General features: G+C 44.5%; 4 protein-coding genes across 4 annotated transcripts; 1 reads left to right on the forward strand and 3 right to left on the reverse strand.

Annotated features, from left to right (window-relative positions):
• The first annotated feature begins 46,847 nt into the window (after positions 1-46,847).
• On the forward strand, positions 46,848-47,763 carry LOC125508777 (zinc finger protein AEBP2-like). The gene is made up of 3 exons (XM_048673573.1): positions 46,848-47,051; positions 47,311-47,381; positions 47,500-47,763. The coding sequence occupies exons 1-3, from the start codon at positions 46,929-46,931 to the stop codon at positions 47,756-47,758; spliced, it is 453 nt and encodes a 150-aa protein (XP_048529530.1). The 5' UTR covers positions 46,848-46,928; the 3' UTR covers positions 47,759-47,763.
• Positions 47,764-50,330: 2,567 nt separating this feature from the next.
• LOC125508776 (60S ribosomal protein L15-2) lies at positions 50,331-52,290 on the reverse strand. The gene is made up of 4 exons (XM_048673572.1): positions 52,156-52,290; positions 51,886-52,052; positions 50,915-51,112; positions 50,331-50,813 (listed from the first exon to the last, which is right to left on the reverse strand). The coding sequence occupies exons 1-4, from the start codon at positions 52,157-52,159 to the stop codon at positions 50,568-50,570; spliced, it is 615 nt and encodes a 204-aa protein (XP_048529529.1). The 5' UTR covers positions 52,160-52,290; the 3' UTR covers positions 50,331-50,567.
• Positions 52,291-54,803: 2,513 nt separating this feature from the next.
• Positions 54,804-58,776, reverse strand: LOC125508780 (carbamoyl-phosphate synthase small chain, chloroplastic-like). The gene is made up of 9 exons (XM_048673575.1): positions 58,336-58,776; positions 57,936-58,024; positions 57,792-57,852; positions 57,635-57,702; positions 57,427-57,555; positions 56,863-56,969; positions 56,436-56,783; positions 55,180-55,345; positions 54,804-55,056 (listed from the first exon to the last, which is right to left on the reverse strand). Exons 1-9 carry the CDS (start codon positions 58,647-58,649, stop codon positions 55,013-55,015), a joined length of 1,326 nt encoding a protein of 441 aa, XP_048529532.1. The 5' UTR covers positions 58,650-58,776; the 3' UTR covers positions 54,804-55,012.
• A 4,496-nt stretch (positions 58,777-63,272) lies between these two features.
• On the reverse strand, positions 63,273-66,462 carry LOC125508781. The gene is made up of 7 exons (XM_048673576.1): positions 65,777-66,462; positions 65,134-65,252; positions 64,509-64,594; positions 64,296-64,405; positions 64,176-64,205; positions 63,854-63,976; positions 63,273-63,693 (listed from the first exon to the last, which is right to left on the reverse strand). The coding sequence occupies exons 1-6, from the start codon at positions 66,398-66,400 to the stop codon at positions 63,920-63,922; spliced, it is 1,026 nt and encodes a 341-aa protein (XP_048529533.1). The 5' UTR covers positions 66,401-66,462; the 3' UTR covers positions 63,273-63,693; positions 63,854-63,919.
• Between the last annotated feature and the right edge of the window lie 4,942 nt (positions 66,463-71,404).

Consider the following 71,404-nt stretch of genomic DNA (forward strand, 5'->3'; position numbering starts at 1 on the left):
CCCTTTTTGCTACCATATTATAAGCTTTCCCAGCTCCACATACATCTACGCCTTGCGTTTGATTTTCCCTAGTAATCGCTCTATCCAAGCTTTGAGAGTTTTGACTACGACGGGTGCCGATCACCGCCTGATGCTGGGTAAGTGCTACCTCTTGAGCACTTGCGTTGGTTTTCCCTTGAAGAGGAAAGGGTGGTGCAGCAAAGTAGCGTAAGTATTTCCCTCAGTTTTTGAGAACCAAGGTATCAGTCCAGTAGGAGGCCACGCACGAGTCCCTCGCACCTACACAAACAAATAAATCCTCACAACCAACGCGATAAGGGGTTATCAATCCCTACACGATCACTTACGAGAGTGAGATCTGATAGATATGATAAGATAATATTTTTGGTATTTTTATGATAAAGATGCAAAGTAAAATAAAAGGCAATAAAAATAACAAAGTATTGGAAGATTAATACGATGGAAGATAGACCCGGGGGTCATAGGTTTCACTAGTGGCTTCTCTTGAGAGCATAAGTATTCACGGTGGGTAAACAAATTACTGTTGAGCAATTGACAGAATTGAGCATAGTTATGAGAATATCTAGGTATGATCATGTATATAGGCATCATGTCCAAGGCAAGTAGACCGACTCCTACCTGCATCTACTACTATTACTCCACACATTGACCGCTATCCAGCATGCATCTAGAGTATTAAGTTCAAGAGAACAGAGTAACGCTTTAAGAAAGATGACATGATGTAGAGGGATAAACTCATGCAATATGATATAAACCCCATCTTGTTATCCTCGATGGCAACAATACAATACGTGCCTTGATGCCCCTACTGTCACTGGGAAAGGACACTGCAAGATTGAACCCAAAGCTAAGCACTTCTCCCATTGCAAGAAAGATCAATCTAGTAGGCCAAACCAAACTGATAATTCGAAGACACTTGCAAAGATAACCAATCATACATAAAATAATTCAGAGAAGATTCAAATATTATTCATAGATAAACTTGATCATAAACCCACAATTCATCGGTCTCAACAAACACACCGCAAAAGAAGATTACATCGAATAGATCTCCACAAGAGAGGTGGAGAAGTTTGTATTGAGATCCAAAAAGAGAGAAGAAGCCATCTAGCTAATAACTATGCACCCGTAGGTCTGAGGTAAACTACTCACACTTCATTGGAGAGGCTATGGTGTTGATGTAGAAGCCCTCCGTGATCGATGCCCCCTCCGGTGGAGCTCCGGAACAGGCCGCAAGATGGGATCTCATGGATACAGAAAGTTACGGTGGTGGAATTAGGGTTTTGGCTCCGTATCTGGTAGTTTGGGGGTACGTAGGTATATATAGGAGGAAGGAGTACGTCAGTGGAGCAACAGGGGGGCACGAGGGTGGAGGGCGTGCCTGGGGGGTAAGCGCGCCCCCCTACCTCGTGGCCTCCTGGTAGATGTCTTGACGTAGGGTCCAAGTCCTCTGGATCATGTTCGTTTCGCAAAATCACGTTCCCGAAGGTTTCATTCCGTTTGGACTCAGTTTGATATTCTTTTTCTGCGAAACCCTAAAATAGGCAAAAAAACAGCAATTCTGGGTTGGGCCTCCGGTTAATAGGTTAGTCCCAAAAATAATATAAAAGTGCATGGAACAATCAAAAATTATAGATACGTTGGAGACGTATCAAGCATCCCCAAGCTTAATTCCTGCTCGTCCTCGAGTAGGTAAATGATAAAAACAGAATTTTTGATGTGGAATGCTACTTGGCATAATTTCAATGTAACTCTCTTAATTGTGGTATGAATATTCAGATCCGAAAGATTCAATACAAAAGTTTAATATTGACATAGACATAATAATACTTCAAGCATACTAACTAAGCAATTATGTCTCTTCAAAATAACATGGTCAAAGAAAGTTATCCCTACAAAATCATATAGTCTGGCTATGCTCCATCTTCACCACACAAAGTATTCAAATCATGCACAACCCCGATGACAAGCCAAGTAATTGTTTCATACTTTTAATGTTCTCAAACTTTTTCAATCTTCACGCAATACATGAGCATGAGCCATGGACATAGCACTATAGATGGATTAGAATGGTGGTTGTGGAGAAGACAAAAAGGGAGAAGATAGTCTCACATCAACTAGGCGTATCAACGGGCTATGGAGATGCCCATCAATAGATATCAATGTGAGTGAGTAGGGATTGCCATGCAACGGATGCACTAGAGCTATAAGTATATGAAAGCTCAACAAAAAGAAACTAAGTGGGTGTGCATCCAACTTTCTTGCTCACAAAGACCTAGGGCATTTTGAGAAAGCCCATCGTTGCAATATACAAGCCAAGTTCTATAATGAAAAATTCCCACTAGTATATGAAAGTGATAACATAGGAGACTCTCTATTATCAAATTCACAACTACTCAACTAGCACGACTCTAATATCACCATCTCCATATCTCAAAACAATTATCAAGTTTCAAACTTCTCATAGTATTCAACACACTCATAAGAAAATTTTATTATTAATCTTGAATTCCTAAAATAATTAAAGAAAATTACCATGCTGTTTTGTAGGACTCTAAAAATAATCTAAGTGAAGCATGAGAGAACAATGGTTTCTATAAAACAAATCTACCACCGTGCTCTAAAAGATATAAGTGAAGCACTAGAGCAAAAACTATATACTCAAAAGATATAAGTGAAGCACATAGAGTATTCTAAGAATTTCCGAATCATGTGTGTCTATCTCAAAAAGGTGTGTGCAGCAAGGATGACTGTGGAAAACTAACAAATAAAGACTCAAATAATACAAGACGCTCCAAGCAAAACACATATCATGTGGTAAATAAAAATATAGATCCAAGTAAAGTTACCGATAGAAGTAGACGAAAGAGGGGATGCCTTCCGGGGCATTCCCAAGCTTTGGATTTTAGGTGTCCTTAGATTGTCTTGGGGGTGCCATGGGAATCCCCAAGCTTAGGCTCTTGCCACTCCTTGTTCCATAATCCATCAAATCTTTACCCAAAACTTGAAAACTTCACAACACAAAACTTAAAGTAGAAAATCTCGTGAGCTCCGTTAGCGAAAGAAAACAAAACACCACTTCAAGGTACTGTAATGAACTCATTATTTATTTATATTGGTGTTAAACCTACTGTATTCCAACTTCTCTATGGTTTACAAACTATTTTACTAGCCATAGATTCATCAAAATAAGCAAACAACACACGAAAAACAGAATCTGTTAAAAACAGAACAGTCTGTAGTAATCTGTAGCTAACGCAATATCTGGAACCCCAAAAATTCTAAAATAAATTGCTGGACGTGAGGAATTTATCTATTAATCATCTGCAACATTAATTAACTAAATATCACTTTCCAAATAAAAATGGCAGCAGTTCTCGTGAGCGCTAAAGTTTCTGACTGAAAGATTAAAAAGACTTTCCCCAAGTCTTCCCAACGGTTCTACTTGGCACAAACACTAATTAAACACAAAAAAACACAACCAAAACAGAGTCTAGATAAATTATTTATTACTAAACAGGAGCAAAAAGCAAGGAATAAAAATAAAATCGGGTTGCCTCCCGACAAGCGCTATCTTTTAACGCCCCTAGCTAGGCATAAAAAGTAAGGATATATCTAGGTATTGCCATCTTTAGAAGGCAATCCGTAAGTGGCTCTCATAATAGATTCATAAGGTAATTTAATTTTCTTTCTAGGAAAGTGTTTCATGCCTTTACTTAACAGAAATTGGAATCTAATATTTCCTTCCTTCATATCTATAATTGCACCAATCGTTCTAAGGAAAGGTCTACCAAGAATGATAGGACATGAAGGATTGCAATCTATGTCAAGAACAATAAAATCTACGGGCACATAATTCCTATTTTCAACAATAAGAACATCATTAATTCTTCCCATAGGTTTCTTAATGGTGGAATCCGCAAGGTGCAAGTTTAAAGAGCAATCATCAAAATCACGGAAACCTAACAAATCACACAAAGTCTTTGGAATCGTGGAAACACTAGCACCCAAATCACACAAAGCATAGCATTCATGATCTTTAATTTTAATAGTAGGTTCCCACTCATCATAAAGTTTTCTAGGGATAGAAACTTCCAACTCAAGTTTTTCTTCATAAGATTGCATCAAAGCATCAACGATATATTTAGTAAAAGCTTTATTTTTGTTGGGGATATTACTACCAGTATGACCCGCCCAGGAGGGGCCGGGTCAGCCCTAATGGCAGGTTACAGAAGAATCCCGATAAACATTCAAGATGATAGTTTACTAAATGTATAGAAGGCCCAAAGGCCTGGGGCCGGCTTAAGGCCTGATATTGTAAACCGTTGTATGTAAGGAAAGACTTGTAAAGAAAGGCATGTAAAGGAAGTCACCGAGCCGGACACGATTATGAGCCGGCCGGGACTCTGTAGGCCACCAGGCGTCAACCCGTGTATATAGGGGGACGACCCGGTGGCGGTTTAGGGCAAGAAACAACCAAGTCGATAACCAAGCCGGCGAGTTGAGACTCTTGGAGATCGAAACCTCAGCAATACCAATCCCAACTAGACGTAGGCTTTTACCTTCATCGTAAGGGGCCGAACTAGTATAAAAAATCTCTCGTGTGTCCTTTGTCCCGATCAACCCCTTTAAGCTTCCTAGTGCGATGGCCCTACGACTAAGTCCTTGCTCTAGGACATCTGTCGTGTCAACTCCACGATAGTTGGCGCCCACCGTGGGGCCAGCGCACGGTGGATTTGAGTTCTTGAAGGGCAACTTCGAAGGGCTCAAGGGATACGTTGTGGGCCGGATGACCAAGAGCCGTCGCGGCAAACTCTACATCGACGACGAAGGCTGGGGCCCCGAGGCCGGCTCAATCGAGTACGGGTACCGGGTCCCCTTCGGCGAAATTCATGTCTTCATCGGCCGGATCGGCGAGTCCGGCCCTGAGCCGGACGTCCACATCAACCTCATCGAAACGGCTCGGCGCGCCAGGTCCGCCCGTGTTCAATCTGTCGTGAAGCATGCCTTCGTGGGCTGCATCCATGGCGGTGAATACTCCGAAGGATCGATGGAAGGCGGGGAGATAGCCATCTGCTCTGATACTGCATCATCAACAGGTGAGACGGACTCGTTGTACCAACTGCAAGACGGCATGCTCGGGGGCTGTTCCGATGGCAGCAGTATTCCGGACCCCCTTGAGCCGCCGAATTGGGTCGGAGTCTTCATGGCGGGGACGCAGCCCGGGTAGAACTCCACCACAGCGGCAGCAGCAGCTACCGGGTCGGCAGCAGCCGGGTCAGGAGACCCCGCGTGCCCCCCGGCTCAGGTTTTAATGGACCTCATGGATAAGCTGATGACTCTGTTAACCGCTGTGGTAGAACCGGTGGATAAAGCCCAACATGACGCGGAAGTAGCACGCGTGCGGGAGGAGATGGTGTAAGCTAAAGAAAATCTAGCCGCGGAGGAGACCCGGATGGCAGCAGAACGAGCAGCTTTGGATGCTCGTGCTCAGCAGCTTCAAGCAGAAACCTTCCGGCTCTCGGTGGATCTTAATGCATCAAACAAGGTCATGAGGAGGAGGCGTCAGAAAACTCAGTCGCGTCTGCCTCTAATGCTGGATCCGAGGAACCTGTTCCATACACCCAGAGCTGGGGGAGCAACCCGCTAGAGACAAACCGGGTCACGATGCCCGGTGCACCAGTTCAGCCACGCACCATGGAGCCTCCTCACATGAATACGGCTCCTCCTCGTTATGTATCAACACCCCCGGGTCACTTCTCTAACCCTATGGAAAATCTCATCGCAGCGTCGGCTCGTTTGGCGGCTCTCCCAATGGAAGGCGACTCGCTAGCGGCAATCGAAACCCGGAGGGTAAGAGAAATACTTCAGACAACTTTGGCCCAGCAGGATGCATACTCCTACAGTCGATACAGGATTCATTCAACTCCTCGCCCAAGCCGGAGCCCGAGTTACAGTAGGCACATGGAGTCCGCAGAGATGTCAAGTAATGCTCAATGCCACAACCGGCCATATAGGCATGAGCCAGTGTGGGCTGGAGCCCTTAACTTGACGGATCAGGAGAGGATTCGTCAAGAGGCGGAACGGGCGGCTCAGATAGCTGCAGAGCAGACGGCTCACCAAACCTTTCCGGCTTATCCAGCAACCTCGGTTGAGGCAGGAGTGGCCACAAGAACTGAAGGCGTACCTTGCCTGGTCCCAGCCATACGCAATGAGCGGTTGCCCAAGGATTTCAAGGGGCCTCGTAAGGTGCCTAACTACACGGCTGACATACAGCCGGGGGCTTGGATTGAGAGTTATGAGATGGCTATGGAGCTGTTGGAGGTTAGCGATGCTGCAATGGCCAAGTATTTTACCATGATGTTGGATGGAACGGCTCGGACCTGGTTGAAAGGATTGCCACCCAATTCTATCGGCTCATGGGCAAAGTTGAAGGCACGGTTCATCCAGAACTTTAAGGACACGTGTAAGCAGCCAATGTCGATTGTGGACCTGACCAATTGCAAGCAAGAGGATGGAGAATCTACAAACCATTCCGCCAGGTCAAGGATATAATACATTCATCTGATAAGATGGATGCCGGCTCAGCAGTTTTGATGTTGGAGAAAAATTGCCGCTTTGAACATCTGAAGCAGAAGTTGGGGTAGCTTAAACGTGACTGTAATGACATGGGGACGTTGATGGCAGCTCTTGTCAAGTATGTTGATTCTGATACCACCAAGGACCCGGTGTCTGATGAAGAAAAGGCAACAAAGGGAAAGAAGAATGGCAATGGCAAGGGTCACCAGCATAACCCAGTGAATCAAGGAGGCAATAAACGTAAGGCTGATGAGTTTGTTGCTAATACTAATGCGAAGGGTGGTAATCAGCAGCGCAAGGGCAGGAAACCCCCTCGATCGGGCGGGTCAGGCCCCACCCTTGAGCAATTGTTGAATGAACCTTGTCCAAAACACGGCACCCGGGAGAAACCAGCCACCCACTTGTGGAAGGATTGCACGATCATGAAGGCATTTAAAAATTCAAATGCATTTGATGGAGGTCACGGCCCAGGCGGCGGCTCAGGTGGAGGTGGCTTTCAGGGCCCGGGCGCCGGTTCAAGCGGAGGAGGTTTTCACGGTCAGGGTTATCCTGGTCACCAAGGAGGATATAATCAGCAACACGGCCAAGGGAATCAGCAGCAGCAGCAATCCGGCTATCAAAGCAACCCGAAGCAGTTGAGTAGCAGATAGTATCATGTCTTTACTACCAGTTTATGCAAGAGGGACCAGAAACTCCACAAGAGGGCCGTCAATGTCGTTGAGCCGGCAATTCCACGTTATTTACGTTGGTCGGAGTAGCCTATTGTGTGGAGCAGAGAGGATCACCCGCCCCGGGTTGATAATCCGGGTCATTTGGCTTTGGTGGTAGCACCTCAGGTTGGTGGGTACAAGTTTACTGAAGTGCTCATGGATGGAGGCAGCAGCATCAACATCCTCTACTATGAGTTTACTAAAGTGCTCATGGATGGAGGCAGCAGCATCAACATCCTCTACTATGAGACGTTCCGCCGGATGGGATTGACGGATAAAAATCTTAAACAACCCAACACTGTTTTTCATGGTGTGGTACCTGGTAAGTCGGCATACCCAGTTGGTAAGATCGAAATGGAAGTAGCCTTTGGGGATGAGTATGACTCCAGGGCAGAAAAATTAACCTTTGAAGTGGTTAAGATCAAAAGCCCATATCATGCTCTGTTTGGGCGGCCGGCTTATGCCAAGTTCATGGCTCGACCGTGTTACGTATATTTGCAGCTCAAGATGCCGGGTCACAAGGGCACCATTACAGTCCATGGGAGCCAGAAGATAGCTTTAGAATGTGAAGAAGGTGATGATGCCTATGCTGAATCTGTTTGTGCAACAGAGGAGTTGAAATTCTACAAGGATCATGTTGACCCGGCGGACATGACATCATTAAAGAAACCAACAACAGAGCATGAGCCAGAGTTAAAATTCAAATCAGCTGATGACACTAAGATGGTTGACTTTGTGCCTGGTGATTCATCCAAACAGTTCATCGTCAGCACAAACTTGGATCCGAAATAGGAAAGCGCGCTCATCGAGTTCATCCGTGAGAACCAGGACATCTTTGCATGGAAACCTTCAGACATGCCGGGTGTCCCGAGGGAACTCGTTGAGAACACTCTTAATATCGATCCAAAGTTTAAACCTGTCAAACAGTTTCTCCGGCGGTTCAATGAAGAAAGGCGCAAGGCCACTTGAGAAGAGGTGGCACGGCTCTTGGCAGCCAGGTTCATTGTGGAGGTCTTTCACCTAGAATGGTTAGCTAACCTGATGCTTGTACTCAAAAAGAATGGCACCTGGCGTATGTGTGTGGATTACACAGATTTGAACAAGGCTTGTCCGGCTGATCCTTTTGCTCTTCCCCGTATTGATCAGATCATTGATGCTACGGCGGGTTGCGCACGGTTGAGCTTCTTAGATGCTTACTCCGGTTATCATCAGATTAAGATGGCAGTGAAGGATCAAGAGAAGACAGCTTTTATAACTCCTTTTGGGGCTTTCTGCTATGTGTATATGCCTTTTGGGCTTAAGAGTGCCTAGGCGACTTAACAGCGGTGTGTGCAGAATTGTCTTCACAATCAAATTGGGCGCAATGTTCATGCCTATGTGGATGATATAGTGGTGAAATCCAGGGAAGAGGAAACCTTGGTCACAGACCTGAAAGAAACTTTTGATAATCTTCGGGTTTACAAGATGATGCTTAACCTGGCCAAGTGTGTTTTTGGAGTGCCAGTCGGCAAGCTCTTGGGTTTTCTGGTGTCTAACCGAGGTATTGAAGCTAACCCGGAGAAAATCAAGGCAATTACATCTCTAGCCAAACCAACCTGCGTCAATGATGTTCAACGACTGATGGGTCGTGTGGCTGCTTTGAGCCGGTTCATAAGCCAGTTAGGGGAAAAGGCTATGCCTCTGTATCAGTTGATGAAGAAAATGGATGTTTTTGTTTGGAGCGATGCTGCGAACGCTGCTTTTGAGGATCTGAAGGCACAACTGGCTGAGCCGCCGGTCCTAGCTGCTCCAATTGAGAAAGAGCCGCTATTGTTATACGTGGCTGCCAATTCATGGGATGTTAGTGTGGCTATGGTGGTAGAGCGCAAGGAGGCTGGCAGAGAGCATCCAGTTTAGCGGCCGGTTTATTATGTCAGTGAAGTGCTAATTGAATCTAAGCAACGATATCCACATTGGTAGAAGCTTGTTTATGGGGTGTTCATGGCAAGCCGGAAGCTTAAGCATTACTTTCAGGGACATCCAATCATTGTGGTTAGCTCTGCTCCTTTGGGAGACATTATTCAAAACAGAGAAGCCACGGGGCGAGTTGCCAAGTGGGCAATTGAGCTTGGGTCTCATGGGCTGAAGTATGTTCCACGTACTGCAATTAAGTCTCAAGCCCTTGTTGACTTCATCAATGACTGGACAGAGATGTAGATGCCAGAAGAGAAGTCGGACAACACATATTGGACTATTCATTTTGATGGATCCAGGCAATTGGAAGGCTCGGGGGCTGGAGTCATATTAACTTCCCCACGAGGTGATAAATTTTGTTATGTGTTACGGTTGATGTTTCCATGCACTAACAACAGAGCAGAGTATGAAGCATTTCTCCATGGTCTTCGAGTGGCAAAGGAGATGAGCTTGAGCCGGGTCAGATGTCTTGGTGACTCAGATCTAGTGGCTCAACAGGTATCTGGCAAGTGGGATTCCAAAGACCCTCTCATGGCGGCTTATCGCCGAGAGGTCGATGCTGTTGCAGGATATTTTAAAGGTTATCAGGTGGAACACATTGACCGTTGAAAGAACGAAGCAGCTGATGCTTTAAGCCAGCTGGGGTCTCAGCGTAAGATGGTACCACCCAACACCTTTTTGGATGTTTTGCATAACCCCTCTGTCAAGTTGCCCACAGAAGAAGATTTAGCTGTTCCTGACCCGGAGGCGCAGTTGGTGGCGGCTCTTCATGTCATCCCAGATTGGACGGTGCCATTCTTGGCTTACATGACCCAGGGAGAGTTGCCAGCGGATGAGACCCTGGCTTGGCAGATAACCCGGCGATCTAAGTCCATGACGATTTCGAATGGAGAGTTATTTCATCGCAGTGTTTCCGGAGCGTTTCAACGGTGTGTTTCCCCCGAAGAAGGTCAAGAAATCCTTCGTGAGATCCATGAAGGCGATTGCGGTCATCACGCCGGGTCAAAACCTTTAGTGGCCAAAGCGTTCCGTCACTGTTTTTACTGGTTGACGGCTCACGCTGATGCAGAAGATCTGGTCAGTAGATGTGATGGATGTCAAAAATTTGCACGACGAGCGCATGTGCCGGCTCAACAGCTCCGGATGATTCCAATCACTTGGCCGTTTGCAGTCTGGGGGCTTGACATGGTGGGACCTTTCAAAAGGTCTAAGGATAAAAAGACACATCTCTTGGTGGCTGTTGATAAGTTCACCAAATGGGTTGAGGCGGAGCCTGTGAGGTAAGTGTGATGCAGCCATGGCAGTTCAATTCATGAAAAAAGTAATCTTCCATTTCGGTTTTCCACACAGTATTATCACAGACAATGGCACTAATCTGTCCCAAGGGGCTATGGAAGAATTTTGTCAGCGAGAGAACATCCGGCTTGATGTTTCTTCTGTAGCTCATCCTCAATCCAATGGTCAAGCTGAGAGAGACAATCAAGAAATTCTGAAAGGACTAAAACCCCGGCTTATGGTTCCTTTACAGCACACGCCGGGTTGTTGGGTAGAGGAGTTGCCTTCAGTGTTATGAAGCATCAATACTACACCCAACAGGTCTACGGGTTACACACCCTTCTTCATGGTTTATGGAGCAGAAGCAGTGTTGCCCAGTGACATCCATCATGACTCGCCCCGTGTGGCGGCTTATGTTGAAGCTAACAATGAAAAAGCCAGACAGGATGCGCTTGACTTGTTGGATGAAGAAAGAGACTTAGCAGCAGCGCGGTCAGCAATTTATCAACAGGACATGCATCGTTATCACAGCCGTCGGGTTAAGTCCAGGACTTTTCAGGAAGGCGACTTGGTGCTCCGGCTCATCCAAGATCTTTCAGATGCACACAAGTTATCCCCACCTTGGGAAGGACCCTTTGTGGTCAGTAAAAATTTAAACAATGGGTCCTACTACCTCATTGACGTTCGAGAGCATGCAGACTCACGTAAGTCGGAAGAGGAGACCCGTGGCCATGGAACATTGCTCAACTTCGGCCTTATTACACCTGAGCCACCGGCTCTCAACATGTACATACGTTCACGTTGTATATACTATGATAAGCAATAAAGTAAGACCATTGGTCTCCTTTCTTTTCACAGACTATACATCTTTATTATTTCTTACTCACAAATGACTATTAAGGAGCTGATCATATTTGAATCAAGTTTAACCTTTTTAGTCCTGCTTATGATCGTATCCGAATCTAGCTGCAAATCTCAAGGTCAATTGGGGGCTTCCTATTCAAACATAGGTCGTATTCGAACCAAAGAGAACATAGCTGTCGTAACCCTCTTGATTGGCTCAAGGCCAAACTCACTTGGGGGCTTCTTGATCGTATTCGAATCATAGCTTAACCCCTTTTGAGTCCGACTTGGATCGTATTCGAATCAGGGTCGTTAAAAACCTCTCAAGGTCATTTGGGGGCTTCCTGTTCAAACATAGGTCGTATTCGAACCAAAGAGAACATAGTTGTCGGTACCCTCTTGATCGGCGCAACGCCAAAGCCACTGGGGGCTATATGGTCGTATTCAAACCTTAGCTTAACCCCTTTGGTCCGGTTTACTGATCGTATTCGAATCAGAAACCCCCAGCTTTTTGAATACAGAGTTAAAATTATGTTTATTATCTGTTTCTTGCCTTTTAGCTTTGTTGTTTCAATATTACAAATAAGATAGCCTAGTTTTCTTCACCGGCTCAATTATTGAACAACACAGCAGCCCGGGTTATTCAAACCGGTGGCTCAAGGATCCAAAGTTCACCACCCGGGTTATTAAACCCGGCGATCTAAGGATCAACAAGGACAAGGTATGATTTCTACTTATACACGCTTACCCGCTGCGTTAGCTCAAAAATTCGTATTAACCCTTATCCTTTCTTTATATTTGTCTTTGTTCTTTATTGAGGTAATTATATTGGCTGTGAATTAGGGTGTCTATGCCCGTTTGGTTCTAAACCGCCTTGCCAGTCTTTTTCTTGTATTCACAGAAACAGAGTTCAAATATCGCAGAGACAAACATTAAAAGATGCATACATTGACATCTGGAAGCAGATTCACATAGAAGTATTTTATGCACGATGGCATAAGCAAACATGCGGTGTTTTAGCAACTAAAGTTATTACAAGGCTTTATAAGCCTATGAAGATGATCATTGTACCTCCCTCGCCGGTTCACCACCTTCTGTTTGCTGGAAGTTGGATTTTGACCAATCAAAGCCGTTCATGGCGACAAATTCGGCTTCGTCGTCAATCAGGCCGACCGGGTCAATTTCCGGAGCAAATGTATCTTCTCTCACAAGTGGGATCAGATCTGCTACTTTGTATGAAGGAGTGGCCATCTTCTTATTTTCACTATCAAAACCCGGCTGGTACTTGTCAACATTGGTGTCTTCTCCAAGACTAGTCGCCTGAGGCCGGACTTCGCATACACACGTGATGAAATCATCCTGATCAAACGGAGACCCGTCCTCCTTTACAGTAGGGTAACCTCTTGCTACGTCCGTCGGGTCTAGGTCTGGCACCCAAGCCTTGGAGCGGGTTAGGGCAGTCAAAGCTCCGGCTCGCGCAGGAGCGTTTTACTTCTTGGAATCTAGCCGGAAGGATGGACAGCTTCTTCAGGACATCGCTAAGCCGGTTGGGTCCTTGATTTGTAGGAGAGATAGCAGCCAGAGCCCGTTGTGCACCAATGTACAATTGTTCAACCAAGGTGTATACGGCTTTCAGTTTAATCAACGGGTCTTGGCTCAGATTTTTATTTCGCGGACCTGCATATATTTTTAATAGAGTAAGTTGGCGGATCATATTCCGGTTTGGCAAAACTTATACGAAAGGTCAACTCAGGCAGCTTACCAAAGATAGCAGCAACCATCTGAGACACCCGGCCCTTCAAACTGTTCAGCTCTGTTGAAATTTCTTTCATAGCTGTTTCGGCTGTCTTAGCTCGTCGGGTCAGGAGTGTTTTCTCATTTTCCCAAGCCTTCTCCTTGGTAGCAAAGCTGGTCTTCAAATTTTCCGTTGCAGAAAGGCTCATTTGCAGTTTGGAAGTGGAAGATTTGATTTCGGACTCTTGACTTGCTAGCCAGGTCTTTGCATTCGATAATTGAGAATTCAATTCAGACAAAGCATTCTGTGAAACATTCAGATAAGTCAAGACTTGGTTTCAAATTTCAGTATTTAAATTCAAGATTCAAGTCCCAAGTACTTTACGAATAAACCACTTGACACTTGTGGGCTAATGTATGCCAAATCAAATTTTCACGACTCTACCAACATATTTGAAGTCCCAAGTCCTTTACAAAGTAACAGCACTTGGCACTTGGGGGCTAATGTACGCAGTTCATCAAGTTTATCAAGGTTTAACCTGAGTGTTAAGTACTTTGCAGATGGTTTAAAAATTTTAAGTACCGATTCATTAATGATCAAAATAAACCGGTCCTTGGGGACTATGGGTGAAGTTTTGTTCTATCAATATCAGGCAAAGATTTAGAGGTAAAAGTATCGGCCTATATTTTAAGTCTACAGGTTATTCTGTTTCTCTCATAATCTGAAGACTTGGGGGCTGAAGGAATATTGGTAAACCGGAAACAACATACCTCATACTTCAACTGAAGCTGCTTGACCATCTCGATCTCAGACTCACGACTGGAGTGTACATGACTGAGATAGCCGGATAAAATATCACTGGCATTAAGACGGTCATAGTTGGCAACATCAAGGCGAACCTTCTGCCTCTCCAATGCTTCTTGCTTAGCTGTGCACCGAGCCAATACCGTTGGGTTCCCCGGCTCAACAAAGCGGGTCCTAGTAATTTGAACATCTTGAACACGGGGAGACGGCGGGTCGGTTGAGCTTGACGGTCCAGCCGTAGAAGGATTCATAGTGGCTTTGTCAAAGGATGGCTCCGGAGGATTTGCTTCATTGACAATAGGCGGGTCTTCTGGGGCGACAGTTAATGGAGAAGGCGGCCTAGCCGGCTCAGATGTTAGTACTGGCTGGTCTTCCGCCAGTTTTGTTACCTTCGCCTTCTTGGATTTAGCCTGGCCGCTAAGGAAAAAATATATATTACAGGATAGTCAGCATCAACATACAATTGATCAACCCGGAAGAAAAGAGGATTTCTGATTACCCAGGAGCAGTCTTGAAAGCCGGAAATTGTGTTTGTGATGAGTCGCCTGAGGAACGAGACATCTCCTGAAAAGGTAAAAGAAAGGAGTTAAGAGGAATGCAATGAGCAGGATTCATTAAAACAAGTTAAGGACAGTAATAAGTAAACCTCGTTCGGGCGTTTTCGAGGGGTCTATTGAAGGACGACGGCCGTTTCATCTTCAATCTCAACTTCATGACGGCTTTCATGTTGCTGCTTTTTCAAATGAAAGTTGGGATCCAAGTGAGCTAAGGGGTTAGAAAACCTTACTTTACGGATCACTCGTCGAACTTTGTGTCTTGGTAAGGGCTCTGAGTCGGAGGAAATGATAGTTACCTCTGCTTCCCCGGCCTGACTGGCCCCAGTGTCATCCTGGTAAGGATCAGTGTCAATAAGATTGTTAAAAAAATGGGTCAAGGGAATCAAGGACTACCTCCGAGTCAGACGTGTCATCAAGTTTCATTAAATCTTCAACAGTGGTTTTCTTCTTCTTCTTCGTTTTCCGGGTCATCTTCTTGGTGTTCATGGCGGCGGCTTTCGCCTTCTTGGCAGCTTCGTGGTCATATTTCACCTTCCAAAAGTCAGAATTGGCCTGCAAAGACAAGAAGAAAGATCAGTGCTAAAGTAGTATAGCTGGGCAAAATACAAAGGAAAAGAGATCAGAATATGCTTACTTCTGGTACCGGGTTAAGCTTGCAGAAGGGGTTTAACCCAACAATGCTGCAGTCTTCATATTTCCCGTTCACCAAAAGGTTTACATTGAAACAATGCCTTCTTCGGTGAGTTCAAATGGGCTGTGACGAAGAGAGTCGTTTGGGCCTCCACCGTATTCATACATCAGTTTTGATCAACGGCTTAATGGAATAACCCGCCATGAGATCCAACAGCGGGTCAGATCTACTCCGGTTAAACCGTTCCCCAACAAAGCGTTGATTCTTCTGATGGATGGAAGCAGCCTCTTGCGTTCAGCAACGGTGAGTTTATCCGGAAGGGTGAACTTGGAGTCAAGACGACCGGGGCGATAACCCGGCAGCAGCTTCTCGTTTGCTGGAGAGATATCCTGACAATAAAACCAAGTTTGGTTCCAGTCCTTTGGGTGACTTGGTAAGACGATGAGAGGGAAGACAGCACCCTGACGGCGCTGAATTAAGATGCCTCCAAGTTCTAAGCTAGGACCGTTGGTGCATTCATTCTGCCAGTTCAGATAAAAGTATTCCCTAAACAGCTCTACGGTCGGCTCTTGCTGAAGATACACCTCACAAAGTACTTGGAAATTGCAAATATTAGATATGGAATTGGGTCCAAGATCCTGAGGATGAAGTTTGAAAAAATGAAGGACCTCTCTGAAGAATTTTGAACCGGGCGGTGAGAAGCCACGGTTCATGTGGTCAGTGAAGACAATCACTTCTCCGTCTTTTGGATTGGGGCGTTCTTCCTCCGGGTCATGCAATATGATATAAACCCCATCTTGTTATCCTCGATGGCAACAATAAAATACGTGCCTTGCTGCCCCTACTGTCACTGGGAAAGGACACTGCAAGATTGAACCCCAAAGCTAAGCACTTCTCCCATTGCAAGAAAGATCAATCTAGTAGGCCAAACCAAACTGATAATTCGAAGAGACTTGCAAAGATAAGCAATCATACATAAAAGAATTCAGAGAAGATTCAAATATTGTTCATAGATAAACTTGATCATAAACCCACAATTCATCGGTCTCAACAAACACACCGCAAAAAAAGATTACATCGAATAGATCTCCACAAGAGAGGGGGATAACTTTGTATTAAGATCCAAAAAGAGAGAAGAAGCCATCTAGCTAATAACTATGGACTCATAGGTCTGAGGTAAACTACTCACACTTCATCGGAGAGGCTATGGTGTTGATGTAGAAGCCCTCCGTGATCGATGTCCCATCCGGCGGAGCTCTGGAACAGGCCCCAAGATAGGATCTTGTGGATACTGAAAGTTACGGCGGTGGAATTAGGGTGTTGGCTCCGTATATGATAGTTTGGGGGTACGTAGGTATATATAGGAGGAAGGAGTACTTCGGTGGATCAACAGGGGTCCCACGAGGGTGGAGGGCGCGCCTAGGGGGGTAGGCGCGCCCCCCTACCTCGTGGCCTCCAGGTTGATGTCTTGACGTAGGGTCCAAGTCCTCTGGATCATGTTCGTTCCGAAAATCACATTCCCGAAGGTTTCATTCCGTTTGGACTCCGTTTGATATTCTTTTTCTAAGAAACCCTAAAATAGGCAAAAAAAATAGAATAATATAAAAGTGTATAATAAAGCCCAATAATGTCCAAAACAGAATATAATATAGCATGGAACAATCAAAAATTATAGATACGTTGGAGATGTATCAGTAAGAACTGGTAAGAATTTGAGATTTTCTTGACGGATTTGTGACACCCACCACCACCTCTTGTTAGTAGTCTGTAGGATCATATTCTTGTGTGTTTCTATTGCTGCTAACCATGGTAGGATTACAAGCCGACGAGACTGACTGGGAGAACATGACGAATAAGGAGCTGCATGATAAATTTCAGCAAATGATGAGTGGACAGGTGCAACATGTGCTAAACAGGTTTGAGGAGGCCATGGAGAAGATAGATGGCATGGAAAAGACGTTCGAAACAAAGCTCAATAACAAGTTTAATGAATTGCTCACGCGTCTTCCACCACCACCACCGGCAACAACAACAACAACAACAACAACAACAACAACAACAACAACAACAGCAACAACAACAACAACAACAACAACAATGTCGCTTTCCAAATCAAGTGGGACAAGCACAGCGCGTTCACATTGACCCTGGGCACAATTCTGGTGCCGATGTTGATGCTTCTGCCGCTCCTGCTGCTACTGCAGAGGTGGAGGACCATTACGAGGATGAGGTTGATCAAAATCAGAACTATGTGCAACCACCAGCACCACCACCACCAGGTCGTCCTCAGGTATATCATCGCAACGGTAGGGCTGCACCACCATATGAGGTACGAGATCATGACCATCTTCCTAAAATGAAATTGAATATTCCATCATTTGAGGGTAGATATGTTCCTGATATATATCTTACTTGGGAGTTAGAAACTGAACAACGTTTTACATGTTTACAATATCCTAAGGAGAGACGTGTTCCTGCTGCTGTTTGTGCTTTCACTAGATTCGCATGTGTTTGGTGGTCTGAACATTGTAGATTATATCCTATTCCAACTACTTGGGCTGCTTTGAAAACTGCTATGCGTACTCATTGGGTTCCACCATATTATCAACGTGAATTACTTCAAAAATTGCAGCGTTTAAGACAAGGAAAAAATTCTGTAGAAGAATATTATCAGGAATTACAAACTGGCATGATTAGATGTGGTATTGTTGAGGAGAATGAAGCTATGCTTGCACGTTTTATGGGTGGATTAAATAGATAGATTCAGACCATTCTAGAGTATAAGGAGTATACTAATATCACTCGTTTATTCCATCTTGCTTGTAAAGCTGAACGTGAAGTGCAGGATCAATAGGCATTGGCGCGAACTAACTTTTCTACAGGTCGATCTTCATCATGGACACCACGTGCATCCTCTACTTACACTACACCAGCACCTCCATCAGGTGCCACCTCCAGTCGTGATACAAGAAAGCAGGCACAACCACCACTATCTGCCAAGAGCACACCTGCCGGGCCTACATAAAGCTCTTCTTCTTCCATGGCATCAATAGGGCATACAAGTGATATTATTTTTCGTCATTGTAAGGGAAGAGGACATTTTGCGAGAGAATGAAAATCTCAGCATGTGATGATTGCTACTGAGGATGGTGGGTATGAGTCTGCTAGTGACTATGATGAGGAGACTTTGGCTCTTATTACACATGAAGAACACGATGGAGATGATTCTGATCATGAGACGCAATACATGGCTGCTGAAGATGCTGACAGGTATGAATGTTTAGTTGCTCAACGTGTTTTGAGTGTGCAGGTTACACAAGCTGGGCAAAATCAGAGGCATAATTTGTTCCATACAAAGGGAGTTGTGAAGGAACATTCTGTTCGCGTCATCATAGATGGAGGGAGCTGCAACAACTTGGCTAGCATGGAGATGGTGGAGAAGCTATCTCTCACCACAAGACCACATCCACATCCTTACTACATCCAATGGTTCAACAATAGCGGCAAGGTTAAGGTAACGCGTACTGTTCGTGTTCATTTTAGTATCTCTACATATGTTGATTATGTTGATTGTGATGCGCTGAATTAAGATGCCTCCAAGTTCTAAGCTAGGACCGTTGGTGCATTCATTCTGCCGGTTCAGATAAAAGTATTCCCTAAACAGCTCTACGGTCGGCTCTTGCTGAAGATACACCTCACAAAGTACTTGGAAATTGCAAATATTAGATATGGAATTGGGTCCAAGATCCTGAGGATGAAGTTTGAAAAAATGAAGGACCTCTCTGAAGAATTTTGAACCGGGCGGTGAGAAGCCACGGTTCATGTGGTCAGTGAAGACAATCACTTCTCCGTCTTTTGGATTGGGGCGTTCTTCCTCTGGGTCAGGAGCACGATAAGACATGACATTTTTTGAAGGCAGAAACCCAATGATGAAGAACTCTTTTAACCGTTCCTCAGTTATGGATGAGGGGACCCAGTTAAAGATGGTGGGTGTCTTTGACGGCATGATGTGCAAAGAACTGAAAAATAAATAACAACATGCCGGTTCAGTTTACGGTCAGTTATAAAACAAGTAATGGCGGTTTAACTAAGGGCTAATGACATATAGGGAAAACAAAGCTGGAGCGGTAAGCCGCCATGACTACAGATTTTCTCAGAAAGCAGATTCAGCTAAGTGTCAGCATAAACACGTTTTACCAAGCTGTCATTATTATTTTGGATCAAATGGCTGTTCTGAAAAGAAAAATATTCTAGACCTAAATATCTAGTACAAATGGGTTCATCAGCTATAACGAAGCATCTATATAGAGAAAAGGGGATCTACGGCTATCAAAATGGATGCCAAACAACTACCGCGCGAGTTATATTTCCTTTTTGGATCCCTAGAGGCTGCGGAGGAAGAACTACCAGGAAAGTACATGAAGAACGATGAAGAACACCGACGAACTCGCAAAGCCCTGATGCAGATCTAAAAAGATTAAGAAGGTGAGACTTACGGGTGCGGATTCGCTGCGGAGATTCGTCGCATTTCTCTGGACAAGTCAGGTCGATGCAGCGGCCTGAGGTGGATACGAGGAGATCTATGGCGACGGCGGCGGCAGAGCTCGAGCGGCAGTGAAGCAGAGAGAGGAGGAAGACGACCGAAGGAGGAGAATGAAAAAGACCTAAGTGGTACCTATTTATAAGGGAGTAAGAGAACAGGCGGGCGCGAAAATCAAGGAGACCCGAATAATGATTATCCAAATAAACGGACGCCTCGATTCTTGGAAGGCATTAAAAAATGAAAGATCCGTCGAAAGATGACATCATGAAGGTTTTTTGTGTTTTCAGAAGATGACGTCATGGCGGGTTACAGAAGTTTTCAGACAGAGGATGGATTCCACCTAAGTATTGAAGATTGACAGAGAACAAAGTTCAAAGTCAACCTGGGGCCTAATGTTGGGGATATTACTACCAGTATGACCCGCCCAGGAGGGGCCGGGTCAGCCCTAATGGCGGGTTACAGAAGAAGCCTGCTAAACATTCAAAATGATAGTTTACTAAATGTATAGAAGGCCCAAAGGCCTGGGGCCGGCTTAAGGCCTGATATTGTAAACCGCTGTACGTAAGGAAAGACTTGTAAGGAAAGGCATGTAAGGGAAGTCACCGAGCCGGACACGATTATGAGCCGGCCGGGACTCTGTAGGCCACCAGGCGTCAACCCGTGTATATAAGGGGATGACCCGGTGGCGGTTTAGGGCAAGAAACAACCAAGTTGATAACCAAGCCGACGAGTTGAGCCTCTTGGAGATCGAAACCTCGGCAATACCAATCCCAACTAGACGTAGGATTTTACCTTCATCGTAAGGGGCCGAACTAGTATAAAAACTCTCTCGTGTGTCCTTTGTCCCGATCAACCCCTTTAAGCTTCCTAGTGCGATGGCCCTATGACTAAGTCCTTGCTCTAGGACATCTGCCGTGTCAACTCCACGACAATTTTGACTATAAGCATGAGGAGAGTTTAGCACGGATTGCAACAAGGAAATACAATCTATCAAAGAGCAATTATCATAATTAAATTCCTTGAAATCCAAAATAGTGGGTTCATTAATATTTAAAGTTTTGACTTCTTCAATCCCACTTTTAACAATTTTAGCATCAAGATCTAAAGACTCCGATTTTTTGGAATGCCGTCTAGGTAAAGGTGGATCATATTCAGTCCCATCATTATCAAGATTCATATTGCAAAACAAAGATTTAATAGGGGACACATCAATAACTTTTAGATCTTCATCTTTATTATCATGGAAACTAGAAAACACGCTTTTATAAAGCAATCTTTCTTAGCACGCATCCTAGCGGTTCTTTCTTTGCACTCATCAATGGAAATTCTCATGGCTTTGAGAGACTCATTGATATAATGCTTATGTGGAATAGATCTAAGTTTCAAAGAATCAACATCAAGAGAAATTCTATCAATGTTCCTAGCAAACTCATCAATCTTAAGCAAGTTTTCTTCCATCAAAGCATTGAAATTCTTTCGTGAAGTAATAAATTCTTTAATATTTGTTTCAAAATCAGAGGGAATCTTATTATAATTTCCATAAGAATTGTTGTAGGAATTACCATAATTATTATAGGAATTACTAGGATATGGCCTAGGATTAAAATTTCCCCTATACGCGTTGTTACCAAAATTATTCCTACCAACAAAATTCACATCCATAGATTCGTTATTATTCTCAATCAAAGTAGACAAAGGCATATCATTAGGATCAGAAGACACTTTTATTAGCAAATAATTTCATAAGTTCATCCATCTTTCCACTCAAAACATTAATTTCTTCTATCGCATGCACTTTCTTATTAGTAGATCTTTCAGTGTGCCATTGAGAATAATTAACCATAATATTATCTAGGAGTTTAGTAGCTTCTCCTAAAGTGATTTCCATAAAAGTGCCTCCTGCGGCCGAATGTAAAAGATTTCTAGAAGCAAAATTCAATCCGGCATAAAAATTTTGTATAATCATCCACAAATTCAAACCATGTGTAGGGCAATTACGTACCATTAATTTCATCCGCTCCCAAGCTTTTGCAACATGTTCATGATCAAGTTGCTTAAAATTCATAATATCGTTTCTAAGAGAGATGATCTTAGCGTGCGGAAAATACTTAGAGATAAAAGCATCTTTGCACTTATTCCACGAATCAATACTATTTTTAGGCAAAGACAAAAACCAAGCTTTAGCACGATCTCTAAGTGAAAAAGGAAATAGCTTCAATTTAACAATATCATTATCCACATCTTTCTTCTTTTGCATATCACACAAATCAACGAAGCTATTTAGATGGGTAGCGGCATCTTCACTAGGAAGGTCGGAAAACGGATCTTTCATGACAAGATTCAGCAAGGCAGCATTAATTTCACAAGATTCGGCATCGGTAAGAGGAGCAATCGGAGTGCTAATAAAATCATTGTTGTTGGTATTGGTAAAGTCACACAATTTAGTGTTATCTTGAGCCATCGTGAAAAGCAAGCAATCCAACACACAAGCAAACAACAGACGGGCAAAAAGAGGCAAATAGAGAAAGAGAGGGAGGACGGAGAGAGAGAGAGGGCGAATAAAACGGCAAGGGTGAAGTGGGGGAGAGGAAAACGAGAGGCAAATGGCAAATAATGTAATGCGGGATATAAGGGTTTGTGATGGGTACTTGGTATGTCTTGACTTCTGCGCGAACCTCCCCGGCAATGGCGCCGGAAATCCTTCTTGCTACCTCTTGAGCACTTGCATTGGTTTTCCCTTGAAGAGGAAAGGGTGGTGCAGCAAAGTAGCGTAAGTATTTCTCTCAGTTTTTGAGAACCAAGGTATCAATCTAGTAGGAGGCCACGCACGAGTCCCTCGCACCTACACAAACAAATAAATCCTCGCAACCAACGTGATAAGGGGTTGTCAATCCCTACACGGTCACTTACGAGAATGAGATCTGATAGATATGATAAGATAATATTTTTGGTATTTTTATGATAAAGATGCAAAGTAAAATAAAAGGCAATAAAAATAACTAAGTATTGGAAGATTAATATGATGGAAGATAGACCCGGGGGCCATAGGTTTCACTAGTGGCTTCTCTTGAGAGCATAAGTATTCACGGTGGGTAAACAAATTACTATTGAGCAATTGACAGAATTGAGCATAGTTATGAGAATATCTAGGTATGATCATGTATATAGGCATCACGTCCGAGACAAGTAGACCGACTCCTGCCTGCATCTACTACTATTACTCCGCACATCGACCGCTATCCAGCATGCATCTAGAGTATTAAGTTCAAGAGAACAGAGTAACGCTTTAAGCAAGATGACATGATGTAGAGGGATAAACTCATGCAATATGATATAAACCCCATCTTGTTATCCTCGATGGCAACAATAAAATACGTGCCTTGCTGCCCCTACTGTCACTGGGAAAGGACACTGCAAGATTGAACCCCAAAGCTAAGCACTTCTCCCATTGCAAGAAAGATCAATCTAGTAGGCCAAACCAAACTGATAATTCGAAGAGACTTGCAAAGATAAGCAATCATACATAAAAGAATTCAGAGAAGATTCAAATATTGTTCATAGATAAACTTGATCATAAACCCACAATTCATCGGTCTCAACAAACACAACGCAAAAAAGATTACATCGAATAGATCTCCACAAGAGAGGGGGATAACTTTGTATTAAGATCCAAAAAGAGAGAAGAAGCCATCTAGCTAATAACTATGGACTCGTAGGTCTGAGGTAAACTACTCACACTTCATCGGAGAGGCTATGGTGTTGATGTAGAAGCCCTCCGTGATCGATGTCCCATCCGGCGGAGCTCTGGAACAGGCCGCAAGATGGGATCTCATGGATACAGAAAGTTACGGTGGTGGAATTAGGGTTTTGGCTCCGTATCTGGTAGTTTGGGGGTACGTAGGTATATATAGGAGGAAGGAGTACGTCAGTGGAGCAACAGGGGGGCACGAGGGTGGAGGGCGTGCCTGGGGGGTAAGCGCGCCCCCCTACCTCGTGGCCTCCTGGTAGATGTCTTGACGTAGGGTCCAAGTCCTCTGGATCATGTTCGTTTCGCAAAATCACGTTCCCGAAGGTTTCATTCCGTTTGGACTCAGTTTGATATTCTTTTTCTGCGAAACCCTAAAATAGGCAAAAAAACAGCAATTCTGGGTTGGGCCTCCGGTTAATAGGTTAGTCCCAAAAATAATATAAAAGTGCATGGAACAATCAAAAATTATAGATACGTTGGAGACTGTATCAGTAAGAACTGGTAAGAATTTGAGATTTTCTTGACGGATTTGTGACACCCACCACCACCTCTTGTTAGTAGTCTGTAGGATCATATTCTTGTGTGTTTCTATTGCTGCTAACCATGGTAGGATTACAAGCCGACGAGACTGACTGGGAGAACATGACGAATAAGGAGCTGCATGATAAATTTCAGCAAATGATGAGTGGAGCTAAGCACTTCTCCCATTGCAAGAAAGATCAATCTAGTAGGCCAAACCAAACTGATAATTCGAAGAGACTTGCAAAGATAAGCAATCATACATAAAAGAATTCAGAGAAGATTCAAATATTGTTCATAGATAAACTTGATCATAAACCCACAATTCATCGGTCTCAACAAACACACCGCAAAAAAGATTACATCGAATAGATCTCCACAAGAGAGGGGGATAACTTTGTATTAAGATCCAAAAAGAGAGAAGAAGCCATCTAGCTAATAACTATGGACTCGTAGGTCTGAGGTAAACTACTCACACTTCATCGGAGAGGCTATGGTGTTGATGTAGAAGCCCTCCGTGATCGATGTCCCATCCGGCGGAGCTCTGGAACAGGCCCCAAGATAGGATCTTGTGGATACTGAAAGTTACGGCGGTGGAATTAGGGTGTTGGCTCCGTATATGATAGTTTGGGGGTACGTAGGTATATATAGGAGGAAGGAGTACTTCGGTGGATCAACAGGGGTCCCACGAGGGTGGAGGGCGCGCCTGGGGGGGGTAGGCGCGCCCCCCTACCTCGTGGCCTCCAGGTTGATGTCTTGACGTAGGGTCCAAGTCCTCTGGATCATGTTCGTTCCGAAAATCACGTTCCCGAAGGTTTCATTCCGTTTGGACTCCGTTTGATATTCTTTTTCTAAGAAACCCTAAAATAGGCAAAAAAAATAGAATAATATAAAAGTGTATAATAAAGCCCAATAATGTCCAAAACAGAATATAATATAGCATGGAACAATCAAAAATTATAGATACGTTGGAGATGTATCAGTAAGAACTGGTAAGAATTTGAGATTTTCTTGACGGATTTGTGACACCCACCACCACCTCTTGTTAGTAGTCTGTAGGATCATATTCTTGTGTGTTTCTATTGCTGCTAACCATGGTAGGATTACAAGCCGACGAGACTGACTGGGAGAACATGACGAATAAGGAGCTGCATGATAAATTTCAGCAAATGATGAGTGGATAGGTGCAAGATGTGCTAAACAGATTTGAAGAGGCCATGGAGAATCGTTCCGATGGATTTGTGATGAGAACATTGTTCTTGGTGCCTCCTGTCATTTAGGGGTTGTGGCAGTGTCCCAGGGAGTTGAGCTTCGAGGTGTTGTCGTCACAATTTTATCATTGCAGTTCTGGAATACCTGAGTTTAGTTCACCGACATCGAAAATCTCTTTTATGCAGTTGTTGGTGAGATAACCTCGACGCCACCCAGTACTGGGGCAGGAGTTCGGGAGTATTGCCATAACTTGTATAACGAATGCTTTTCGTAGGTTGAGGTACACGATTTCCGAAGTTTTTCTTGGTTATGTGTTGAAGGATGGATACAGCTGGATGTAGGATTTGCTAGATTTGGGTGAGATATTATGCTTCCCCTGTATCCCCAACACCTGATTGCATAACCGGAAAGGTTCGGGAGTTTCATAGGTGGGAATTCTTGTAGCTCTAGTTCTTCTTCCACGGATATTTGGTTTGAGATTGGGTGATCTTTACCGAGTATTCGTTCTTGTTCCGTACCTTGTTGATTTTATTCCTCTACCTAAATTCTAAGTGGCTTCTCAATTTATGGATATGTGACCATTTCAATTGGAATGCATTCGTTCATTTTGTTCGGATGTGAAGACTAAATGTTATTTCAACCCGCTTGATTCAGCTTCAATCTTATCTATCAATGTGCTAATGGATGCCAACCTCTTCAGGATGGCTCCTCCTACGCGCACGACTCCGAATCCTGATCCGCCACCACCACCCCCTCCTCTGGAGGCATGGCAAGCTGTGATGGCCGCTACCAATGCAAACATGCAGTTGATCATGCAAATTCTTCAAGAGCGCAACCAAGCGAACCAAGGCAACCAGGGCAACAATCAGAATCACTTTGCTACACTCAACCAGTTCCTTGCTAACCAGCCAAAGACTTTCGGCAATTGTGTTGAGGCAACTGACGCTGATGATTGGCTCGTGGACTTGTGCAAGCATTTCGAGTGCAGTAACGTCAGGCCTGAGGACTTTGTCAAGTTCGCTTCCTTCCAACTCAAAGACCAAGTTGCAGAATGGTTTCAGTAGTACAGAGATTCCAGAGGAGGCCGTGTGATTACTTGGGATGAATTCCGTCAAGACTTCAAAGCTCATCATATTCCTCAGAGCGTGGTTGAAAGCAAGCGTGAGGAATTCCGCAACCTGAAGCAAGGCTCTATGTCTGTCTATGACTACAACAAGTTGTTTCAGAAGCTCGCCCGCTTTGCTAAGCAGGACGTCCCTGACGAGAAGAGCATGATATACCAGTTCAGGGGTGGTCTCAGAGAAGAAATCCAGCTAGCTCTCATTCTCTTTGAGCCCAGGAGGTACGATGAGTTTTACAACATGGCATTGAAGCAAGAGGCTGCTCAACTGAAGTGTGATGCCTCCAAGAAGCGAGTCAGAGATGCTACTCCTTCTTCCTCTACTCAAGTGGCTAAGCAGCAGAAGTATTGGCTTCCTCCTCCTCCGTTCCGTCAGCCGTTTCAGCAGAAGAGCAAAGGTGGCAGTGGATATTCCCACCCACCCAACCATGGCTTTCAGAACAAGACTTCGTCTCAAGCTTCAAGATCGAGTGCTCCGTATCACCGTCCACTTTCAGAGGTCACGTGCAACAAGTGCCAACAGAAGGGTCACTATGCCAACAAGTGCTTCAATCAGAGGCGTCTCCCTCCTCCTCCTCCTGTGAGATCAGCAAGTACAGCTGTGGTCAAGCATAACCCCAAGTACGCCAAGGTCAACATGGTGAATGCAGCTCAGGTAGAGGACTCGTCAGATGTCATCATGGGTAACCTTCCTGTTAATGATATTCCTGCAAGAGTTCTTTTTGACACTGGTGCATCACATTGTTTCATCTCGAGACCTTTTGCATATAAGCATGATTTTGTTACTCAAGTGTTGCCGAAACCATTGGCTATTGACTCTCCAGTCCGTCTAATGACATCTCGAGTATGCGTTCCGGATGTTACAATCACTTTGGGTGACTATAAGTTCTTGTCCTCTCCAAATGTTCTTGGTGACTCGGATATTGATCTTATTCTCGGAATGGATTGGCTATCTAAGCACAAGGCTAGGCTTGATTGTGCCGCTAGGCAGATTCAATTGACTCATTCGTCTGAGGATGTAATTGTCTTTGCCGCTCGGGATGATACAATCCGTCTATTTTCTCTCAATGAGAAGGGTGAGCTCGATGCCATCTCTCAAATTCCAGTCGTTTGCGAATATCAAGACGTCTTTCCAAAAGAGCTTCCAGGAATGCCTTCGCACCGGCCAGTTGCATTCGTCATCGATCTTGAGCCTGGCACGGAACCGGTGTGCAAACGTCCTTACAAGCTTGGACCTGAAGAGTTGAAGAAGCTGAAGAAGCAACTCGATATTCAAGAGCGAATGGGTCTCATCCGACCTAGTTCCTCTCCATGGGGTTGTGGAGTACTTTTTGTGAAGAAGAAGGATGGAATGGACCCACTTTGTGTTGACTACCGTCCATTGAACAAGAAGACTATCAAGAACAAGTACCCACTTCCCAACATCAATGAGCTGTTCGAACAACTCAAAGGTGCCCAAGTATTCTCCAAGCTTGATCTCTGTATGGGTTATCACCAGATTCGAATCCGTGAGCAAGATATTCCCAAGACGGCTTTCAGAACAAGCTATGGTTCATATGAATACACTGTCATGTATTTTGGCCTCGTCAACGCTCCTCCGACTTTCTCTCGCATGATAAACTTCATCTTCAACGCCTACACAAATGACTTCGTTTTGGTCTATCTCGACGACATTCTGGTCTTTTCGAAGAACAAGGAAGATCATGCCAAGCACTTGCGTTTGGTGCTCGATAAGCTCAGGGAACATCAGTTCTACGCCAAGTTCTCAAAGTGCGAGTTTTGGCTCGATGAGGTTCTATATCTTGGGCATATCATCTCTGCCAAGGGCATTGCGGTGAATCCTGAGAAGGTGTCTGCAATTGTGAATTGGGAACCACCTCAAAAAGTGAAGCAACTCAGTAGCTTCCTCGGTCCTGCGAGATACTGTCGAAGGTTCGTTGAGAACTTTTCAAAGATCGTGAAGCCTCTTTCAAACCTTCTCCAGAAGCACGTCAAGTACGTTTGGTCTCCGGAATGTGACATCGCTTTCAATACTTTGAAAGAGAAATTGGTCACTGCTCCAGTTCTGACTCCTCCTGATGAATCCAAACCATTCGAGGTCTTCTGCGATGCCTCTCTTCAAGGTCTTGGTGCAGTGTTGATGCAAGAGAAGAAAGTTGTGGCTTATACCTCTTGCCAGTTGAAGCCCAACGAGAAGAACTACCCCACTCATGACCTCGAGTTGGCGGCAGTTGTGCATGCTCTTTTGACTTGGAGACATCTCTTATTGGGAAGAAAAGTGGACATTTTCACTGACCACATGAGTCTCAAGTACATCTTCACTCAGCCTAATCTCAACCTCAGGCAGACTCGCTGGGTCGAAATGATTCAAGAGTATAATGCGAGTATCGAGTATACTCCAGGCAAGGCCAATGTGATTGCTGACGCATTGAGCAGGAAGGCTTACTACAACAGTCTGATTATCAAGCCTTATCAACCCGAGCTTTGTGAAGCTTTCCGGAAACTTAATCTGCAAATTGTTCCTCAAGGTTTCCTCGCCAACCTTCAAGTCTCTCCGACCTTGGAAGACCAGATTCGCGAGGCTCAACTTCTTGATGCTATGGTGAAGAAGGTGGAGATTGGGATTGCCAAGAGTCAACCCAAGTACAAGTGCTACCGCCTTGATGACAAGGATACTCTCTTCTTCGAGGATCGTATTGTTGTGCCCAAAGGTGACCTTCGTAAAGTGATCATGAACGAGGCTCACAATTCACTCCTCTCCATCCACCCCGGGAGTACGAAGATGTATCAGGACCTCAAGCAGGCTTATTGGTGGACTCGAATGAAGCGAGAGATTGCTCAGTTCGTGAATGAGTGTGATGTCTGCAGAAGAGTGAAGGCAGAACACCAAAGGCCAGCTGGTCTCCTCCAACCTCTTGCCATTCCAGAATGGAAGTTTGACCACATTGAAATGGACTTCGTGACTGGGTTTCCAAAGTCCAAGCGTGGCAATGATGCTATATTCGTTGTCATCGACAAACTCACTAAAGTGGCTCACTTTCTGCCTATCAAAGAGTCTATCACTACAGCTCAATTGGCGGAGCTGTATACCTCTCGGATTGTCTCTCTACACGGTATTCCACAGGTGATCTCTTTAGACCGTGGCAGCATCTTTACCTCCAAGTTTTGGGAGTCTTTTCAGAAGGCCATGGGCACCAACATCCGCTTCAGCACAGCTTTCCATCCTCAAACTAGCGGTCAAGTCGAGCATGTCAATCAGATTCTTGAAGATATGCTCAGGGCTTGTGTGATCTCCTTCGGCATGAAGTGGGAAGATTGTCTTCCATATGCCGAATTCTCCTACAACAACAGTTTTCAAGCAAGTTCAGGCAAGGACCCATTCAAAATTCTGTATGGCGGGAAGTGCCGTACTCCTCTTAACTGGTCAGAAACCGGTGAACGTCAACTTCTTGGAAATGACTTGATCACAGAGGCAGAGGAGATGTGTAAGGTCATTCATGATAACCTCAAAGCAGCGCAATCGCGCTAGAAGAGCTACTATGATAGTAAGCACCGTGATTTGGCTTTCGAGATCGGAGACCATGTTTACCTCCGCGTCTCTCCAATGAAAGGTACTCGTTGCTTCGGTATCAAAGGGAAGCTTGCGCCTAGATACGTGGGTCCTTTCAAAATCGTCAGCAAGAGAGGCGATCTCGCCTATCAACTCGAGCTTCCTTCAAACTTTGCAAATGTGCACGACGTGTTCCATGTCTCTCAGCTACGCAAGTGCTTCAAGACGCCTGACCGCACCGTCAACTTCGAAGACATTGATCTCCAAGAAGATCTCTCTTATCGTGAGCACCCCATTGCTATTCTTGAAGAGACTGAACGCAAGACTCGCAATAAGTCAATCAAATTCCTCAAAGTCAAGTGGTCACACCATTCCGACCGTGAAGCCACCTGGGAACACGAGGATCACCTCCGTTCTGAGTACCCGGCGTTCCAGTCCTAGATCTCGGGACGAGATCCTTTCGTAGTGGTGGAGTGTTGTAACACCCCGGATGTAATTTACCTAATATGTACTCCAACTCTTGCCGTTTCCGGTGCTAAGTTATTTTATTTCCTCGGGTTCGGGTTTTTGTCTCCGTGTGTTGTTGTCGTTGTCATGCATCTCATATCATGTCATCATGTGCATTGCATTTGCATATGTGTTCGTCTCATGCATCCGAGCATTTTCCCCGTTGTCCGTTTTGCATTCCAGCGCTCCTATCTCCTCCGGTGATCCTTTCTACCTTCTTTTCGTGTGTGGGGGTTAAACATTTCCGGATTGGACCGAGACTTGCCAAGCAGCCTTGGTTTACTACCGGTAGACCGCCTGTCAAGTTTCGTACCATTTGGACTTCGTTTGATACTCCAACGGTTAACCGAGGGACCGAGAAGGCCTCGTGTGTGTTGCAGCCCAACACCCCTCCAACTTGGCCCAAAACCCACCAAAACCCTCTCCATCATCTAGAACGTTCGATCACGATCGCGTGGCCGAAAACCGTACCTCATTTGGAATCTCCTAGCTCCTCCTATGTCCATAAATAGCACCCCCTCCGAAATTCACGGGTCTCCCCTCCCCCCTAAACCCTAGATCCACTCCTCCGCGCAACCGGACGTGTCCGGCCCGCGCCGGACAGTGTCCGCCCACCGCCTCCGGCCAATCAGGAAGCGCCAAGTGGGCGCCGAGCCCCACTTCGCTGCCGAAGCCCGCCGGGTCCGTGGCCGGCCCGCCCGCGCCGGGCCCGTGGCCGGCCCGCCCGCGCCGCGCCCGGGCCAGAGGCGCCTGCGCCCCGCCACCTCATCCTCTACCTCGCACCGCCGCCCGCGCCCGGAGCGCTTCGCCGCGCCGCCGAGTCGCCATCTCCGGTCATCGTCAGCCGCCGCCGACACCGCGCCGCGCCGGCCTCCGCGCGCCCGTGCCGCGCCGGCCGCCGCCGACCCCGCCGCACCACGGCGCCGCCCCAGCACCAAGTCCCCGGCGAGCTCCCTCACTCCGGCCGCCTCGTCCTTCTCCAGTGAACAGTGAAGTCCGGCGAACCTCGTTTCCCGTGCACTGCTACAGTAACCGGATCCAGATCCAGATCCAAAACTCGATTGACTTTCTCCCGAAACCCTAGATAAATTGCATTTTTCATCATGCTATATCTCCGCATCCGTAGCTCCGTTTTGGGCGTGTAGCATATCAAAATGTTCGCCTCAGAGAGTACATCATTTCATCTCATTGCATCATTTTCATTTGAGTTCATCTTGATGCCCGAAATGCTGTTGGAAGAGAGCTATTTGAGTTAATTGTCAGATCTGCTGCACCAAATAGCTATTTGTCATTTTTGCCATGATTAATGTGTGCATGATATGCTCCTGAGCTCTACATGAGTTTTGTTATATGCTTTGCCATCTTTACAGAGGTGCTATCCATGTATTTTTGTGATGTGTGTGGTGACTAGCACAAGCTTGCAAAGTAGTGCATTCGTTAATGCTGATTTCAGGGACTTAGAAATTTCACCAAGTCCTTGATCTGTTCTTATCAATATGCCATATGTTCATGTTGTTTCCTAGTGATCCGTGCCTCTTTTGAGGATGATCAGTAAGGATGATTTGTTAATCTTGTGGTGCTCTATCCATCCATGTCTTTGTTTGCATTTATGGAGCACCCTAGCTTGAGTCAATCGAGCTCTACTTTTGCTATTTTGTGATTCCTGGCAGATTGTCTACTTGTTAGCGATTTTGCCGAGGATGTTGTTGTTGATCCGTGCATGCTATGTTGGTGTTCTTGCCATGTCTAGCTTATACAGTGTGTATTCTTGATGGGTGTATGCTTAGATTGTCATGACATGCTCTGTAGTGAGTGCATCGTGCTCGTAAACATGCCTACTTGCTATCATATTTGCATGCTCCAGTTTTTCACTAAGTCTGTGATCTGATTATGTTTTTGCCATGTTCACATGCTTGCAATTGTATTTTCTGATCCCTTTTGACTCAAGGTCACTAAGTGACTTTTGTTAAGATCTTTGAGTAGCTCCATACCATGCCTTGCTTTGCCATGTTAAGTTCCTGTAACATCTAGTTTTCATGCTTCAAAGTGTGCTACCTGATCTAAAATTCCAGACTTGTGTTAATTTCACTAAGTCTGAAATCTGTTTATCAATTGCACTTTTGCCATGCTTGTTTGAACCTGTTAATGGATGAATTGGCCGTAGCTCAGTGTTCATCTTTTGTCAAGCATCACGAATGGATCCCTGCCATGTATTTTGTTGCCATGTTTGAACGTTGTAGCATAATTATCTTGATGCATTTAGATGGCTACTTGCTGTTTATCGCAGACCGGTGCCATATTTGTTTTGCTTGCCATTTCCAAACCGTGCCTCCGATTGCGGTGTTCTTTATATCGATTTCAACCGAAATAACCTCACCTTTCCAGTGGCACTTTTGGATTTCCAAGTTGAGGCCATGTTCAATCATTCCTTGTCAAATCTTGCATATGCATCACATACCGCATCCCGCATAGCATACCATGTTTGCATCTTGTTGTTTGAACATTGCACGTGGTTGATTGTGTTCCTTTTGCTTGTTTGTCTTGTTTGGGTAGAGCCGGCAGACGAGTTCGCTAATGAGGAGCCCGTTGAGTTTTCTTTCGAGGATCCAGTCAACTCTGACAACTTTGCAGGCAAGATGATCATACCCTCGAAATCACTTCTATCTTTGCTTTGCTAGATGCTCGCTCTTTTGCTATGCCTATGCTACGATGCCTACCACTTGCTTATCATGCCTCCCAAATTTCCATGTCAAACCTCTAATCCACCATGTCCTAGAAAACCGTTGATTGGCTATGTTACCGCTTTGCTCAGCCCCTCTTATAGCGTTGCTAGTTGCAGGTGAAGATTGGAGACCGTTCCTTGTTGGAACATTGTTTATTGTTGGGATATCATTATATTACCTTGTTATCTTAATGCATCTATATACTTGGTAAAGGGTGGAAGGCTCGGCCTTTTGCCTAGTGTTTTGTTCCACTCTTGCCGCCCTAGTTTCCGTCATATCGGTGTTATGTTCCCGGATTTTGCGTTCCTTACGCGGTTGGGTAATAATGGGAACCCCTTGACAAATCGCCTTGAATAAAAACTCTTCCAGCAATGCCCAACCTTGGTTTTACCATTTTCCACCTAGCCTCTTTTTCCCTTGGGTTTCCGGAGCCCAAGGGTCATCTTATTTAACCCCCCCCCCCCGGGCCAGTGCTCCTCTGAGTGTTAGTCCAAACTAGAGCCCTATGCAGCGCCCCCTCGGGGAAACTCGAGGTTTGGTTTTAGTTGTACGGATTGCTCATCTGAGTGTGCCCTGAGAACGAGATATGTGCAGCTCCTATCGGGATTTGTCGGCACATTCGGGTGGTGTTGCTGGATTTGTTTTAACTTGTCGAAGTTGTCTTGTAGAACCGGGATACCGAGTCTGATCGGAATGTCTCGGGAGAAGGTATATCCTTCGTTGACCGTGAGAGCGTGTCATGGGCTAAGTTGGGACTCCCCTGCAGAGATTTGAACTTTCAAAAGCCGTGCCCGCGGTTATGGGCAGATGGGAATTTGTTAATGTCCGGTTGTAGATAACTTGAACCTTAACTTAATTAAAATGAATCAACTGCGCGTGTTACCGTGATGGTCTCTTCTCGGCGGAGTCCGGGAAGTGAACACGGTGTTGGAGTAATGTTTGCCGTAGGTTGTTCTATAGTTACTCGTTCGTGCTTTGCCTTCTCTTCTCTCTCTCTTTTGCGAACAGGTTAGCCACCATATATGCTAGTCGCTTGCTGAAGCTCCACATATTACCTTGCCTTACCTATAAGCTTAAATAGTCTTGATCGCGAGGGTGCGAGATTGCTGAGTCCCCGTGGCTCACAGATTACTTCCAAACCAGATGCAGGGCCCGATGACTCCATTCCAGATGATGCGCTTGAGCTCAAGTGGGAGTTCGACGAAGACTCACGCCGTTACTATGTGTCTTTCCCTGATGATCAGTAGTGGTGCCCAATTGGGGCAATCGGGACCATGTCGCTTGTTGGGGTTGATCTTTTATTTTGGTACCGTAGCCGGACCATGATTGTATTGGTTGATGTAATGCTATTTATGCACTTTGTGTGACATGGCGAGTGTAAGCCAACTATGTACATTTCCCCTTATTATGTATTACATGGGATGTTGTGAAGATTACCTTACTTGCGACTTTGCTTTCAATGTGGTTATGCCTCTAAGTCATGCTTCGACACGTAGGAGATATAGCCGCATCGAGGGTGTTACACTAATGCTCCTAGTACTTCCATGAGACTAATGAACGAAGTTTTACGTGCTTTCATTGGACGATTTGTGGTAGTCTATTTTGATGATATACTGATTTATGGCAAATCTTTGGAGGAACATTTGGAACATTTATGTGTTGTTTTTATTGCTCTACGTGATGCACGTTCCTTTGGTAACCTTGGGAAGTGCACCTTCTGCACCGACCGAGTATCTTTTCTTGGCTATGTTGTTACTCCACAGGGAATTGAAGTTGATAAAGCAAATATTGAAGCTATTGAGAGTTGGCCGCAGCCCAAAATAGTCACACAAGTGAGGAGTTTTCTTGGCCTCGCTGGATTCTATAGGCGTTTTGTGAGAGATTTCAGCACCATTGCTGCACCTCTCAATGAGCTTACAAAGAAGGATGTGCCTTTTGTTTGGCGTACCGCACAGGAAGAAGCCTTCATGGTATAGAAAGATAAGTTGACACATGCTCCTTTGCTCCAACTTCCTGATTTTAATAAGACTTTTGAGCTTGAATGTGATGCTAGTGGACTTGGATTAGGAGGTGTGTTATTACAAGATGGCAAACCTGTTGCATACTTTTCTAAAAAATTGAGTGGGCCTAGTCTGAATTATTCTACTTATGATAAAGAATTATATGCTCTTGTTTGAACTTTAGAGACATGGCAACATTATTTATCGCCCAAGGAATTTGTTATAAATTCTGATTATGAATCTTTGAAACATATTAAAAGTCAAGCTAAATTGAATCATAGACATGATAAATGGGTTGAATTCATTGAGACTTTCCCTTATGTTATTAAGCACAAGAAGGGTAAATAAAATGTTATTGTTGATGCTTTGTCTCATCGCTTTCACAACTTGACTTCAAAATATTTGGTTTGGAGACCATCAAAGATCAATATGTGCATGATGCTGATTTTAAAGATGTAATGCAGAATTGTAAAGAAGGAAGAACGTGGATTTGTGTGTCGTGCTAACAAGCTATGCATTCCAGCTAGCTCCGTTCGTCTTTTGTTGTTGCAGGAGGCGCATGGAGGAGGACTAATGGGACACTTTGGCGTGAAGAAGACGGAGGACGTACTTGCTACACATTTCTTTTGGCCAAAGATGAGACAGGATGTTGAGCATTTTGTTGCTCGCTGCACTACATGTCAAAAAGCTAAGTCACGACTCAATCCTCATGGTTTATATATGCCTTTGCATGTACCTAGTGTTCCTTGGGAGGATATATCTATGGACTTTGTTTTAGGTTTACCTCGAACAAAGAAGGGGAGGGATAGCATATTTGTTGTCGTGGATAGGTTCTCGAAAATGGCACGCTTTATACCATGTCATAAAAGCGATGATGTTGTTAATGTTGCTGATTTGTTATTTCGTGAAATTATTCGCTTGCATGGTGTGCCAAATACTATTGTTTCAGACCGTGATACTAAATTTCTTAGCCACTTTTGGAGATGTTTATGGGCTAAGTTGGGGACTAAACTGCTTTTTAGTACTATTTGTCACCCCCAAACTGATGGACAAACTGAAGTAGTCAATAGAACATTGTCTACTATGCTTAGGGATGTTTTGAAGAATAATAAGAAAATGTTGGAAGAATGCTTGCCTCATATTGAATTTGCTTATAATCGTTCATTACATTCTACTACTAAGATGTGCCCTTTTGAAATTGTGTATGGTTTCCTACCTCGTGCACCTATTGATTTGTTGCCTCTTCCATCTTCGGAGAAGGTTAATTTTGATGCTAAAGAACGTGCTGAATTGATTTTAAAAATGCATGAGTTAACTAAGGAAAACATTGAGCATATGAATGCTAAACATAAACTTGCTAGAGATAAGGGTAGAAAACATGTTGTGTTTGCACCTGGAGATCTTGTTTGGTTACATTTGCACAAGGATAGATTTCCTAATTTGCGCAAATCAAAGCTAATGCCACGTGCTGATGGTCCTTTTAAGGTGTTAGAGAAAATAAATAATAATGCATATAAACTTGAGCTGCCTGCAGATTTTGGGGTTAGTCCCACTTTTAACATTGCAGATGTGAAGCCTTATTTGGGTGAGGAAGATGAGCTTTCGTCGGGGACGACTTCATTTCAAGAAGGGGAGGATGATGAGGACATCAATACCATTGTTACACCCACAGCCCCTGCTGCTATACATACTGGACCAATTACTAAAGCTCGCGCACGCCAATTGAATTATCAGGTACTTTCGTTTCTTGGTAACGATTCTAATGCTCATGAGAATATGATGCTGCCTAAATTGGATACATTTGTTTTGCTTACAAATGAAGGGCCTAGCTTGGACAAGAAAGATGAACCTTGGAGCAAGTTCAAGCATGGAGATGATGGCATGCGCAAGGGGATCAAGAACGGAGTTACAAGTGATGATTTCAGGACTTTGAAGCCACCATAAGGAGTGCATGAAGCCTTGGACGAAATATACAAGATGCCACTTCATAAATTTCGTCTAGAGGCTATTCTAGGTGTTGTGTCACCTTATTATTGGGCCAGGCCCATGTATTTTCGAAATACTTAAGTATAGGCTGTTTTTAGAGTCCGTATGTGTGGGGAAACAAGAGTTAGGGTTGGTTTCGGACCCCTCCTCCAAGGGCCACGAAATCCCCCCCCCCTCTCTCCTCCATATATACAGCCCTTAGGGCATCGTTTAGACTTTGGGTTTTGTTTAGATTAAAAGTTCGCCATAGTTGCAACTTCGCATACTTCGTTTGTGTCCAACAACCAGACCAAGACGTCATAGAACCCCACCTTGATAAATAAAGCTTTCATCTTATATTCGCAATATCCAGATTGCAATCTCAGTTTCTTGCTTGTTCTTTGTTTGCTCGCAGGAAATAGACCCTCGTGGTCAGGTTGATCGTGCTCCGTCGTGGTCAATAACCCTCGGAAGTTGGTTTAGCGATTGCTAAGGCGCGACGTCTTCGCACGTTCGTAGTCGGATCGTCAAAGTCGACTCCCACAGAAAACGATATCTATCTCATCGAAACATCGGACACCTTCGCCTCTATCATAGTTTTGTTTCTTTTCTTTGGGGTCGAGAGGAGAAGACCATGATTAAAATGTTGAGTGGCTCTCATATGCATTATTGTTGATCTAACAAAGAGCCAATATTACCTTGTCTTCTCTCTTGAATTGAATGCTTGCAGATTCTAGCTTAGTCCAATGCACTGCACTATTATTATTTTCCACACTATTCGGCCGTGCAAGTGAAAGGCAATAATGATGATTATATGATGAACTTATTGAGATGAGAAAAGCTGGTATGAACTCGACCTCTCTTGTTTTTGTAAATATGATTAGTTCATCGTTCCTGTTTCAGCCTATTATTAAGAAACATGTTTGCAATGACAATTATATATTATAGTTGCTTATGCCATGCTTAATTAGCTAGGAGCTTATAATGGTTTACCTTGCGTGCCAACATGCTATTAAAATGGTTGTGATGTGGTATGATAGGATGGTATCCTCTTTTGAACGATTCGAGTGGCTTGACTTGGCACATGTTCACGCATGTAGTTGAAACAAAATCAACATAGCCTCTACGATATTTATGTTCATGGTGCATTATATCCTACTCATGCTTGCATTCGGTGTTGATTAATTTTAATGCATATTCATGATTGTTGTCGCTCTCTAGATGGTCGCTTCCCAGTCTTTTTCTAGCCTTCACTTGTACTAAGCGGGAATACTACTTGTGCTTCCAATTCCATAAACCCCAAAGTTATTCCATATGAGTCCACCATACCTACCTATATACGGTATCTACCTGCCGTTCCAAGTAAATTTGTATGTGCCAAACTCTAAACCTTCAAATAAACATTCTGTTTTGTATGCTCGAACAGCTCATGTATCAACTAGGGTTGTCTGTATCTTTCATGCTAGGCGGGTTATTCTCAAGAGGAGTGGACTCCGCTCCTCACTCACGAGAAAATAGCTGGTCACCGGGATGCCCAATCCCATGCTTTATGCAAATAAAATCAAAATAACTACAAACAAAACTCCCCTGGGACTCTTGTTAGTTGGAGGCACTTGTTGTTTCGAGCAAGCCATGGATTGGTGCTTGTTGGTGGAGGGGGGGTATAAACTTTACCATTCTGTTTGGGAACCGCCTATAAATGTGTGTAGCATGGAACATATCGAGATCTTTCAGTTGTTATGTTGACAATGAAAGTATACCACTCAAAATATTATTCATATCTATTTCAAAACCAATCTCTGGCACCTCTACAAATCCATGCTTCCCTCTGCGAAGAGCCTATCCATTTACTTTTATGTTGAGTCATCATCCTCTTATTCAAAAGCACTAGTTGGAGAGCACCGCTGTCATTTGCATTCATTACTGTTAGTTTACATTGAGTATGACTTGACTGGATCTCTTTTACCATGAATTACAATGTCTAGTCAGTCCTTGATCTTTAAAGGTGCTCTGCATTTATGTTTTGTGGTCTTAGAAAGGGCTAGCGAGATACCATCTTGTTATATCATATCATGATTGTTTTGAGGAAGTGTTGTCATCCAATATTTATCATTATTGCTCGCTGGTTGATTATGCCATTGATATGAGTAAACATGAGACCTAAGTGTTATTATGAATATGGTTAGTTCATAATCTTTGCTGAAAACTTGAATGCTGGCTTTACATATTTACAACAACAAGAGCAAACAGAGTTTGTAAAAGTTTTTCTTTATCACTTTCAGTTTATCAACTAAATTGCTTGAGGACAAGCAAAGGTTTAAGCTTGGGGGAGTTGATATGTCTCCGTCGTATCTACTTTTCCAAACACTTTTGCCCTTGTTTTGGACTCTAACTTGCATGATCTGAATGGAACTAACCCGGACTGACGTTGTTTTCAGCAGAATTGCCATGGTGTTATTTTTGTGCATAAATAAAAGTTCTCGGAATGACCTGAAAATCAACGGAGAATTATTTTGGAATATATATAAAATACTGGAAGAAGAATCCACGCCAGGGGGGCCTCCACCTGTCCACGAGGGTGGGGGCGCCCCCTGCCTCGTGGGCCCCCTAACGCTCCACCGACCTCAACCTTGACTCCATATATTCACTTTCGGGGAGAAAAAAATCAAAGAGAAGGATTCATCGCGTTTTACGATACGGAACCGCCGTCAAGCCCTAAACTCTCTCGGGAGGGCTGATCTGGAGTCCGTTCGGGGCTCCGGAGAGGGGAATCTATCGCCATCGTCATCATCAACCATCCTCCGTCACCAATTTTATGATGCTCACCGCCGTGCGTGAGTAATTCCATCGTAGGCTTGCTGGACGGTGATGGGTTGGATGAAAATTATCATGTAATCGAGTTAGTTTTGTTAGGGTTTGATCCCTAGTATCCACTATGTTCTGAGATTGATGTTGCTATGACTTTGCTATGCTTAATGCTTGTCACTAGGGCTCGAATGCCATGATTTCAGATCTGAACCTATTATATTTTCATCAATATATGAGAGTTCTTGATCCTATCTTGCAAGTCTATAGTCACCTATTATGTGTTATGATCCGTTAACTCCGAAGTGACAATAATCGGGATACGTACCGGTGATGACCGTAGTTTGAGGAGTTCATGTATTCACTATGTGTTAATGCTTTGGTCCGGTACTCTATTAAAAGGAGGCCTTAATATCCCTTGGTTTCCAATAGGACCGCGCTGCCACGGGAGGGTAGGATAAAAGATGCCATGCAAGTTCTTTTCCATAAGCACGTATGACTATATTCGGAATACATGCCTACATTACATTGATGAACTGGAGCTAGTTCTGTGTCACCCTAGGTTATGACTGTTACATGATCGATCGCATCCGGCTTAATTCTCCATCACCGATCCATTGCCTACGAACTTTTCCATATATTGTTCTTCGCTTATTTACTTTTCCGCTGCTACTGTTACCATCACTATAAAATACCAAAAATATTACTTTTACTACCGTTACTTTTGCTATCATTACCACTACTATCGTATTACTTTGCTACTAAATACCTTGCTGCAGATATTAAGTTTTCAGGTGTGGTTGAATTGACAACTCAGCTGCTAATACTTGAGAATATTCTTTGACTCCCTTTGTGTCGAATCAATAAATTTGGGTTGAATACTCTACCCTCGAAAACTGTTGTGATCCCCTATACTTGTGGGTTATCAATTATGTCTAGTGACCAACTTGTATGTGATGTCTCAGTGATGAAAACGATGATCATGAGGAGGTGTTATATGACAATGATGTATTATGATGATAAGTTGTTAATGATATGATGATGATGATATATTATAACACTGGGTGAAAGAACCGCGGATTAGTTTCAAGTGGATGTCCATCCACTTGAAACTAGTCCACGGTTCTTTCTCCCAGTGATGTAATAACTCATTATGATGTAAAATCATTCTCTAAATTGCTGCGGTATGAAAACTTGTATAAAGGTGTATGAATACAACATGAAATAAAAAAGAAATACGGAATAATAGTAGTAGCGCGTGCTAGGAGAAGCGCTACTACTAATTACCAGTAGCGCTCATAGTACAAAGCGCTGCTACTAAGCCGATATAGCAGTAGTGTGGTCCAACCTACGCTACTGCTAACCTTTAGTTGTAGCGCCTTACTAGTAGCGCTGCACCCCGCGCTACTGATAGGCTTTAAACACGCGCTACTGCTAGGGTTTTCCCTGGTAGTGCAAGTTCAGCCGTCGCGTATGTAATGTGCTTGACGCTCCCTCTGACTTTTGTTGTTTTGATTTTTTTTTCTGTACGTGTTTTTCAGGTTTTAGATGGGTTTTTTCTTGGGGTTCGTTTTTCGCCTTGTCATCTGTGTGCGCACGTGCATAAAATATATTATGCTTCCACGAGAAGCCTGTATTTGCATCTTGTAAAGGCACAAATTTGATTTTGTAAGAAGCACAACTATGCTTCTCGAAAAAGAAAAAATGTGTTTCCATGATAAACACATATTTGCTTCTTGTGGAGACACAAAATTTCTTACACGACAAGCACGGTTGTGCTTCTTGAAAAGAAAAGAAAGTGCTTTCACGAGACACACATATTTGCTTGCTTCTCGGGAGAAAAAATGTGCTTTCACAGAAAGCACAAATTTACTTCTTATGAAAAAACATATTTGTGTCCTCTAGAATCATTGCTACGCTTCTCGGGAAAAGGGGGAAGATCTGCGCTTCCACGAGAAGCACATATTTGCTTCTCATGGAGGCACATATTTACTTTCACGAAACATGTGCTTCCAAAAAGGGGGGAAATAGAAAAGACTAAAACCTTGCTTCTGGCTTCGGTTTTTTCTCTCTGTTTGCCCTTGGGGGGGGGTTGTTTTTCTATTGCTTTTCCTCGAGTTTTTTTGTTTCCTATTTTTTTCTGAAGAAATGTTCGTTGAAACCTATTACTTGGGATTTAGTTTCGAAAATCTCGACGCGAGAAATCCCACAATGAAAATGTTTCGGGATTCAAGAGATAGAACATTTTAAATAGATAAATCTACAAAATATAAGAAAAACTCTCATGGTACGACAGGTGACCCACTTGTGTGCCACTTGTCAGCGTCTGAGAAAGTGGAAGTGACTTTGCAAAAGGTAACCCTTAATTAACTAGTGATTTCCTTTTTTGGAAAATTAACTTTCTTAGCAGTGGAAAAAATTAACTAGTGATTTCCGAGCTTCATCTCCAGAAGCAGGGCAGAAAAGGCCTAACAAAGATAATTACATTGTTTCAGAGAGAAAGTCATGTCAAAATGAAAACGTTGAAGATCCTTACAAACCAAATATGGTGTCCTTCGTATACAAATTATCCAGAAAAATAAACTGCTTGTCAAAGCATGTGCATCTTGCACTTACATAGCCCCACTTGTGCCCTAAACAGCATCATCACTTTTGGATTTAGGCACAAGGTGAACATCCTCGCCTAAATATGCAGTGATCTCTCTGAATTTTGGTGTTGTTAGCCCAAGTGCCTGGCGAGCAGACGTCACAGCCTAGTGAACAGTAGGGTTGCTGATACTAAGAGCACCTCCGATAGATGATATTGATGTAAAAATAATTAACTTTTGCATCTCTCTGAGGTTCAAAACCTCCTCTTCAACATATGATGTAGATGTCAAAAAAAATTACATCTACACCTTTAGAAGATGTCAAATACAACATCTGAAGATGTAAGATGTAAAATCGGTGGTCGCGCGCCAACTGCCCAACTGCCTTCATTGGCTTCCGCCCACCCGCCTGTCGCCGCCCTACCTACCGCCCGTCCGCCTCCTGCCCATCGCCAGCCGACGCCGATGATCCCGCCGCCTCCTCCTCCGCCGCTGCCGCCGGTGGTCTCACCCACCTCGCCGCAGCTGCCTCCGGCGCGAACACCTTCCCCAATCCGGCCTCTGCCTCCATGTTGGCGCCCCAGTTTTGCCCCACCCCGATCGGTCGCCATCGCGCCTGAGCCGCCAGCGAAGAAGCAGCTGTATAGCAGCAACGGCCGGTCTTACATCTCCATTTGCATCATTTATTGGACTTGCACTTTTACATCATCTGTCGAAGTTGTCTCTTTTTTAAAGATGTAAAATGCACTTTTTGATTATGTAAATTTTACATTTTCTAGTATTGCATCTCCAAAATTGCATTATGTGGAAGATGCTCTAACGGTGGAGCATCCTCGAGAGACCGTGCCCTGACGTGAGATGTGTGTGCTCCCTCCGTCGGACCCTATTGGAGTTCCTCGCGGTCTGTCTCCATCGCGACCACGTCGTCACCGTCGTCATCCCGGACCCATCCCTCGCCGTCCACCACCCAACTCTCTCTGGTGATTCCCTTCCTCCTCCCCGTCCGGTCCACCACCACCCCTCTCGACGCCCACCTCCACGCACACCGCCGGAGTCCACCAATCATGGCCCATGTCGCATGCCGATTCAGCAGGACTTAGATGGAAACAAGCCCACCTCTGGCTCCACCCCCGGTGCACCTTGGACCTTGCTGCTAGCACCGCCTAGTGCAGCCTATCTCTCCCCCAGCTCTCCGCTCCCGTGTTCTCTCCCCATCTATTCCTCACCCACCTCTCAAAAGAAAATCTATTCCTCACCCGTGCTCCCTCTTCCAAGAGCTCTGTGTCCTCGGGAAAATATCAGGTGCTACCCACACTTAGGTGATACCATGATATGGGCTTCTGGGCCGTTGGATCTCAGATCCGACGGCTCCCGAAAGTCTATTGTACCTACGCGAAATTTTGAGACTCCCGAATGACTTTTTTGCAAAATGCTCAAGAACTTCGGGGAGCCGTCGGATCTGAGATCCAACGGTTTCCAGAAGCCCGTATCATGGTATCACCTAACACATGGTATCACCTGATATATTCCCCTGTGTCCTCCGCCACCATGCCCGGCGCCGCACCTCCCTTCTCCCTTTCGTTGAACAGATCCGGCGACCGGCGCCGCACATCTCCTTCTCTGTGACAAAGCCCTCTCCATCTGAAATATCAATAAGCCCTCTTGTGTTAGGCCTTTTCTGCTCTCCTTTTCTTTGAGCATTAGGCCTTTTCTGCTCTTGTGACAAAGGCCTAGCACGAGCAACCCAATAAGCCCACCACTAAGAAGCCCAATACATGCAGCACACCCAACCCCGAATCCAAGCCCGATCTCTCTCCATCCAAAGAAATGGCAGTAGGGTTCGAGAGAGACGCTCCCTGACGATGGCGATCCTCCGGTACGCCGCCAGCCTCGCGCTCCGCCGGTCGGCATCTCCACCAGAGGCCGCGGTCTCGCGCTTCTTGGGCAGCGCTGGATACGGCAACCCCGCCGCTTGCCTCCCGCTCCTCCGACGGCCGGCAACTCCGCCTGCTGCTGCGATGGCGGCGGCCTCTCGCTTATTCAGCTACGGCAGCCAGCCTGGATCCAGTGACACCAACTCTATGGTACGTGCTTTTACCTCGAATTGACTCTTTCATTCCGCATCAAGATCATACTCAGCTATTAGCCAGCTCAAATCAGATGCTTGACTGAAGAACTGAACTGCAATACGTACGTATTAGACTGGATTCATCGCCATTCGGATTTCCATATGAGTCGGGCTAGCTTACAAGGGAAACCAGTTCAGAACCTAAGCTAGGCTCTCTCCTCATTATAATTGCCCTAATTCTTAGGGAGCTTTACTTTGCTAGAGATCTGGTCGCGACCTACATTGGGGGGGGGGGGGCAGAGCAATGGCAGTCGATCTGAAGGAATTTATTCCTTCTTCTGCTAATGTCAATTTTGATCTAGAAGAAACGGCCCTACTCTGCTTGATTTAGCCTCTTTCAATATTTCCTCACCTATGGAATTAATACCCTATTGATTTCTATTGTACTGTATCTTTTTGGGTCTCTCTGTTTAATTCATTAATCATTTTCAGCCTCCTTGAACGGTCTTTTGTTTGGTTAAGATTAGCAGTGACCTATAGCATATGGCCCACTAGCACATGACAACTACTTTATTTGTGCAAAGAATTGAAACAACACAGCTCCTGCATGTTTGTAGACATTTACAGCAATGACAGAACAAGGCCGCCCAAACTAAAACAGTAGGCATTTGCGAACTGAAATTAATACGATCAATTAGGGTAATATGATGGAGATGTTTTGTAGGCCTATAGTGCAATCTTCATGCAATCCACTAATTACCTCTGTCTGGAATTTCTCGTTTCTGTTACACCTACATTGATTGTATTTAAACTTTCTCCCCAACAAAATGTTGTATGTTAAAACGAGTTCTGAAAGATAGGTAGAGCAATACTAGAAGTGTGTGTACAACATTTCCCAGATTTTTTTGTTACTTCACTGCAAGTCCATTCATATATCTTGTCGAAGGAGATGATATTAGAAGAAGGCTACAGATCTAGACGTTTGCTACTCCTTTTGTTGTAATTTATAATGTCAAGTTTGTTAATTGTTGTAGCTTGGCAAGCCTATTGAGGAGACCAAGGAAGATGTGTCCCCGAGGACCCACAAGTCACCTGCCAAGATACGCATAATTCTGAAATCTTTCAATAACCAGAAGAACAATCTGAAGGATCTTGCGCCGTAAATGCATAAGGTCGGGTTGCCTGAATCGCGGTCCTTATACACCGTGCTGCGATCACCTCATATTGATAAGAAATCCAGGGAGCAATTCTCAACGCATGTGAAGAAAGTGTTTGTGGAGAAAACAGTGGAGACGCATGAACTGGCCAAGAAGTTCTTCTGGTTGAAACGGCTTCGTATATTGGGGGCTCAGTACGAAGTCGTTATTAATTTCAAGACACGCTTGGGTAAAAAGATTGGCTGCAGCAAAGGTGGTGGCCTGCTTCGACATCCAAAACAGGGTTCAGGCATAGAATAAAAAGGAGGTAATAACAATATAACAAAATGTTTCTTGTGGGCAACTGAATTCCCCTTGTTCAAAATAAACCATACTAGGTTGGTCGCTGAGGGATTAATTGGTGTTCGCTTCCTGGCTGCTTTCTTGTCTTGTAGGTACTAGAGCTGCTTCAGGCCACATAGAAGCTACCCATCCAACTTGTGTGGATCTTAATTTCTGGCCTTGGTTTGATCTAGCATATAAGTAGTACTGTTTATTCTATGTAATGTTATATGGAACTAAGGATGCATGTGACCTATCTGAGGATGTTGCTTTTTTCGTAACCATCCATGTATTTCGAAAGATGGTGATAATAATATGTGGAGAAGAGGATGGACGATGTCTGTCTTCTTCTTCTTTTGCGAGAGACGATGTCTGTCTAGCTACATGCTACTACTTACTATAGTGCCATCTATCTGCCGGAGCCTTAATATATGAGAGCCAGTATGAATGCTTGATGTGTTATGTTATGCAGTTTTGCTAAAGCACATCTAGATGTGCCATAAGTATTGCACATCTAAATCATATGTTTTGATCTTACATTGAGATTCGTGTGAATATTTTCTTTCTCTCTTTTTTTCTCTTTATGCTTGATTCACTCATTTAGATGTGCAATAACTAAAACACATCTAGATGTGCCCTAGACACACCCTAAAACTATCTATATAGAGTATGTAATGTAGCTAGAGTGCAGATGAGCAATATTAGATGCTCGTCAGCTGGTGATTATGCTTATATCTGATTAGGGACCGATTAACATGTGTACCGAGAGCTGTAGAGCTAGCAGTGAGTCAGGGACGCGCGCTCGTGCCAAAAAAAAAAAACTCCTGGGCAGTGTCCCGGCAGAACAAGGGCAGTGGGGCTCGCTTTTCTTTCTTGATCAACAGGCATTCGTGCGTGCCGCCTTCCTCCCTGCTCCAAGTAAATAGATAGAAGGCGTCTACCGTCTGCCGGTTGCTGCAGAACACTAACCGACCGAGGGGAGATCCGATCGGCAATGGCGACGCCGATGCTGCGATCTGCCGTTGCTGGCCTCGCGCTCCGGCGATCGGCAAGCCTGAGGCTTCCTGCTCGCCCCGCGTCGGCCGTTTCCTTCGGCAGCAACACCGCCGCCGGCCGGGTACGTACGTCCCAAAATATTAGCTGCGCGCATGCATCACCTCGAATTCGCATTGGCTTATCAAGGAGAAGCAGGTGGTGAGATTAAGATGTAGGCGAACAATTACGCAAAAGACACGCTCGCGACTTCGCAGATCTCACAAGTTTACGTAATCTTATGCGCGTTTCTACTTTGCGGGGACAATAAATCTTCTGCACCTTCATTGACTACATAATGGCGGCATCGAATTTAATTTGTCGGTGCCTGCGTGTACATGCAGTTCGAGAAGCGTCATGTCGACGAGAAGAACGACGAGTCAGATGCAGCACGGCGACGACGCAACCAAGAAAGGTTAGCAAAACTCATCGATTAACCTCCTATGGCTAATCTCATTAATCAAGTATACTAAAAAAAACTTGCCGGCATCTTGATTGATTGTTTCACTTGCTCGCGCGCTCCTCTCTCTCAGACATGGCATCTCTCGAGGCCACGCCGGTGATTCTGGTGATTCTGCTTGGATGATGATGATGTTGGACGACGACAGGCCTCCTTCCACCGGACCAGACTCTACTGCGGGCTCCTCCTCCACCTCCCGTGCGTCTGCGGCGGCAGAGTTGGACGTGTCCTCGCCGTCGTCGGGGGGCTTCTGGGGCGGGGAAAGCTCCTCGTCGTGGGGCTCGGGAGGAGGGGACTCGGGCTTCGGAGGAGGGGGCTGCTCGGGAGACTAGCCAGCTGTTGGACACTGGCAAGTTTTACTCCGTTTATTAATTCCTAGGACAAGGAGTATAAACCACGTTCAATTATTATTTTACATGGGATTTCTTCGCGCAATATTTTATGAAAGAACCGAATGATTCCCCTCCTTGTGCTTAGATTTTAAACGGTCACTTAAAGAAGGGATCATTATGCGTGCATCGATTTCTATGGAATCCTTGTTTTTGTTTTTGTCTCTTGGTCTGTTCCTTGTTTCTTACGAGCCTCGTGTAGATGAAAAGTTTCTTTAGGCTCTGCTATGGCATGTATTGCCGGACGCCCGAACCCAATGCTTTGTGTTTTTGCTGATGAGATCACGACATCTCCCACCTCGACCTGCAAATCGGTCACCCCATTCGTTCCTCGCCGATCAGAGGGAACCGGTCTGCGTGTAGTCGGCCATTCAAAGCAAGCCACATATGTCCAGTTGCTTTTAGATCGAAATTTAATAAAATTAAACAAATTTGATGCATATTTAAACAACTTAGACGATATACATTTGTGCTTGGATAATTTTTCATAAAACCGGATGGTTTTTGACATATTTAAACTATATCAGACTCTAAACCTAGCCTAATTGACTAACGGCGCCCGTTCCTCATGTTCGGCAGGCCATGAGCACTGGGAACTGAAGCTCCGCTTCCGCAGCCTGCAACGGCTAATCGGTCGATGATGATGAGCCCGCTAAACTTGGCTTCAGCGGGAGCAAAAGAGCAGTGGCCTTTCTGGGATCTCAGCACTGGAGACCTCCCATGCTCTACTCTTTCTCGCTGCCGGCGACACGTGTCGGCTTCATGGTCGTGGCGGCCGGGCGCGGCATGACGGAGTTGGGCGATAGGAGTTGACCAGCGCCTCCTACTCGGCCACATCCATGTCCTGCGCGATCATCATGCCGTTGGCGAGTTGCTCCTCCGCACGCCGGTGCTCGTCGAGGAGGTAGAGGTTGTACTATTGGTCGGCTTGCGCCTGTCCGAACGCGGTTCCCGCTCAGCCAACATCATTTCGGTGTAGTGAGCACGGGCCTCACCCATGGTGATGCCGGCATGGACTGGCGAGGAGGGTGCCACCAACTCCTTGTTGGTCGTGCCCTTCATTGGGACATCCGCAATGTCGACCTCCGTCCGCCTGTCCACCGCAATTGCGGCGATCTCCGTCTTCTGCTCGGATGAGAGGCTGTCCCAAATGGCTTTGGAGCTCAAGAAGGCCATGGCAGGCATGGTGCGGAGAGGAGAAAGGAAGCTAAGGAGGATGGATGCAGCTATAGCCGGGGCTGGAGTTGGAGCTTAAATAACCGGCGAATGGCAGGGCAAGCGAGGGTGGTTAATGGTGGTGGCAGACAGACGGATGGCGCCGGAGTAGGTTCCTCGGCAACCGCACATGTTTAGTGTAGGGAGGCCAAACAATGAGTTGTTGTTCACGTGCATCGAGAAGCGGCACGGGCGGCGTTCTAGGTGAGTGCGCTGCTTTATTGCCGGAGCGCTAGTATGAGGTCGTGTTGCTCTGAGCCAACATGAATACGGCACTGGTGTTCTGAAGCGGCGTTGACTGTTTCAATCGGGAATGTGCGCCGATGAGCGGGCGTTGCAGCGATATGGACACACGCAACAGTATGTTTCTGATTTATGAGGAAAAGACCCGAGAATGCGCGCCGATGAGGGAGGGGGTTTTGGGTGGGCCAGTTAGAAGCGGGCATTGCAGCGATATGGACACGCGCAAAAGCCCCCCCCCCCCCCCCCCCCCCCCCATCCCCCCTGTCAGTATGTTTCCGATTTACGAGGAAAAGACCGGTCATCAGATCAATCTAGACCCACGTTGGATGGCAAAATACATTTGGATCACGCGGTTTGAGGTTCGACGTTGGAGATGCCCTTACACCTTGGATCTGGTTTGAGGTTCGACGTTGGAGATGCCCTTACACCTTGGATCTGAACGACCCTTGTAGTTTTCGGTTTCTTTGATGAAATGGGGAGTTATGCTCTTTCTGCCAAAGAAACCATATTGAAATGTCATCACAAAAAGTTCCCCACACATGAGTAAGGTGCAAATTTATGATTAAAATCTTTCATGATCACTCGACTAAGCAAAACTGAGCGTGACTTGTGTTTAGGCAAAGCTCACGAATCCGAATAGGCTGGACAGATTTTCCCTCTAATGTACAACTAGAAAACGGGATTACCTCTGTACACCGGGTGCAAATGAGCCCGGCTCAGAAATGGATAATTGGATATTCGCATTTGAGTTGAGTACTTATCTAAGTGAAGATGACAGGTTGTATTGTCTCTTCCGAAATGAAAAACTATCTTTACGTTGGCTAGCCCCGAAGTCATCTCACTAAGATTTGGGTGGACACGAGCACATCCGCTGTCAAGTGGCTCAAAGAAACCCGAAAGAATTAGCAGAATTTCAAAAAAAATAACTGTCATACTTGAGCCACAATGAATTGCATAACAGCAAACTCTAAAAATTTGCAAACCAACATTTAAGATAAAACCAGTAGCAAGCAATATCACCCAGATAACAACAAGCAATGGAAGAATCTCCAATATGTAAAGAGATGAAAAACACCATAACATTATAAGGTGAACGACCAAACATATGACAGCATAGCACAGAGCATACGATTACTAACCCATTCGTTGTTCTGGTAACACAGGCAAATAGCAAATAGTTCAACAGATATGCGTCGACATAAAGGTTCTAAGCACGAGCTTCAAGGAGTCTCCATACAAAGGTAGCAAAATCTGATGGCTCAGACAAATACTATCAAGGTGTGCATAGGGCAGTTTAACGGTAGCGGCGGAGGGAGACGGTCTGGTTGCGCTTCCAGGTGGCTCTCCTTGAGGGCCTGTTCTTGTGGTGGCGGTGGCCCTTGCCACGCAGACCACGGAACTTCTTTCCGGCCGACGTTAGGCCACGAAGCTCACGGTGCTTGTGCACGGGCTTGCAGAGCCAGTTGATCCTTGGGTCATTGCGGACAGCACTGTGAGCAACATCAACAAGGATGACCTCAAAGTACTTGTAGGTAGAGTCCTACAGAACAAGAAACGCACAAGCAGAAAGTTAGTGAATATCAGACTTGAGGATTCCCAGCCATTTATTTCCACACATCATAGCAACTAACAAGTATATACCTCATTCACCCAGTAGGAGTTGAGCACACGAAGACCACCCAGCCTGCGCCCAGCTCTTTCTTCAGCAACAGACCTCTTGTTCCTCTGGAACTTGAGCTGGGTAATACCCTGGTGCTTGGGCTTACCATAGACAATACCCTTGGGCACTGGCCTCTTCCTGCCACCACGCCTGACACGGATACGGTAGACCACATACCCCTGGACACAAGGAACATATGGTAAGCAAAGGGAAACAATTATATTGTGGAGAAAGGAGTGCAGAATAAGATAGCTGCACAAACTGAAGCAACAAAAATTACAAACAAAGACATGCAGCAATTAGTGGACCTAAAGCCATAAGCTATGCAGCAATGCTTAATGGGCAATTAACATTTTACTAAAGCATCCAATACTACCAATTAAACCCTCAATCCAATCTATAAACATAAGGAACTAACTGTGTATATGTCCAATGAACATGCTTCAGCATGCAAGGCTCGCATAGAAACAGGCATCCAACAATGAAAGAAGGCAAGAATTTAGACATAAATGATGCACTTAACTATGTCCGCAGTACATAAGTTTCAGATTACAAACTGGATAGCATGGTCCAAATTACTACTCAGAAACAACCGGGCAATGAACACAAGCGGTTAGAACTTGTAAAATCGTTAGATAACACAAGAGACAACCAGATAATGCCTCGTCGTGTATTTTACAAACATGTGTTGGTGGCATCATGACTGGACTAAGTTCAGATCTGTTCCAAAAACCTAACTGCAGTTTATTGCAGAAAAATGGAAAAGAACTTCCATCAACTAAAACTAAACCTAGCATTGACAAGACAGAAAAGGCGCATTTTCCCCGCACAACGAACCACCAGACGAAGAAAACTACTCGACCTAGGCCAGCAATCACAGAGATACATGTACCCAGCCATGGCATCGCACAAGGAACACAAGGGAGGATCGGATCTAGGAGGGGAAGCGAACCTGCTTGGCCTTGAAGCCGAGACGGCGAGCCCTGTCGGGGCGGGTGGGCCTGGTGATGCGCACGATGGCCGGCTGCTGCCTGTACTCCCAGCAACGCACGCGCTGCACGAACCTCATCACGTCCGACTGCTTCCTCCTCCATAGCTCCGACACGAACTTGTACGCGCCTGCCACCACGAATCCATCAAAACGAGCGCGCAATAACACGTGCGAGAAGGCAAACGGGCGAGGTTGCGGGAGTAAGAGGAGCTGGGAGACGGCGGGGCTCACCCATGGCTGCGGCTGCGGCTGCGGCTGCGGCGGCAGAGTGCGGAGGCGGCGGGGAGGGGGAGCGTGGAGCCTTAGGGCTTGGGGAGAGAGTGGGTTTTTAACTCCCGAGCAGACCTGGCCAAGTGGGCCGGCACAGCCTGGCTCCTATTAAGCGTGCCTGGCATGGCCCACGGCAGCCCGTTTATAAACGGGCCGTGCCGTGACAACACGCGTGCAGCAGTTCCAGGTCCAGGCCCAGCACATTAGTTAAAGGTGTTGGGCCTATGGCCCGTTTATCCCTTATTAGCCACATGTTTTTGGCATGTCAAAAAAAAAAGCCACATGTTTTTGGGCCTATATATAAAATTAATTTTGGAAAAAAATGTCGGGTCGTGCCAGTATGCGGGCCTAGCCTCGCAGCCCTGGCATGGCCCAGGCATGTCGCGTGCGAGGTATGACTCGTTAAAACATGTGTCGGGCGGGGCCTAAGACGTGTTGGGCACGCGAGCTAATGGGCCGGCACCCTAGGCACGATCAAGGTGGCCAAAGCTGCTTCCGGGTGTCCCTACACCCTCGTGAACGGTAATTTAAAAAAATAGAACACTAAATCTGAAATTTTGAGACATCTAATATGCTCAAACTTTGTAGGTGCTTGCAAGATTTCATGCAGAAAAAACATTCGAGGAGCTCTGCACAACAAAACGATTTCACTTCTCAAAGTATTGAACGCTAATTTTTTTTTCTCACGTGTAGAGCTCATCGGATAATATTTTTTGACGAAAATTTGAAAGCACCTAAGACATTTGAGCATACGACTCCATGTTGGTAGGAAACCACCCGAAGAAGCAGGAGGGACTAAACTTATCTGGTTTCAATTAGGGAGTAAGATTTGCCGGTTTTCAAGTTGAGGGACCATTTTTATATTTTGGAAAAGGTTAAGGAATGAAATATATATTTCTTTAATGTATAGTATCATTTTTTTTCTTAAAGAGAATTTAACCATTATATAGCGAACACCAAAAAACAAATATCGATTGCACTATCTAGCTCTAGTCTTGCTGTCATTTGTTCCTTCTAATAAACCACTTGAATCGGCGCCTCATTTCTGCTGATCAACAAGGGATAGATGCCACCGGTAACAGGGTCCATTAGGGAACGGTTTGTGATCATATAATCATTGTCCCACTCACACCCTATTAAACGCGTTTCCTTGGGAAAAGTGAAATATCTGATTCAAGCCTCACTCTGCCATCAACATTTGGTTGTTCAAATGAAGTATGTTGTCAGCTAATAGACCATGCAAATGTGATGTACTACCAGTTATACCTGGTTTCATATCAAATGAACTAGCATATTGTGGCACCACCTAATGTGCACATATTGTAGATCCCAAAATATTCAGTATTCTATTGTTCTTATTAATCAAAATCTCATAAAAAGTCATGACCTAGAGTGCAACGGTTGCCTTCCGACAAAAAGACTGCCATCGTTGTTTCTCCAACGAAAGAATTCTTCGAGTGGATTACCTAGAGTACCGCAATTGGTTGTGCAGCAGAGGCCGGGGGTTATTCTAATTTATGAAGAAACAATTGATATTTACTTATTTTGTTGGGTACTTCTTTCATTTCAAAATATTTGAAGTTTTAGTTTTGTCCAAAATCAAACTTCCTCAGGTTTGACAAGTTCATAGAAAGTTTTACTAATATCCGCAACATCAAATATATATATACTAAGAAATATCACTGTGATGAATCTAATGAGACTAATTTGGTGCAGTAGATGTTAATATATTTTTCTATTAACTTGATTGAACCTATAGATGTTTGACTTAGGACAATCCTAGAGCTTCAAATGTTTTGAATCGAATGGAATATGCTATTGTTCATTTTGTGGGTTTTGTAAATGTTTTGATGTTCTGGAATTTGGATGATTAATGATAAAGCAATTAAGGAATCCATGTGTTTGTGAGTATACACGAATGAAAATCCCTGAAGATTTGGTTTAACCAAAGAGTCATGGCCCCTAAAAATTATGTGAAACAATTGAAGAATTCAGAATGCCCGTCGAGGAATATGAAGACGCGGTGTAGAATTTTGTTTATTAGTTTCATTTTTTTTATTGTAGTCACATCAGACCGTACTATTAAGAGCTAAGATTGAAGTCTTCGTGTCTATACTCAATCGAACCTATTTCTTTTGCGAGTGAAGAATACAGAAATCTCATTCCAGGCGAATTAATTAGCCTCAATGTCATCGGACATCGAAGTTAAAATTTTCATCAACGAGTTGGATGATTTGTTCCGCAAGTCAGTAGAGTGCTCTGAGTTAAAAATCCAATCCTTAGTCACGTGTCGTGCTAAAAATCCAATAGTGCACCTCCGACCAGCTGCCTCCAAGACCTATAAGCTCATTTCGCCTGCTGCCCTTCCACTTTTATCAGCTTCTTTCCTTGAATCTGTAAAATCAATGAGAACTCACGCCACATTACCTCCTACTCCATATTTCATCGGTTTAAGGGCTTAACAGTAAGAGAGATGTATGTATTGTCAACTCAGGAGCTCAACTGGAAACTAGTCCTAGGGAATTCTGTTTTCTTCTTTTCTACTGCAAAGCAAAGGAGACGGATTTCATACCGACGTCACAAACAGAAATAGAATAAGCACAGTACAATACAACAGCTCAAAGGATTTTATTCTTTAAACTCCAACAAAATAGTACAATACCACTAGTTACTTTATAGGTTTGGTCAGCTGATAAGATAAATCAACAAGAAAAATACAAACTCCTCGGAGCTCGCTGCGTCGGTCCAACAACAAACCCAACCGAGTACAAGTTTCGCAACTCATGATGCTCACCAAGCTTCCCAACCTTTCTTCCACTCACAATCTGTTGTTCTTCATCAGCTCCACAAATTCACCAAATGCTGCAACGCCAAAAGAGTTAAAACGGCAGAGTCATATCCACAACCGCATTAATAATGGAACTAATAATTTGTCTTCCGAAAAACTGTTTTGCGTGCATGCAGTAGCCAAGAAGTTATACATACCCAAGTCTGAGTCATGGGGCCCTGGGGAGGACTCCGGATGGTACTGGAGAGACATAAGCTTCATCTTGGGGAACACAAGACCAGCACAGCTCTGGTCATTTAGGTTGATGTGTGTTACTTGTACTCCTTCCGGGAGCGATTTAGGGTCCACAGCATAGTTATGGTTCTGCATACCAAATCAAATGTTACAGCAATTCATATGCACTAGTTATTCAAAAACGACAAAAAAAAGTGTCATTCTTGTCAATAAGCTAATGAAACAACACAAAATGGTACCAGCTTATAATCATAACTTACTATCACTGCTGCTTAAACACCAGTACAATTTGTAATGAATAACCAAACTAACCTACAAATCTTCAGAAATATATAACTTGAAGTTCAAAAAAATGTATAAAACTTGCACAGATGGCCTCATGCTGGCTTTCATAGTCCCTAGACCAAAACCCAAGCAAATAGGTTCAAGCAGGCGGCTTAGACTTACCAAAGTTACGCATACCTGACTATCACTACAATTTGGCAAAATATACTAGTAAACAAGGCAAGTAAACTAACTGAAAAGATAAGCAAAATGGGCGGGGTAAACTGACAATCTATGCTTGTAAACTGACAATGATAGTTTCAACGTTTTGATCAAGAATAATGCCTTAAAGCCAATTACACCCATATATTATACCCACTACAATCAAATCCTTTGAGCTTTGACCATAGATAACTTCAAAAAAATATCATGGTTAGTGTAAAAAACGCTCTTATATTATGGGACGGAGGGAGTAAAAAATAACAACAAAAATTAACTGTGCAAACCCTCGTGAAACAGAGAAGGCACAAGTCATAGAATGAAGATCATTACTATGTCAAAAAAATGACAAACATCCAGAAACCAGTCAACTGGATTTTAACTTCACGAATCTAAGCCCAATAAGATTGCTTGTCAGAAATCTTATAAGGCTTTTTTTCCATATAAACTTAGTCTTTCAGCATTCACAAAACTATGGTCTTCACAGTCCATGTACTAGCTTTAATGTCTTATAGTCCATGTAGTAAGGTGCCTACTGCCTAAGATAAAAGTCTAAGCCCAAAGATGAGGTAAAGAGCAGAGTTGCTTGGCTATGACATGAAGCTAACTTAGTACACGTTTAAGTTAACTAGGAGACCCACGACACATACTCAGCACTAAGTAACATGACCTACCAGAAAACACGAACTATCAAAGTTATATACTTTCTGACCATCTCAAGAAAAAACTGACAAACCTGTGCACTGATGTCTACACGTCCGGTCCTGTTGTCACGAACTGGATGGTTTCCTCCGTGATGACCAAATTTCATTTTAAACGTCTTTCCACCAAGAGCCTGCCCGATCAATTGATGGCCCATGCAGATACCAAATACTGGAACCTTCCCTACTATTTCTTGTACTGTTTTCACGGCATATGGAACTGCAGCTGGGTCACCAGGGCCATTACTAAAAAGAACACCATCAGGCTTCAAATTAAGTACATCCGAAGCAGGCCAGCTTGCTGGAACAACAGTTATTTTGCATCCATATGATGCCAGGCGTCTCAAAATGTTATGCTTCACTCCAAAATCATACACAACGACCTATATAATTGGGAAAAAATGTAAGTGGTAAGATACAAGTTTTTTCTTGAATACCACTAAAAACATGAGTGATACTGACATGAAAAGTTTCACTTGACTGATTGTCGTTGAACTCCCATCCTGAACCGGTCTTGTCTACCCATTCATATGGAGCATCACATGTAACATCACTTATCAAATCAACACCTGCAGGAAAGCAGCACCAAAGTTTCATGATGTGCAACAAAAATCATCAATAGTAGTATTTAAACATCAAACAGCAGCATGCATACAATGTGTGAAGAAACTCTAACATAATAACAATGCAGAGGAAAATCCCTCGTATCACAAAGCTAATTTCTTCACATCTCAAACAAGTACAGAATGCATGAAATCCAACCAATGAAACACTATCAGCTTCATAACTGTTTAAAGAACTTATTGCAAGATCCAATAATTAAGACTCAATAGGACCAAGATGAAAATAGTAGAAATTAAAAATATTTTTCAGATAACCGTAAGTCCATAGCAATAAAAAACAAAGTTTATCTATGAAGAGCTAATCTAGTTGTATATTTTTCTAGAATGGATTTCTTATGTAGAATACTAATGGATAGACATTACTTTAATAACATTGTTATAGCTTATAGGAAGCTTAACATACCAACAATTTTCCAATTTTTGGCCATTTCCAACAATTCCTCGTCTTTGAGAGACTGGTCGGTACTTAGAACACCAATGAGACTGCCATCTTCTCTTAACCTGCGTGTTATTGCACGTGTGTCCACATCATCTGCGGAGTGTTAAAAAAGTCAGCTTCCGTGAATGGAGTAATTTGAATTAGAAGCAAGACTCAATGATGTTATACTTACATATGCCCATAATGTTCCTCTTTCTCAAATATTCATCAAGTGTTTCTGTGCACCTCCAGTTGGAAGTACTAGAAGAAAGAAACAGTAATGTGATTGTGTAAGTGAAAAATATAGTGCCCTTAAACTTTTCATCCTATCCAAAACAAAAAAGTATTACCATATACTTAGGTTCCTTATGATTAAGCCACCAAGGAAGCATTTTATGGATTCTTCGTCACCTACAAGAGAGTCCAAATAATATTCATCGTTAATTATTATAGAGTATTAGATTCTGTTTCTTGGGTAAAGAAACTGCATATACCAGAGTTAACGCCGGTGTTCCCAATATGAGGGTTGGTCATCAAAACAAACTGACCGGCGTAGCTAGGATCAGTCAAAATCTCCTGGTACCTGTGTTCATTTGTCACACATGAAAGAGTCACATATCTGACACGAAAGAAGTTGCAGAAAATTTGAGAGCATACTGAGACAAATCCTAAAGCGATTGGCTAGGAATGGAATTTAGAAATTAGAGCAAGACAGGAAAGATAAATCACTGGGACGTTCATAAGCTGGTATCACTACAAGTAGCACCATCACAATACAGTGGTCATGCTCGGAGGAGTAATAAGTAAATAAATAGTGGTTTGATTTCATAAGCATACTGAAGGGGCAGCTAAACACGGTATCTGAAGAAGTAAGAAAAGAATGGATTTTATTACCCTGTCAATGAGGTATTGAAAACCACCTCGCCTACTTGAGTCCCGGAAGCACCGAAGGATTTAGCATTCCACACGGAGCCGTCCTCGAGAACGAGGCGAGCGTCGCTAAGCTTCCAAGGCCTCTCCACCGCTGGCGCCCCCTGATTCGCTGCCGGGCTGGCGACGGAGCGGCATACCACGGCCTTGGTCGTCCTCACGAGGGCCACTCGGCCATGCTGCCCAAGTCCGCCGATAGAGGGCGGCGCGGGGGAGGTGCGCCGGTGGACGGCGTGGATGGCTGGGCGGGAAGGGAGGGGGCGCATCTGGGGGAGCATGTTGGGGAAGGATGGGAGGGGAGAGGCTGGGCCTGGGGTGAGTAGGGGATGCTTGCGCCGCCGCCGCCGACCTGCTTAGGGTTTTGATATGAGAGGTTTCTTCCTCCTCCGCTTTGGCTCTACTAGTAAAAGTGAGGACGCATATATCGTTTTCATATCTTCTCGACGCGAAAACGGATACGGAAACATCGCGGTACTGCTATCATTTTCGCGTTTTCCCACCCCGATAGAGAAACAGACGTGGACACACTAGTATGCCAAGTTTGACTATACATTCGATCCCTAGAAAAATTAATTTGGATCAGTGGTCGGTCACACACTTTTGACCCAGCCATACCTCTCGTATCGGCTCTACATGTATGAGTTGACCAACACCCTACGTATTCAGCTCATGTCCGACGCGAATATAGGAAGACCTAAACACGCCTACCACATCAGACTAATGTGAGGACCCACCGAACACTCATCGTTGCCCGGTGATCTAGTGAGGAGGACGCTCCAGCACGCTGCCCAAAGGAAGCAAATGCAGCTAATAAGCCGGTTGGCGACTTCCAATCCTAGTCACTTTCATTTTTCTCCCCTCTGCGCCGCCACCCCCATCCGCTCATAGCTCGGAGCCCGTTGTTCGTCCATAGCCATGGGCCAACAACATAGCATCATCTATGTCATGCTCACCCCGGAGTGCCGGTTGCAGCTCCTAGAGAAGATTCAGGGCCAACATGCCGCTTGGATTGCAGCTGACCTGCCTCCGAACTCTCTGGAGCATGAAGAGGAGGAGGAGGAGCAAGCGTCAGAAAGCGCACGTGGAGGGGGGAGGGAGGAAGTTGAGGCGGATCCAGCACCTCCGGCTACCAGATTCGGCATTGGTGACACACAAGCGGAGTACGGGGTCACCCAAGCAGATAGGAGACGGCGGAGCAGCAAGCCATCCTCAATTCCATCCAGCCGGAATCGAAGATGAAGGCCAACCGTTGCTTCCTCCGCAAGGCGCGGGCGAAGCGTCACCAACTCTTTTGGACATGGAGTCCGATGAGGAGCCAAAGATGCGGGCGGCGGCCAACGATCATGAGGCCTATCCGGCCGACAGTGTCGGCATGGAAGTAGTCTACATCTCCGACGATGAGTAGGCTAGTAGTTTCGAATTTCTAGTATGCAACTTTAGTGTTGTGTGATATTGTATGGATTTTGGGTGTCAAATTAAAGGTACGTGGTTGTAGAGGCTGTATCGGACAAAATAAAGGGTGAGCGGGCCTTCTCCACAAACGCATTCGCAGACATTTGAGGGACTAGATTAGTTGGGTGAGGTTGTAGATGCTCTGACACCAACACCAAGTGTATCTCTCAATGACTCAAAAAAAGTATCTCCCAAAAGTTTGATGCCCTAAAACTGTTTTTACACCCGAAGAGAAGGGTTATGATGATAAAAAGTTATCTATGACAAAATAATTAAAATTTTGCAATATCATAACACACATTTATCGTAGTAGATTGAGCGGTGAGGTAAGGAACAGTGTAGTTGCACACAGCCATTGCCTTATCAAAAAAGCTAGGGTTTCTCCGCCTCCCGTCGATGCCGCCAGCGGTCCGCCTCATCTCCGGTGGTCTTAGGGTCATGGGGACGGAGTGGATCCGGGCCTTTGCCGATGGGAGAGCTTCGTTTTTAGATCTTTCTTTGAGTTTTGTTAGGGTTTGTGGCATACTCACAAAGGCGAGACGACGGCAGTTTCCTGAAAATGGAATAAGGTTCTCTTATCCTAGCCCCCGTTTCGGTGGTGCGTTTGGCGTCGTCGGTGGACGTGTGAAGGTGTGTCTCCGGAGATCTGCCTTTGGTGGATTTGCTCGGATTTAGTCGTTGTTCGTCATGTTCGTGTGTCTTCAGGTTGGATCCTTCTGATCTACACTACTCTTCATCGGTCGTGGTTGCTGTTCTGGTGCGTTGGTCTTATGTGGCTTTAGCACGGTAACTTCTCGACTCTCTACTACATGTCTACATGTCTACAACAAGTTTTGCCAGGCTCCGGTGAGGGAGGGCGATGACAGCGGCGCGCCTTCAGCTCGCTTCGGTGCTTATAGTCATCGCTAGGTGGTCTACGCATCTGGATGTATTATTATTATTATTTCTAGCGCTCGTTATACTACCATAATTGAAGATGAATAGATCAGAAGCTTTCTCGTAAAATTCATAACACACATAAAAAAATATCAAAATTCAAGTTCAAATACTCCGGAAAAAAAGTAAAGTTCAAGTCCACATAATTCAAGTTCAAGTTCGAATTTAAGTATAAAATTGAAAGCATTGTGCATCAGAAACACAAACAAAAGCGCATAGAACATTAATGCATAGAGCTATCAGATGTCATGGTCGTAATTGCCATTACTAGTGCTTGCATATCTTCATTATTTGAATTCTGGCACCATTGCCACCCATCAATCCTCATATGTCACTTTCCTCTTCCCATGAATCATCCAAAGCCTCAAACCCTGCCATGAAGCCTCCCATAAACCTGCACTAGTGGCATGATGTAAATTTTTGGGCATGATGTAAAAGAATGCCACCATATGCCTATAGGGCAGTTGTTGGAGGCGTATATTTGCCCCAAAAATTCACAATTTTTTTTGGCACAATGGCTATTTTTGGGTGGTTGTTGAAGATGCTCTGAGAGCAATGTCGGTAGTCACCATAATGTATATGGAGCATGCTCCATATGCATTTGAAGGATGCCAGCCATTGTGCTAGCTCATGGCCGCCATATCTCAACCTCCATTATTTATTTATTTCGTTTTCTTGCTCATACACTTGATTCTCTCCAAATTTAAATGTTTAACACACTAATTAAACATATGCATAATTTTTAAGAAGTTGCATGAACAAAAGCATCTAACCAATGACATTTAAATATTTGAAGCATACGTGCTTCCATCTCTTCCCGACGTCGTCGGCTCTCTTTCATGGCATCCCATCTTGTCCTCTTTTCTTGATTTCTCTTCTCGGCATACTCGTTTCTTTTCATCATCAAATCATTGATCTTTTTTTATCACCTCCATCTCTTCTTCTCTCTTGAGCTTCACCTTTCCTCTCTTCCTCCCATCAGGCTGACCCATGCTAGAGGCCGGAGTGGGACTTCTAGGAACTTTTTTCCTTTCCTCTCTGTCATCATCATCATCTTCACCATCATCCATCTCCCATCTCGTCCTCTTTTCTTGGTTCTTCCTATCCTCCATCTTCACCGTCGTCCATTATCTTCGCTCGCTTTTATCCAGAAAAGAAGACTTACAAAGTAAGATGCATGATTGGAAACTTTCTACCAAAACCAGGTGAAAGCGTAGTTAAAACCTATCTAAGGTATCACTCTCTTCTTGATCAATGCCCTCGTCACAATTACCCACCATGGATGATATTGCATTTCTTTTATGGAGGGTTGAACATCTGGAGGGGCATTTATGGACTATAGTGTTACTCGAGCTCGGTGTTGCTAGAAAAAATCGATTTAATCAAGAATCTTGGGATTTAGGTAAAGGGGGTAACGGAGGAGTAGAGTCTGATTATGGCTGTGTTAAAACCTTCTTTGAATCTGGCGAAATAGATTATATGAGCGGATATTTTTATGTGGACTCTGACTTTGTTTTGTAGACCATAAAATATTTTTCTAAGCATTTACAAGTTCCCAATGAAAATTGGGAGCACTACACCAAAGAAAGCCAAGGAGGCGAGGTTTATTGAAACAATTGCCGATGGCATGGTTTGATAGGTTCAGGTGGGTTGTTTGAAATATGGGGCATGGTCAATATAATGGTGATCAAATGGTGTTCTATAGACACACTGATAAGATGACCATTCTTGCGGTGTATGTTGATGATATTATCATCACTGAAGTTGATAATGAGGAAATAAAGAAATTGAAGGGGTGTATGAGCAAGGAGTTTGCGGCAAAGGATTTGCGCTATCTAAAATACTTATCATAGAAGTGACCCGGAGAGAGAAGGGAATATATTTGTGCCAACGAAAACACACCTTGAATCTCTTGAGTGGTATGAGCATGATGAGATGTCATGCAACCCTAATCAAATTGAACAAAATCATCAAGTTACAACACAATCAGGTGAGCTAGTGCATAAAGAAGGTTATCATAAACTGGTTGGGAGGTTATTATACTTGTGTCACACCAGGCCTTACATCACATATACCATGTGTGTGTGGTGAGTAGATACAAGCATGAACCAAGGAGTGGGGCATCTTGATACATCACAGAATTTCAAGATTCTTGAAGGGCATTCCAAGCAAAGGGTTGTGGTTTGCGAAGAGTGGACATCTTAAGGTGGATGACAATAGTGATTCTGATTTGGCCAGTTGTCAAGATGATAGAATATCAACTTCAGGCTATTATGTGATTGTGGGAGGAAATTTGGTGTCATGGGGAAGCAAGAAAAAGACCGTTGTGTCTAGATCAACAGAGGAAGCTAAGATTAGAGCATTATCTCAAGGGTTGAGTGAGATGCTTTGGGTGAAGAATCGACTGAGCGAGTTGAAACTTCTGAGGAAGAGACCCTTGAGAGTGTGGTGCGACAATCAGTCTGCTATAAGCATTGTCAATAACCCAGCTCAACATGACATGACAAAACATGTAGAAATTGATCGCTTTTTTAGTAATAAGAAACTTAATATTGTGATCATCAGGCTTACTCATGTCAGCTCTAGACAGCAGGTTGCAGACTGCTTGACAAAGGGCTGTAACTTGCATGTGACAAGATGGAATTGATCTATATCTACCATCCATCTTGTCATCTTGAGAGGAAGTGTTAAACCGGTATGGACCCTGCCCATCTGTCTTAGGCCCATAGGGCCCAACCCATGTGCTGACCTAGAAGAGGTGGAGCTGGTCGTTCTCTCCTCCCAGGCACAGCAACACCACACACACACACACACACACACAACACACACGGACACGGTACGCATCTCTCACGGACAACATGGAACCATTTCTCTAAATTCTTGAACAGTCCTTGCATGAAGGCAACACTAGAAGCTCCGTTTTGATTAGGCAGCCTGCATAAACAGAGGAGCAAATGAATAGTTTTGACTTGGTAACAACCTGGTCTCAATAATGGACCGACCGCAGGTTTCAAAAAAAGAAAGAAAGAAAAGGACGAATTACTTTGTAAAGGAGTCTCAGCAAAACATAAGATAACAGCAAAGTTGGCTTCACCTTATCTGAAGAACAAATGAAGGTCAAGCCAAGACCCATCACCCAGAAATCATGACAATTCATAAATCACAAGAAATAGTTTATGTCATATTCCTCAGTTATTGCTCTCCCTGATATTTTCCTCTGCAAGGTGGGCAGTTGAGATGTCATTATTAGACAGAAATGGAGGGTTGCTGAATTATTGATCTAACACTATGAAACATAGATAGTTACTATTAATCTGTCCAATACAAGGCCTCGCTGCTCTCATATCTTAAGAAGTTATATTCGATATAACTTGGATGTGAGGTTAAATACGTCACGGGGGCACAGGATAACTAACCTGTATCTGTGTGGTGATGTGTCCAGCGCCCTAATTTAAATTGCATGACATTATTAATAAAACAACTACAATATCGCAGAAAATATAACTGCAGAAGTCCGAGAAAGAAATAATGTGTACCTGAAATTGCTTCACTGCCCAAGATACATCACTCCAGGTTTTTGTTTCTATGTCCTCCCATAGTAAAGGTGCCTGAACTGTCTCCACATGCTGGATAAGCCTTAAGCTACCTGTCATATGATAAATTGGAGTGAGTGAACTGCAGATTATGCTAAAAAGGGGATCACAATGTCTCAGCCGGGGCTCGCTCCTGATTTGAAGAAGACTTCTTACTTGTAACAAAGGCTTCTTCCCAAAGTTCACGCTTGGACCATGATGGTGAGACCTCACGTACTGGGATCCCAAGATCATGGCATTCCCTATTCCAAAGAAATAAACTTGTGTTAAAAGAATTCAGCATTTGACATTATGTGCAGCACAAAAAATCTAAAAAAGAATTCAAGAATCAACCGTTCCTAATGATGAACCTTTTAAAAACATTTTTGGGCAAACTTAAACCCTACAAAGGAGGGCTCCCCCGTATATTAATATAGCTCACATAACAATTCAGGGGTAAGACTGGCCCTACAGAAACAACCCTGACAATAAGGAAAATTACATAGCGCGCCAAGGTAAGTGTGGTAACTAGTCTGTAAACTTGTGAGATCAAGGCAAGGGCACTGTCAAACAGGTCAGTTTAGTTAGGAAGATAAAGTTATGGTTTGTTAAGGAAGTTGGGGATTCTATTCTTAGGAGTCTTCCATATAGAAGGGGCCATTACGCATCATGATACCGAGAAAAACCCATGACAGGTACCTCAAAGTCGACACCAGTTAATGTTTGTTAGTCTGAATTTTCCTCCACTATCTGGCCATTTATTCAAAGAGCATAGAATTTAGAGCAAACAGAGAATATTTACTCAATGACTATCTGGCGCATAATTCCAGGGAGAACTCCATCGCTTAGTGGAGCTGTTTGTACTTCAAACTTATTTGCCATTGTTTGAACAGACAAGGGTTCATTTGACTGACGTTCCTCCTACAGAAATGTTGAGATTTTAAAATAAAAACACACATCATCGGAATAACATAACTATTATCCTGAAAAGGTAGAGTAAATAATTCGGAGTGCGAATACGAGTGCTATGTTCATAGAGTGCAGGAAGACAAGCAAGGAAACTACCAATAAAAAGATGAGAGTAAAATTAGTAATAACACAGAGACCTATAAAGATCTTTGGTCCTTATTTTTACCATCTTAAATTTAACGCAAAGGAAGATGCCAAGATTCATCCTTTTAGCCTGACTCCAGCATCACAATTTATATTATGGCGACATGAAAACCACTACAGACTGGTGGACTGTCACACAGATATGAGTGAACCTTGTACCAGTTAGAACCGCTCCTAAGGATATTTGAGAGATTGCCTTTCACTTGTGCATTGCAACTACAGATGAAATTGCGTTCCAATTTTAGGTGGGTTGTTTAGTTCCACTTTAACTTGTTTGCACTGGGAGAAATCTGAATCCTTGCCGTTGCCGTTGAAGTGAAAATGTCTCTAACCTTCCGGCAGACGACGAAGAAGTTTGTAACACTGCCTTCAAGAAGACGATCCCCATCGTTGGTCAGCAAGAGCTCCGTGGCTCCAGGAGGCCTCATCTTCTCCATACTCTTCCTCATCCTGGCCCAAGGAGCGTACTTGGCGGCGGCGGCCTCCCTTCCGCTCCCGGCCACTGCAAGCCTCGCCCCGGCGTCCCCGAAGACCGGAGGCACGTACGCACCCAAGTGGACGCAAACCTCCAAACCCTCCGCCGCCCCACCAGCTCGAACCAACGCCGTGAGCGCCATATCTTCCCCCGAGCAGCACTCCCCAAGCGCCAGCATCCGGCTCCGCATCTCGTGGACGCCGACCCGCACGGATTGGTTAACGAGAGGCTCGATGGGCGCTGTGGAGAGAGTACCCGGCGGCGGGGCAGGGAGGCCGAGGAGGTGGGGGCGGGATTGGGCGAGAAGGCGCGCGGAGTCGGCGAGGCGGAGGAGGTGGCGTGGCCACCAGAGGATGAGGCCGGTGGAGGATGCGCGCGCGGTAGTGTAGGCTCCCGGAGTGGACTCGAGGAAAGCAGCCGCGGAAGGAGGAGCGTGCGGGGAGACGGCGCCGTTGGAAACCAGGACGGCCGGCGGCGACATGGCTTTTGCTGAGGAAATTGCTCGTTTTTTTTTTGAGCGGAGGAAATTGACACAGACGGCGTTGGTGATGGGCTGCCCCAAATTGTACAGATGGTTTCTGTTGGCCTCTGGTTTACGATCTTCATGGGCCTAGAGGATTCGTACAGGAGGGGATCATCCAGCCCAAGTGAACGAGTTGTTGTTGCTGCTCCAATCCAATTGGAGTCGATTCTAAAAGAACAATTGGAGTCATTTTGGTGATTTTTCTAAAAAAAACACTTTGGTGATATTTCATTTTACAAAGTTTTTTTGTTTCTCACAAAAAAAAAATCTTACAAAGTTTTATATATATATAGAACTAGGTAGTTGTGCATGTGTTGTAAGTTGTAACGGACACACTACTCCCTCCGTTCACGAATATAAGATATTTTGGATATTTTAATATGGACTACATATTGAGTCAAATGATCGTTGTCGGCGTGTAAGCACGGCCTAGGCATAACAACAAACCAGATATTTGGTGTCTTCCCTCCTCCCAAGAAAAGTCTCCTTTCTCCTCCCGCCGGCGCTGGCGCCGATTCGCCCCACCTCCGATGGCCTTTGGTCCATGGACTTGCAGAGGATCTCAGCCCCCTGCCGACGGGAGGACCCGTTCTCATTTTTGTTAGGTTAAGCGTCTTGACTGGGGTTGTGTGGCGGCGGCGATGTCCCTCAGTAGAAATAATGTCTCCCACGTCCTATCCAAGCCCCGATGGTGCGAATAGTGTCGTTGGAGGATTGTGGAGGTGTGTCTCCGTCGGATCTCACGGGATTTGGTTGGTGCTGGTCTTCGGTGGAACTATTTGGATCCAGTTCGTCTTCGTTAGTGTGATTACTTGTTTGATATTTCCGATCTACAACTCCCTTTGTAGGATCGAAAGTATGTCTAGAGGGGGGGGTGATTAGACTACTTGACCAAAAAAATCTAGCATTTTCCCAATTTTCAGTCTTGACAGATTTTAACAACTTAGCACAAGTCAAGTAATCAACCTACACATGCAATTCTAAGAGTATAGCAGCGGAATGTAAAACAATTGCATATGAAGGTAAAGGGAGGAGTTTGGAGGGAGCAAACGCAATATAGACACGGAGATTTTTGGCGTGGTTCCGATAGGTGGTGCTATCGTACATCCACGTTGATGGAGACTTCAACCCACGAAGGGTAATGGTTGCGCGAGTCCATGGAGGGCTCCACCCACGAAGGGTCCCCGAAGAAGCAACCTTGTCTATCCCACCATGGCCATCGCCCACGAAGGACTTACCTCACTAGGGTAGATCTTCACGAAGTAGGCGATCTCCTTGCCCGTACAAACCCCTTGGTTCAACTCCACAGTCTTGACGGAGGCTCCCAAGTGACACCTAACCAATCTAGGAGACACCACTCTCCAAAAGGTAATAGATGGTGTGTTGATGATGAACTCCTTGCTCTTGTGCTTCAAATGATAGTCTCCCCAACACGCAACTCTCTCTCATAGGATTGGATTTGGTGGAAAGAGGGTTTGAGTGGAAAGAAACTTGAGGAAGGCTAGAGATCAAGATTTATGTGGTTGGAATGGAATATCTTGACCTCAACACAAGTGTAGGTGGTTCTCTCTCAGAAAATGTATGTTGAAAGTGTAGGCATGTTCTGATGGCTCTCTCCATGAATGAAGATTGGGTGGAGGGGTATATATAGCCTCCACACAAAATCTAACCGTTACACACAATTCACCAAACTTGGTGGGACCGAATCATGAAACTCAGTCATACCGATTTAGTTCAAAATGTGAAATTTTTGGTGGGACCGATTCCATTAGGGTTAGGGCATAACGTAATCTCGGTGAGACCGATTAAACAAACTCGGTGGGACCGATTTTGATAATAGGCAAATAGAGAGTTAGTCAGGCAAACTCGGTGGGACCGATTCGCTCATCTCGGTTAGACTGAAACATTACGAAGGGGAAACAGAGAGTTTGCATTGTGAACTCGGTGAGACCGATCGCTCATCTCGGTTAGACCGAAACGTTACGAAGGAAAACAGAGAGTTTGCAATCCCATCTCGGTGAGACCGAGATCCCTATCGGTGAGACCGAAATGACTAGGGTTTGTGGCAGTGGCTATGTCAAATGAACTCGGTGGCGCCGGGTAGGAAATTTCGGTGGGTCCGAGTTTGACTTTTGGTTTGTGACATATGTGGATATGAGAAAGTAGTTGAGGGCTTTGGAGCATATCACTAAGCATTTCGAGCAAGTAACTCATTAAGCAACACCTCATCCCCTTTTAATAGTATTGGCTTTTCCTATGGACTCAATGTGATCTTGGACCACTAAAAGTAAATGTAGAGTCTTGAGCTTGAGCCAACATGTGTTCTTAGTATTTTGAGGGGTCCACTTTCTGATCCATGCCATGCCAAACATTGAGCTTTCCTGAAATATTTATCTTGAAATAGTATTAGCTCAATGGGCTATATGTTGTTAGGAATTACCAAAACCACCCAGGGATAGTTGCACTTTCAATCTCCCCCTTTTTGGTAATTGATGACAACATATAGATCAAAGCTTCAACAGATGATATTAATATTGAAAAACATCATCGCTTTGAGAAGTATGTGATAAGCAAGAGCTCCCCCTAAATTTGTGCATTATTTAAAATTTGCTTTTGAATGCAAATGCACAATCGATTAGGATCATGGGTTACTCTTCCATGTCACATACATCTTGGTGGAGCGTTCAAAATGATAGAAATTAAAAGCATGCACCCATCACCAAGCAAGTGAATGATCATATATGGATATAAAAGATAGTATCATCTAAACAAGCATTAAGGTCTATACATATTTCTCTCCCTTTGGCAAAAAGTTACCAAAAAGTTCAAATATGCATAGTGCTATGCGTCTCTCGGGCTTGGTCTTCGGGAGGTGGTGTAGAGAAAACTCCAAGGATGAAGGCATCCGTTGATGTAGTTGGAGCTGGTGGAGTGGCTGGTGGAGGTGGCACTGGAGCTGTAGCTGCTGGTGCTGATGTTGTAGCTTTGGAATCTGTCACTGTCACGACAGCAGACCTTTAACTCCTTGGCACTCGCTGAAATGCATCTATGGTTGCCTTGCCTCTCTTCTCTTTTGCTTCCTCCTGAAGCTGCTCAACGACAGTCTGTATCTAAGTTACTTTGAGATCAAGATCATAAAACTTAGTTTCTACGATCCTCTCCAAGCTCTCCTGGTTTTGAGTCAGGGTGGCCAAGCCCTTCTCAATCCTCGGTGTAGACTGGATCAGATATGCAAGTTGATCTTGCTTGCTCTTCAAGAAAACCTGAGATGCCTCTTCAACACTTGGCATCTTGGCAGCTTTCTCAGCCTTTGCTTTGGCTCTCTTCTCCTGTGCTTGAACTGATGATGGTTCCTCCTCATTCATCACAACAGTGTTGTCTTCAAATTCAGGATGCAGGGGTAGATGCTCCTTATCCAACAGATATGTTCATGTGCCCATCTTGGAGTTAATGAGCTTCTGAATGTGTGGAGCATACCCACAGCTTCTCTTCTGGTCAGCAGCAGTCCTCTTAATTGTCTCTATAATTAGACTCATGACCTTGAACTTCTGAGGGACATCAAAAAGATGTAGCAGGTTGATAGAGTGCCCTGTGATCATATTGTGATCTCCTAACTTGGGTAGCAGAGTGTGCCTTAGGATCTAGTCGATAGTAGGCAGACCAGACAACAAGAAATGTACAGATCCAAGCTTGTGAGTCTCCAAAGCTTTATCTGGGATCTCCTTATACATGTTTGCCATGGAGTTGTGGTCTTTCTTCTTCTTGGCATACACATCCAAGTCATCCTCATGTTCTTCTAGGGCATTGACCAGCTTGGCCCATTCTTCAACAGTGGATTGGTACCTAGTACCTTCAGACATCCATATGATCTTCTCATCTGGGTAAAAGTGAGCAGTGGAGTAAAACTGCATGATCAACTCATAATTCCATTTTGTGAGCTTCTGTCCAACAAACTCATCTACTCCACATGCTTTGAAGCTGTCATAAACTCCTGGAAAGTGATCTTCATTCTCCTGAATGAATTCCTAATCGACCCATTTCATGTCACTCACAATGGGATTCTTGTCAAGCAGGATAGTTTCATAAAAGTCTTGCTATTCCTTTATGTGAAACCGGTAGTCAACTGCAGTCCTTCTCCTCACAGCATAAGGATCAGACTTTCTCCACAATCTCAGTCCAGCATCTTTTCTGACGTGCATGTCTTCAGCTACTGGATGAGTATCATTGTGGTCTGGAATCTTGGGCTTCAATTTTCTCAAAATACGAGACTCATCATCTTCTTCTTCAGCTTCAGGCACCGGGGCCTTGTTCTTTTCTTCAGTAGGTATACTCTGGTGTTCCTCTTGGGCCTAGGAGGCTTCTGATCTTGAGCTTTGGGGGCTGTCTTGGGCTTTGATGTTGCAGCCCCTGACTTTATAGCATCTCCCATAAGCTTCTGAGCTTTGGGTGCTGGAGCATCCTCTTCTTCTTCTTCATCTCCAGAGGGATCTTTCATCATGGAGGGCTTGCCAATGACTCTGGCAATGGTCTTCTTGACTCTTTCCTTTCTCTTCTTTCCCTCTCCAGCTTCTTTGGGTTCAAGAGTGAACTCCATTGTTTCTTGAGTAGAGGCTCTGGCCTTAGACGTAAGAATTCTTTTTGTTGGAGCCTTCTTATTCATTCCTGGCTTAACTGTAGCAGCTGTGCCATACTCCTTTTTCAGCACCTTCTTCTTGGAGCTTACTTCCTCCTCAGTGGCAACATAATCCTCATCCTCAGATTATGAGGTTCTCTTCTTCCTAGATCTGGTGGCTGCCTTTGGCAAGTTGTTGGGAGTGCTCCTGCTGCCATCATCAGAAGTGCTCGAGGGATCTGAACCCTCACTCAGCTGCACATGTTCCTCAGGCCTGTTCTGACTGTCACTCTGATCAGACATCTCTGCAAACTCACTGACAGCAGACCCTGTGAATAGATGTAGACGAG

Source organism: Triticum urartu, chromosome 5 (genome assembly GCF_003073215.2).
Source record: "Triticum urartu cultivar G1812 chromosome 5, Tu2.1, whole genome shotgun sequence".
NCBI lineage: Eukaryota > Viridiplantae > Streptophyta > Magnoliopsida > Poales > Poaceae > Triticum > Triticum urartu.

Bases quoted from the DNA above. Each gene is read 5' to 3' on its own strand.
- LOC125508780 (XM_048673575.1), bottom strand. From the start codon at position 58,649: ATGCTCCCCCAGATGCGCCCCCTCCCTTCCCGCCCAGCCATCCACGCC. The intron at 57,853-57,935 runs GTATATGCAGTT...ACTCTCTTGTAG, and splicing joins GAACACCGGCGTTAACTCTG to GTGACGAAGAATCCATAAAA. The intron at 55,346-56,435 runs GTTTGTCAGTTT...TTTGGTATGCAG, and splicing joins GTGTAGACATCAGTGCACAG to AACCATAACTATGCTGTGGA.
- LOC125508777 (XM_048673573.1), top strand. From the start codon at position 46,929: ATGGCGACGCCGATGCTGCGATCTGCCGTTGCTGGCCTCGCGCTCCGG. The intron at 47,052-47,310 runs GTACGTACGTCC...GTGTACATGCAG, and splicing joins GCAACACCGCCGCCGGCCGG to TTCGAGAAGCGTCATGTCGA. The intron at 47,382-47,499 runs GTTAGCAAAACT...CCTCTCTCTCAG, and splicing joins CGACGACGCAACCAAGAAAG to ACATGGCATCTCTCGAGGCC.
- LOC125508776 (XM_048673572.1), bottom strand. The intron at 51,113-51,885 runs GTTCGCTTCCCC...CCTTGTGTCCAG, and splicing joins TCGGCTTCAAGGCCAAGCAG to GGGTATGTGGTCTACCGTAT. The intron at 50,814-50,914 runs GTATATACTTGT...CTTGTTCTGTAG, and splicing joins ACTCCTACTGGGTGAATGAG to GACTCTACCTACAAGTACTT.
- LOC125508781 (XM_048673576.1), bottom strand. From the start codon at position 66,400: ATGTCGCCGCCGGCCGTCCTGGTTTCCAACGGCGCCGTCTCCCCGCAC. The intron at 65,253-65,776 runs GTTAGAGACATT...ACATTTCTGTAG, and splicing joins TCTTCGTCGTCTGCCGGAAG to GAGGAACGTCAGTCAAATGA. The intron at 64,406-64,508 runs GTAAGAAGTCTT...ATCATATGACAG, and splicing joins GGAAGAAGCCTTTGTTACAA to GTAGCTTAAGGCTTATCCAG.